General features: G+C 40.6%; 6 protein-coding genes across 14 annotated transcripts; 2 read left to right on the forward strand and 4 right to left on the reverse strand.

Annotated features, from left to right (window-relative positions):
- Positions 1-1,105: 1,105 nt before the first annotated feature.
- Positions 1,106-7,233, reverse strand: tal1 (T-cell acute lymphocytic leukemia 1). Of its 3 annotated transcripts, none has more exons than XM_085439953.1 (4): positions 6,958-7,233; positions 5,058-5,633; positions 4,607-4,725; positions 1,106-3,690 (listed from the first exon to the last, which is right to left on the reverse strand). In XM_085439953.1, exons 2-4 carry the CDS (start codon positions 5,594-5,596, stop codon positions 3,161-3,163), a joined length of 1,188 nt encoding a protein of 395 aa, XP_085296079.1. In that variant the 5' UTR covers positions 5,597-5,633; positions 6,958-7,233; the 3' UTR covers positions 1,106-3,160. The 3 variants fall into 3 exon arrangements, with proteins under 3 accessions (XP_085296079.1, XP_085296078.1, XP_085296080.1); XM_085439952.1 differs by having other exon boundaries at positions 5,058-5,725; XM_085439954.1 differs by having other exon boundaries at positions 4,637-4,725; positions 5,058-5,725; positions 6,958-7,232.
- Positions 7,234-8,545: 1,312 nt separating this feature from the next.
- On the reverse strand, positions 8,546-18,282 carry LOC146687761 (uncharacterized). Of its 3 annotated transcripts, none has more exons than XM_085439945.1 (10): positions 17,811-18,282; positions 16,045-17,291; positions 14,693-14,765; positions 13,562-13,714; positions 11,651-12,825; positions 11,041-11,188; positions 10,438-10,657; positions 9,932-10,044; positions 9,636-9,826; positions 8,546-9,497 (listed from the first exon to the last, which is right to left on the reverse strand). In XM_085439945.1, the coding sequence occupies exons 2-10, from the start codon at positions 17,255-17,257 to the stop codon at positions 9,304-9,306; spliced, it is 3,480 nt and encodes a 1,159-aa protein (XP_085296071.1). In that variant the 5' UTR covers positions 17,258-17,291; positions 17,811-18,282; the 3' UTR covers positions 8,546-9,303. The 3 variants fall into 3 exon arrangements, with proteins under 3 accessions (XP_085296071.1, XP_085296069.1, XP_085296070.1); XM_085439943.1 differs by having other exon boundaries at positions 16,045-17,495; XM_085439944.1 differs by lacking the exon at positions 17,811-18,282 and having other exon boundaries at positions 16,045-17,780.
- A 481-nt stretch (positions 18,283-18,763) lies between these two features.
- rc3h1b (ring finger and CCCH-type domains 1b) lies at positions 18,764-36,721 on the forward strand. Of its 3 annotated transcripts, none has more exons than XM_085439946.1 (20): positions 18,764-18,958; positions 20,212-20,630; positions 22,243-22,363; positions 24,558-24,797; positions 24,932-25,107; positions 25,295-25,495; positions 25,677-25,809; positions 26,951-27,069; positions 27,412-27,524; positions 27,809-28,048; positions 28,225-28,418; positions 28,546-28,955; positions 29,066-29,224; positions 29,400-29,555; positions 29,654-29,876; positions 31,523-31,616; positions 31,774-31,870; positions 32,215-32,424; positions 32,621-32,724; positions 32,835-36,721. In XM_085439946.1, the coding sequence occupies exons 2-20, from the start codon at positions 20,400-20,402 to the stop codon at positions 32,989-32,991; spliced, it is 3,378 nt and encodes a 1,125-aa protein (XP_085296072.1). In that variant the 5' UTR covers positions 18,764-18,958; positions 20,212-20,399; the 3' UTR covers positions 32,992-36,721. The 3 variants fall into 3 exon arrangements, with proteins under 3 accessions (XP_085296072.1, XP_085296075.1, XP_085296074.1); XM_085439949.1 differs by having other exon boundaries at positions 31,526-31,616; XM_085439948.1 differs by lacking the exon at positions 18,764-18,958 and adding an exon at positions 19,128-19,201.
- A 1,190-nt stretch (positions 36,722-37,911) lies between these two features.
- LOC146687763 (putative oxidoreductase ZK1290.5) lies at positions 37,912-44,435 on the reverse strand. Its single transcript, XM_085439957.1, has 9 exons — positions 44,361-44,435; positions 44,119-44,219; positions 43,322-43,570; positions 43,027-43,128; positions 42,656-42,747; positions 42,342-42,524; positions 42,182-42,241; positions 39,472-39,582; positions 37,912-39,204 (listed from the first exon to the last, which is right to left on the reverse strand). Exons 2-8 carry the CDS (start codon positions 44,192-44,194, stop codon positions 39,487-39,489), a joined length of 858 nt encoding a protein of 285 aa, XP_085296083.1. The 5' UTR covers positions 44,195-44,219; positions 44,361-44,435; the 3' UTR covers positions 37,912-39,204; positions 39,472-39,486.
- A 257-nt stretch (positions 44,436-44,692) lies between these two features.
- extl2 (exostosin-like glycosyltransferase 2) lies at positions 44,693-49,535 on the forward strand. Of its 2 annotated transcripts, XR_014916557.1 has the most exons (6): positions 44,693-44,780; positions 45,158-45,603; positions 45,700-45,770; positions 45,854-45,969; positions 48,075-48,532; positions 48,732-49,535. XR_014916557.1 is itself a non-coding variant. In XM_085439956.1 (5 exons), the coding sequence occupies exons 1-5, from the start codon at positions 44,755-44,757 to the stop codon at positions 48,475-48,477; spliced, it is 1,062 nt and encodes a 353-aa protein (XP_085296082.1). In that variant the 5' UTR covers positions 44,693-44,754; the 3' UTR covers positions 48,478-49,535. The 2 variants fall into 2 exon arrangements, 1 of the variants encoding a protein (XP_085296082.1); XM_085439956.1 differs by having other exon boundaries at positions 48,075-49,535.
- parla (presenilin associated, rhomboid-like a) lies at positions 48,769-55,211 on the reverse strand. Of its 2 annotated transcripts, XM_085439955.1 has the most exons (10): positions 55,071-55,211; positions 54,320-54,503; positions 54,107-54,211; positions 53,860-53,992; positions 52,502-52,597; positions 52,267-52,416; positions 51,903-51,973; positions 51,722-51,823; positions 51,021-51,118; positions 48,769-50,563 (listed from the first exon to the last, which is right to left on the reverse strand). In XM_085439955.1, exons 1-10 carry the CDS (start codon positions 55,148-55,150, stop codon positions 50,419-50,421), a joined length of 1,164 nt encoding a protein of 387 aa, XP_085296081.1. In that variant the 5' UTR covers positions 55,151-55,211; the 3' UTR covers positions 48,769-50,418. The 2 variants fall into 2 exon arrangements, 1 of the variants encoding a protein (XP_085296081.1); XR_014916556.1 differs by lacking the exon at positions 48,769-50,563 and having other exon boundaries at positions 51,053-51,118; positions 51,219-51,823.
- Positions 55,212-57,444: the final 2,233 nt, after the last annotated feature.

Genomic DNA, 57,444 nt, shown 5'->3' on the forward strand with positions numbered 1-57,444 from the left:
CTGCTCCCAACAGGCTGGATTCCCACTGTGAGAAAGACAGTATATTGTTCCTGCAGCACTACAGATAACAACTCATTAGCATACTGAATCATTTGGCAGCAAGAGCCACTCTGCCACCCATCTGCACTGAGCTGATAAACACACACACACACACCAGCTCTCTCTCACACACACACACACACACACAGATCCATGCAGTGGGCATACGCATACACACAACGCTGCTCTCACAAACACACACACACCCGCAACAATCTTCCTCTCATTCGCTCTCTTTCAATCCCTGTACACTCCCTGTATCCCTCTCATTTGTGAGTCTGTGTCTTTTTGGAGAGTTAGGAACACTGGAGCAGGTAAATGTTTGGCAGGCACTAACCCAGAGAACCCCTCCGCAGAGTCCCAGCACAGCCAGAGCACAGCACGGGAGAGGTCTCCAAACACCTGGATGTCTCTGATGCTCTCTGGAAGCAATTATAGCTTTCAGAAATGTCTAAGTGCTGATTCTGTTGTAGCAGTGGTGGCACAGTCCTCTGTGAAAACTTATGGGATATAGGGAAGAATCCTTGAAAAAAAAGTGCTTAAGCTACACCTACAAAGCTAATTTTTTTTTATTAATGAACACAGGCTGGGGAGCATAACTTCAATAAGTAAAGAATTTATGGGCGGTGGAGTCTTGATCAGTGTGGCTGTTTCACAGTGTGTACAGACACAGCAGCAGACAAACGAATGCAGTGGAGGTTGTCAAAACCACTTTCACAATGGCAGGATATCCTGAAGGTCACCGAGCCATGTTAACCTCCACAGGAAGTTGTCACTTGGTGGGAGGAAGAGAGGATTCCAGCATTCATTGGAGGAGTTTCTCTGAGGAGGGCTGGCTTTAGCTATAAACCAAGCAGATATGGTGGGAAACAGCTGCGAGGAATGTCATTATAGGAATTAATCACTGAGATTATGCAACTCTTAAATATGGTGTAAAATTTGGAAAATATTTCACATAGTATGAGAAGGGCCACAAGACTACCGTATGAACTCAGCTGACTTGAAATGCACTGCAGTCGACCCACAGCGTGTTTGAGTGAGATCAAATATACAAGACTTTCCCTCTGTTTGTTTTATTCATTTTTTTAATATAAAATTCATCAATTTAACATTGGATATATTTATAGATACAGCTATAATACAACAAATATGTCATTACCAAACGTACAATGTCCCTTTACTGCAATTCATAAAATACCATAGTTACCAAAGGTACCAATATAGGCTACTAGGTCCTGCTGAAAAAGCAACAACAGTGAGCAATACATAAGTGTCTTTGTCAGAAAACTGCTGGTGTTCTTATGATATTAACACTGTGTGGTGATGGTGTGCATGTGTCTGTTTGCACGTGTGTGCGATCCAGATATTAGTCACGTTGCGGGGCCCTAAATCTGTTTATACACTCAGATTATTGGCATTTCCTTTCCTTAAGAGAACAAAAGGCACATCTCCATTAAGTGCATCATTAACTTCTAAAATGAAGACAAGTTTCAAAGGAGAGTCAGGGTTAAGGTTGGAGAAGCTGGAACTGCTGTTAAGGTTAGAATCGGCTTCCCGGATGGCTGTCACGATCTGAGACCGCTTCAGTATACGACTGCTGTGCTTAGAAGAATTTGCAATATCATTAGTTGTGCAAGATGTTTAAATTTGACATGACAATAATAGTAATGTCATATTAATTCATCTTTAATTCTGATTATTGTGTTTTTGTTTCCTTTTTCTTCAATGAATTGCACTCAAAATACTAGCGGAGAGAATCTGAAACCACATCTGTACAAAAGTGTACAAAATAAGAACAATTACATAAAGCAGTATCGTATGCGTATCAACAGTAAGCTATCAGTGGTCAACACCAAGATGTGGTGACACAGCCCGTCTCCGGGAAATCAGTGTAAGTCATTTTCATATACTCTTAAGTCATGGATGTGCAACTTTGTGCGTGTGTGTGTGTGCGCGCGTGTTTTAATGTGTCGTCTGTACATGTAAGTGTAGAATATGGCAATGAAGGGATTTATTTGTGTACCTTACTAAACTACAACTGATTTACAGTTAAAAAAAAAAACCCCAAACAAACAAAACAAAACACTGCAACATTCATATAAAAAAGGACTGCATGAGTCATGTCGTGATTTCATTTGACCCACACTTTGTACACTGCATGTCTTGTACCTCCACAGCAATTTCAAATAGATATATTCATTCCAGGCAGTGTGATTGTTTTCTGCTGTCTGCTGACACATTTGGTGACATTTTCTCATCACCAAAGTGTAACAGAAGTCAATTGTACCACAATTGATGTACTTATACGTTCAGTCGCTTGCTTTACTTCTTTTTTCTTTCCTTTTTTTTTTAGTTCATCTAATTTCTCCTCCTTCTTGTCATCCTGTCTCCTAAAAGACAATTTTGCTAGTAAACCCACTGACAAACACACTATGGTACATCTTAATCCACATGACTTGAATTTGAGTCACTATTATTACATTGTGCAGTGGAAATATATATGCTATTTACAATGCATACGAATCGCATGGGTACAATTAGGGTCCACTCAGTGTTTTTATGGCCTCAGAGTGAGGCAAATTTTCCTTTGTGTCTTTAAATTAAAACACCGAACTTGTCGAGGATAAATCTCCTGGTGTGCTTGTTACTTTCGGCGCCGTGCAAGCAAGGTGGATCAATTCCAGTGGCATCATATTGTAATTAATAGTGTCATCAGTGAAACATTGATCCTCTGAATAAAACGCTTGTCGTTTGAGTGACGATTGCCTGATTATTATTAGTTTTTGTTTCTTTGCTCTTTCTTTCATATATTGGGGTGTTTTCTATTGTGTAAGGATATCCAGTCTTTGGCGCTTTCAAAGCACTGAAATCCGCAGGTCTATCAAAGACATGAGACATGCAGAATTTACAAGTCTTAAATTCATCAAACTGTTCAGCGTGGAGACGAGAACACGCTCGTCGTCCATTTTGGACAGCACTATCTCAATATGCGGAGCTTAATTCTCCTTTCTACACTGATGACTCAAAAATTACAGGGTCTGAGTGTGTCCGCCTCGTTTTTCTTTTTTTAGTTCCTCCATTTCACTCTCAGGTGCTGTGTTGTTGTTTGTTGGCGTCAGCATCATCGGCGACTGGAGTTATCTAACGGGCGTCCATTGCGCCTCAGATCCCTAGTAGCTAGATGAAGTGGGGGTCCGCGAGATGTTGCTAGAGTCCTTGGAGCTGGAGGCGAGTCCTGGTCCTCCATGAAGCTTTCAGGACTGCCTTCAGCATCGCCATCAGGTAGGCTTCCGCAGCTGGAGCCTGGCGACATTGTCTCCAAAAGATCATCCCTGGCTAAGCCCACTACTGTGTCCTGGTGCGGTTCACCCTGAGGGCCCCCCTCGTGGGCGGCAACCCCAACCAACAGCCCTGTGTCCCCATCAGTTGTGCTGCCAACATTCCTCCCACCATCCTGATCCTCGAGGAGGTTGGAGAGGAAACTGATGTACTTCATAGCGAGCCGCAGTATCTCGTTTTTACTCAGCTTCTTGTCGGGAGGGTGGGTGGGAATGAGTTTACGAAGCTCTGCAAATGCCCCATTTACATTCTGCTGCCGCCAACGTTCACGACTGTTTGTGAAGATGCGACGTACAATCTTTGGCTGGCCAGCTAGCAGAATGGAAAGAAGGAGAAAAAGACAAGAAAAGGGGAGAGTAAGGAGACAAGGCACCAACACATTTGCAAAAAAACCAATGAAATGCAGAGCTGAAGCAGAAAATATGGTTTGTAAAACAATAAATCAACAGAAGCGCAAAAGTAAGAGTGGGAGAAGAAGCAGCAGGAGATGCACAACATTTATTTGCGAGAAAGTACAGGATGAAAATAACAAACTTCAACAAATTCTAAAGCAGTAACTTTTAAAATTGTCCTCCGTATATGGCCACAGATTTTTTTTAGCTGATGGATCAGATGTGTGCCATATGTGATACAAGTGAAATGGTTGGTGTGGCATGCCAATCTCCTTAAAGGTTGTCAGGGAGCATGTGTGCTCCCTATTTGACATTCTAAATATTTTTTATTTAGTTAGTCATAGTAAAATGCTTCACTGCAGGTAGTCACATCCTCTCACCCTTCAACAATGGTGTCTTCTAAGCTATTGTTGCCCTTGGAACACACCCAGTCTATCTTAATCCTTCAGCCCACTCTGCAGTAAAACCTTGGCATGGAGGCAGGAGCACCCCCATCCTCCACCCCTGTACATGGCAGTGAGTGGGCAGCAGTGGAAAGGATGTTTCAAATGAAATGAACCCCAAATCCGCCTGAAAAGGGTTTACTTTAATGGCATGCAGGTACATGTATTTGACATTCAGATTAGCATTTATTTAGCCCCGTGAATTATGATGCATTTATTCTTCATGGGTGAAGCCCTTTCTGAATTTTCCTTTGGCAAGGCATCTTCTGCGAGACTCAGATTAGGTACGGTATAGCTCCATGTCAGTGAATGAATGACAATGGTGATGGAGAAGGGACGTTTGGGGGGGGGACTAAACTGGCAGAAGGAGGACACGGCAGAAGTGCATCTTACCATACTTATAAAGATCTAAAATGCGCCTACCCTCGTCGAGTTCAACCTCATAAGGCGCCGGGCGGCGCTTTACCCTGTTGCTGGGGTACATGCTGTACTGCTCCGACTCTCCTCCGAGACTATGTCAACAGAAAGGAGACAAAAGGTGCACAGGTACATTAGGTCACATGAATTCCACTGTACACAGTTTCCTTCATTGCTTCTAAAAGATCTTAATGCTCTCCACTCATTGCAGCAGGACACACACACACACAAACACACACACATCTGTCACATATGCACATGCTCAATAATGTAAACATAACGTAACCTCAGTAATACAAAAAGCATCTTGTCCCCTATCCTTTTACAGAAAGGCATAATTGTGTCTAATAACCATCAAACTTTCTATGTGCATTCATGAAACTGTATGTTTTTTGTTTTGATTCCCCCCCCTTCCTTCAGCCTTTACCTGTTGATGGCGGCGAGAGGCTGTGCCAGGTTGTAGAGCATCGCCCGCGCTGGGACAGGGAACGCGTTTGGGCTCAGTTGGACCATTCGAGCGTCGTCTCGTTGCGGCGGCGGCAGCGGCAGCGGTGGAGGTCTGCGAAGTTCCGTGATCGGCACCAAATGGCTCTCAGTCCTCTGTTGCACCGCTTTTATAGCGTCCCTCCTGGAGAGCTCGATCACCGGCACTTCCCTTTTCAGGTCAAGGGCGTTGTGAGAGGCAGTTTCCTTGGCAACGCCGTTGATGATGATGCTGATGCTGGTCCCGTTGTTCGAGTTCTGCAGAGGAACGTCATCCGTCTCCTCAACCCCCTTGAAGCTCCCTCCCCTCTCCTCCTCCTCATCCTCCTCCTCTTCTTCCTCCTCCCCCTCCTCTCTCCTCGGCTCCCCGTCCTCCTTGCATCCGTTCTGTCTGGAGATGATGGCGGAGTCCTCCTGTTTATTAGGACCGGACCCTGCATCGGGACTTTCGGGACAAAGCTCCTGTTGCCGCTTTTCCATCATTTTTATGCCGTCACCACTCGCTAGAGTCCACTACGTCCTAAATGAGATTTCCCTCGATTAATCCATAGTTCAGTGCATCGTTTGTGGCAAAATGTCAGATATAACCACGCATTTGCTGTCCACGCAAGCCTAAAGAAAATTAACAATAAAACATCATCACCGAGCTATTATCCTGGCTCGTATCCTTATTCAAAGTACTGTTCTTAAACTGTAAATGATATGAATACTGTAAAGCTTAAATTAGCAAATTGAATGAGCAATTAGATGACCCCCCTCAGGTGACACATTTTATTCGACATTTTTCAAACTGAATAAGAAAAGGCCAAAGATTTTCCTGTGATATTGTTCCATGACAAAGAAATAACTCGGCACTCTATGACCATCACATTCAAACATCTCGCAGTTTTCCAGGATCAAACCATTATTTCTCAAACTATCCAAGGTGAGAGTGTTTTCAAGCTAAATAGAAACACGATGAATTCTTTTCAGGGCTCACTGGATTTTATTTTGTTTGAAATTTCCACGGTTGATTATTTTGTCACCATTTAATTTACAGCTGCAGGTGTAACCCGTTATTGTATTTATTTTATTAGGAGTCTTGTCTGCTCCTGTTTGTTTTATTGCTATTATGAAGCTCTTATCAAACGCTTGCATGGCCTTCACTGCTACAGTTAAGGCGTTACGCCTATATCTTACAGGGACGTTAGATGTCCGCGTTAATTATAAGATCGGAAATTAGAAGCATCATTTTCGCTACTGTTAAATGTAAAACTATCGTGGAGGAAAGCTGTGGATGCGAGGACTAAAAGGAAGGTTGATAATGACCACTATTCGTCGAAGTTAAAAAAATAAGAAAAATAAAAATCCACCTTTCTGCTTTTCCTTCCTCCCCTTGCAAATGAAAAATAATAGTCCAAAAAATGCTCGAACGTGATCGTTTTCACGCGCAAAGAATTAATAGCAGGTTGTCTAATTTTTTTTTTTGCTTTATCGAGGGTAAGGCCATATTAGTGCTGGTGTTAACACCGAAAATCAGGAGTTTCCCACAATGACCAGTTTCAGGTGTTTCAGACGTAACTCATTTGATAAATTTCCTGGAAATGTTTTTCCTTTTAAACGAACGGCAGACGGAGAATTAAAAAAGAAAACGCACCATAATTTCTGGGAATTCTCCAGCAGGCCTCGCATCCGTTATTTCATGCCGTAGACTCCAACCATCCGATCGGACAATAGCAGAAAATATAGGCTAAAAATGTCGCTCATTACAGCAATAAAACCAAGACGAACGCGCTCAAATTACCGCGTACAGAGCGAAAAATGCGCTGGTTTAAATGAAGAGATGTGTTTTGGGGGGGACTTACCGTTCCAGCCGTGTTGTTGATGTTACTGTGTAAGTGGAGCCATTTTGTGAGTGGGTCATCCATGTCTGAGGTTTTTCTTTTTTTTTCTCTCTCTACCAGTTGTGGAGTAGTGTGTGTATGTGTGTGCGTGTGCATATGTGTGTATGCGTATGTGTGTAGCTGAGTTATTCCTCGCCGCATCCAGTGCGCTCCCTCAGTATGGGGAGCGGAACACAGGCCGCAATGTGGCCGAGTGAGATAAGCGCACGGCAGCGGCCTCTTCATTCCCGATAAGCCCCTAAACCCATTATTTATGAAATGATTCATTATTATTTGGCTGTCGTGGGCTATATAGTCTTGTGGAGGGCAAAGCATTTAAAAAAAAAAAAGCAAACAGGCACATCGCAACGGCCTGTATCAACGTGAGGTGGTGTAGTGTAGCCTGAGCTACAGTTGAGGTGTTTTAATTTTAATTTTTTTTTTTTTTACGCAATAAACAAAAGCTCAGGTTAAGCTTTTGACCTATTTATATTTTCAACAAAGGTTTTTTTTCCCGCTAAGCTCATTTATCCTGCAATAAGATAACTGATAATAACAGAGGGCCCTCTACCTTTTTTCTTTTTGTATTATTTATATTATTTTATTTTTTTGTTCAGTTTATTCTGCCCATTAATCCATATCCATTTCTGCGCCCCGAGGATGAATGCGCCACTGATACAATGGGCTGGTAAAAATGAGGTGGTCTAATCATTTTGACACTATTAATTGATATTTCTTTATCGATAAACACGTTCATAATAAAATGTGCTTTGTGTGTGTGTGTGTGTGTGTGTGTGTGTGTGTGTGTGTGTGTGTGTGTGTGTGTGCCATTGGAAATGTTGGGGATGGGGCCGGCGGTTCCCCCGGGTCCGTGGGGAGTCGTGGCTCGGGGAGATAAAAGCGGATCGGCTTCTGGTCACATCAGATAAACGAGCAGAGCATCAACGGTGACATGCTATCAGAGTACATTCAGTAGAGCATAAATGGTGGCAGGTACATCCTAATAACGGATTTTTAACACATTTCAAAACACTTTGCGAAAGTAGAAAATAAGCGCATTTAACCAAATGAGCAGGATGATTGAAGCGATAGATAGATAGATAGATAGATAGATAGATAGATAGATAGATAGATAGATAGATAGATAGATAGATAGATAGATAGATAGATAGATAGATAGATAGATAGATAGATAGATAGATAGATAGATAGCGTTTCCATGGTGAATTAATGATTTAAAGATCGAACTCCACACTGAGTCACGACCCTATAGCAGGTCTGTTGAAGCAGAAGTCACGACCGTGATCCTACATCCTGTTCTGTGCCTGAAACAATTCCCTTTCATGTGCTTATTTTCATAATCTTCCGCTGAAACGTCACTCTTCTGCGTAAAAATGCGACAAACAGTCATTAATCGAGAAACTAAATTAATGCACGTGACTGGAAACTTTAAATAAAACATATAATACGCCATAACAGAGTAAGCATTTCTAAGTGTGCGATTTAGTTGTGGAATGAATGTGAATGATTAATTAATTTGTTAAATTAAAGGATAAACATTTCGACAAAATAAATCTCTATATTATTTTATTTAGAAGCAAAACGGCACCCGGTTCATAAAAGAGTACTTGATACAACACAAGCAAAATGAAGAGACCATACAGAGCCCCAGGGAAATATGATGCCCTGAAGAAAAAAACAAACAAACCCAAAATGAGATAATTTTTTTTTCTTTCTTTACACACCAGCTCAAGGGTCTATTGATCAAGCATGTGCCACACCCCTACAGATAATCAATTATTTGACCAATAAATAAATAAATAAATAAATAAGCAACAGTACTTAAAAATATATATCTGTATACAATTTCAAATAAGTGACAAAATACAATTCCAATCACTAACCATTTGAGATCTCGTGCTCTGTGTGACATAAAGAGCAAAATGAATCACAAGAAAAATTCACGACAACTAAAAAAGAAGAAGAAAATAAATCATTTTACAAATTGAAATTGCATTAGGTTTGAATTTTTCTTAACTTTCAAATACATTAAACTTTTCTAACTTGCCTACTCTGTGTACGGTTGGATTTGTATGTAATGTGCTTTAGTTTCTATTGCAATCCTTTGTGATGTCACATAATTAAACGTTGATTTGCACTATGAGAAAAGAAGCCCTCACCCTGTTTTTCCATCTACGCATTTGCAAGTGTGCTGCACTGACTACAGCACGTCTACCATTTGTTGCAGTCAGTCCGCAGTGTTTGTAGCAGTCAGTTACTCTGCGTGTCTCCAGGAGAAGTGGCTGTGTGCCATGCCTGTCCTGTCAATCAGCGCTGATTGCGTCGGGCGGGCATGATTCGAAGGGAAGCAGTGCTTTCCCTGGTCATGAGGCGCGTCACCTGGTCTAAAGTGAGTCCGGCCACTGCTTCTCCATTCACCTGCAGAATTTCGTCACCGATGCCAAGGAGGCCTACGTACGGGCCTTCTCCGCTGCCATCACCCACTTTTTCAACATATACACCTGCACAAAGGAGAAAAAAGAGAAGAGAAGAAAGATGAATAGAAAGAAATGAGTTAGAAGTAAATGTGTCTTTGGGTTCATAGAATTTCTACTCTTTTTATTATTACAAAAAATGAAATTGAAAATGTAAAAACATACCTGTGTCTGGTCGACCTTTGCCCCTTGAAATAACAAAACCATAAGGACCGTTTGGGGGTTTGATGAGCTCCAGGAGGATACTCCCATCAGGGAAAGCCTGAGTGGCCCGGCCCACCGGACGTGCGATTCTAGAGGGAAGTACATCTTCAACGCTCAAGGCCCTGTGAAGCTCAAGCTGAGGGCTGTCAGGGCTGAGGAAGCAGAAATTCATTATTTCAATAAGAGTGTGAGAATTTATATAAGTCATCTTCATCACTCAGTTCTTCTGCTTGGTTTTGTTTGCCACAGTCACCTACCTGAGTGCCAGGCCGTATGGTATTTGCACCTCCCCAAGTATGGTTGAACGCTCTGTTCTTCTCTCTAAACTCTGCACAGAGGAGGCTTTACGCAGCTGGGCCAGTGGCAGCACCTAGTGGCAAATGAATGGCACTGTAATAAACTGATTTTATTTCTTTTCACCAAACCAGCTTCCAGAACCATAATATTTTGCCTTTATTACACCTATAAAAATATGGTCTGCTTGGCAGCACACACACACATACAAAAAAAGGATTAATTCCACTAGTGTATTCCTGAAACTGCAGAGAAGGCAGCAGACCTGTACAAAGTAGAAACTTTGGCTGGTCCACTGTTGAAATGAACTTTGTACAGGTATGTGAGGAAAATGACATTACTTTTTACCTTCTGCCTGTATGAGGTTAAATTTGTATACATTTATTGTGGCCAATCATGATGTTAAAAACATGAGATAAAGGAGCGCAGCAGTCAACAACACAACAAAACATTTAGACCTCTTGCTCACCGTATTCAGCGTCTGCAGGGAGGGTGTCCTCTGTATGCGGATAGTGGGCTGCGGTCTCCGTGTTGGGCTTGGTGATGCTGAGCTCGCCCGGGGGGCAGTGGGTATACTGAGCTGTTCCATACTACTGGAGCGACCTCCTTTCACAAGCCTACCGACACTGTTCAGGCCAATGGAGGAAAAGAAGCGACGTAGGAAGAGCTTTGGACGCCCATCCAGCTTTCTGTAAAAAGAAAATTGTGATTTTTCTTTTAAATTAGACCTTAGCACAGACTTTAAATATATTGATCTAGACACTGTTGCATCACAGTGTGAACTACACACACACTGAGAATTGTTATTATGGACTGAGATTATTTTTAAGAGCTGTGAAAACAATTTTATAAGTGTCTTCCTTCTGTAAAGGATCGTAATGACTACAGCTATATACTGTATTACCAAAAGAGGGCAGGATTGCTCTGGTATTGAAAGAAGCTTTCTAACAACAAGAACAACAGCCTGTCTGCTGAATAGGGTTTTAATCTACTAACTGCTGCACAACAGTGTTGGTGGGGGCAAGGGATTTATTGTCTAAGCTATGGCAAGAACATTGTTATCTTGGCTTACCTAGACCCATCACAGTTTTCCTCCCACAGGGCCTCAGCTTTCAGATGTTCAGCCCTCAATAGCTCTGCTCTGAGGTCCTCAGCCCGAGACATACCCAGGCCACGTATTGCACGGCACTCTGAACCAGAACCAGAATCCCCACTTAAGCCTACAAAAGGAAAAGAGTACATAATTAAATGTCAGTATTATCCTGATCTTTGCTGAAAGTAAACTTCTAACTGCTCTTTTCCACACTACAACATTTATCTATTAGTGCACACAAGTAAAGTTTATAGGTAGCTACAGTTCACTTCAGAAACACAACCAAAAAGGCTTCTTTATACTTCCACTTGTCTGCAGTTCAGACAGACATATTGTACTTTTTCATCAACATTTATTAGGTAGTCAGAGTAACATTTACTTTGTAGCTCATGCCTTTTTCATTTCCTTCTCATTACTTTATTAAGGCTTCATTATAAAGTTAAATATCCCTAAGAATAGAAATTACTCAGAGTTAGTTTCTTGCTTAGTTGCAACATAGGACCATGACTACATTTAAAACATTAATGATAAACGAATAGTATGTGTAATCGTATAATGCTGCTTTATGTACATTACTGTTGCCACTCACCTGCACCATCTGGAGTGGCATCCCAGAGTTCAGAGGCTGGCAGGTCTGTGGCTAGTCTGGCTGGGGAGTACCTCAGAGTAGAGGGTCTGATGCAGGACACTGGGCTGCTACTAGCAGGCACCCCTGGGGTTAAAGATGCTGGAGACTCCCTCCTTGTGTCTGGAGAATCCAGCAGAGATTGAGCTCCACCCTCTCCTCCCTGATTTGAGGTCATCTGGAACTGAACCGTGGACTGACCAGCAGCAGAGCGATTTCTTGAGCTTGACTTGAGAGCTGACTTGATAGGCAATGCAGGGGTTGGTGACTCCCTTAGTCCACCAGATGCTTCAAGCAAAGGTGGCTCCAGAGAAATGGGGCTATCAGGTGCAAATGAAACAGCTCTGCTCAGGTTGACTCTGTTACGTGGATTTGAGTTACGCCGCTGAGCCCACGACGGGCCATAAGGGCCATGACCAGACTCTAACCGACTTTCTCCTTTCCTGCTCCTTCTCCTAAGTTTCCCAAACCCTGATGACTTCCATCCTGTACTAATTTCTCTATTTTCGCCCAAAACATAAGCGCCGGCGAAGGTGACAGTAAGAGGAGCTTTAGGACGAGTGCTTGCCTCCGCTTTGTTTGGTGACACCCAGCGAGGAGCCACTTTTCCTCTTGGGTCCTCAGGGTTACCAGGCTGCTGAGGCTCAGCGTGCTTTGGATCTGGTGGCGATGAAACTGGCTGAGGTTCTCTCACCACAGAACCACATGATTCACATTTCTTCACCAGCACTATTATCTCTTTAACCACTGTTGTAGTTTCACCAACAGCAGGCTCATCCTCTTGCTTCTGTGTAGGAGGCATAGAAACACTTCTGTGGTTTCTGTTCCTCTCTGAACCGCTGCTGCTGGAATCTATATTGCTGTCTTTACTCTTGAACCTGGGTGTCCCGGGCCTGCCACGCTGTCTCACTCTGTCCAAGTAGCGAGACTCTGCTTCTTTTTCTGATTCATCCTCAAAGCGTACACGGGTGGGTGAGCAACCGTACCTTCTGCTTCGACCTACTTGGTCGCTGGGTGAAGTGTCTCTCTGACTGGGGACAAGGAGGGGACCAGATGAGACTTGAGCTGGGAGCTCTTCTTTGGTTTGAACAGCTTTTTGTGCTGTTGTTGGACTGGGAGATTCAACTTGCTGTTTCCTCCTGTAAAAAATGACAGAGGTGTGGGTATTGGAGACAAGTTTAAAGCGCCAGATACTTTGTCGACTTCTCCATTTTTATGTTATTAGTTTATCAAAGTCAAATGTGAAAAATGTAGGAAAGCTGAATCCATCATCTCGGTATCAGATGGTAGCAAACATACGACTCAATAACATGTGCACCACTGGGCACATAATATCAAAATATAAGGTGCTAAAATGACATTTACATAAACTGTAATAAGACATACTGTATGTGTTACAACTTTGTCTGTCTCAGGCACCAATGACCAGGTTAGTGAAGCAGTCACGAATGTAGGGTATATTGCAAATTCTCCTAATCCTAATTTAAGTGAAAACTTCCTGCTGATTTAAAGGGATTTCTGAAACAAAACTACACAAAGTACACACTATTACATAAAAAGAATAAAAGCAAACATTTTCAAAACATTGTCAGCTTTGCTTATGTAATTACAAAGCAAAAGTCAAGTTCTAAAGCTTTAACTTGTTTTCGGTTATGCAACATTAGCTTTGCAGGAAAGGGGCAAGTGCAAAAGAAGGATAGACAAAGCACAGAAGAAGTGTTGGGAGGGAGACGTAAGGATGGGAGCAAAGTGATAAACAAACATAAGAAGTGCATAAACAGGGAAAAAAGAAGAAGCAGACACGCTCAAAGTGGGACTTTCACAGTCTCTAACCTCAATCCTACAAGCTCACACAGGCCTTTTAAGTTAACTTACACGGTGGATCTTTGATCAGAATGGGAGCGTCTGCTGGGGCGATCGGCTTTGATGTGATTGGAGCGAGCCTTGAGTCTTGCTCGCTCCAGAAGAAGCTTGGCCTGCTCGTGTCTTGGGCTTAGAGGTAGTTCATCGCTGATTACAAGAAGTGACCTGAGGAGCAATGGGAAGAGAGACAGAGAGTGGAAATTAGTACCGAACAGCAGGGAAATGGATAGAGTTTAACTCGCTAATGAGACAATCTGCCAGCATCTGTCTGAGAATGCTGGATTTTTGATAAAGTGTTCAAATTTTCAAAGCTTATTCTGTGCTGACACATATCCAGAGACATCATATTTCCCCAAAGATTGACTTAACATGGAGCCCAGCAAGCTGCGTCTTCCTAAGCTGTCTTATGTAATATCAGATAAAAAGACTGGGGCGTGGCTCTAGTGGTCAGCAGCAAAGGGGAATGTCATCCATCCATTTATCCATCCATCCATCCATCTTTATGCCCAGCAGCTAAGCTGCTCTGCATTGTGCTTCATCGTCTGTACTTCTCTTTATCCCCTGGCCCAGTGATAAAGATAGCATGATACACCAGCCACGTGGATTATCTTTGTAATCTTTGTAAGTGTGATTCATTCTCTCCTGTGTGACAAGATGAGAACATATTGTCTTTCACCAGATTACAGTTTGTTGTGTCACCACAGTATTCAAACACCAGAAAAAAGAAATCAACAAAGTTGGATCCTGTCTTTAAATATCATATGCAACTCTTTATTCTACAGTTTATAACCATGTTCAAAATAACAACCTTTACTAAAAGGATGGCTTCCAAAATTGTGCAACTGGTGAAAAAAGATAACAGTGTGCCAGGTCGACAAGTGTTGAGCGAGTATCAAACATTACACATATTTGATACTCGCTCAGTATCGCCAGTGCACTGCTTTTGACAATACTCGACATCATCTCTTCCCTGTGATTAAACCTGATTATCAAAGTGTTTGTTTGGATTGTGCACCACGCATAGTTGCCTCATTGGGTAGATTTTCTCAAGTGCAGCTGTAAAAGTGAAATTTATGAGGAGAGGATATAAATAGTCCAAAGAGATTATCTGTCACTACCCTTGCCAGGAACTACATTGCTCACCTTAAATAGGGTTCAAGTTCCTGGGCCAGAATGGCTGAGTCTGAGGCGTCCAAAACAGGATGGGCACCTGCAACTGGTATAAAAAAGGAAAAAGATATGAGCATATATAAAAGTGCAGTCAAAATTTCTTCCAGATGAAAGAAGGATTTCTTGTCTTTGTCTCTTCCTTCACCCAGACATAATGTGCTACAGCGCATTAAATTATTGTTTAATGTTCCATTTTTTTAGGACTTGCCTTGCGGCAAACACAACTGCAGAGAGAGCAGTCAGCCATGACGTGACCAACAAGAAGGACATTTGGGTATCAAAGAAATTGGGACTTGCTATGATCAAAAGGATTTTCATAAACCTTATAACATTAGGTTCAGATTACACTCAGTGGCAGTCTCGGAGGTCATCCCTAACTCATCTTTAATCTCGGACAAAAAACCCCCCAAAACAAAACAAAACACACACACGCACACATACACACACACACATACACAGATTATGTAACTGCTGAAGGATAAAAGCAGATTTCCCAGAGACAAGAGGGCAAAATCATCTCATCATCACGAACTTGCACCTGCATCTCCCGTACTGGGCATTGAAACTGAGATCTGTGCAATACCACATGATCATTGCATGGGAAAAAATATCATCTGTCATCCTACAGACATACAAAGACATCCATTAGCGCGCCGGCAGAGATAAAAAAGACAGGGACACTTCCCCCACTGCTCTATTAATAGTAACACCCGTATGCACATCTGCACATCTGACATCTGTTCAGCACTGGGAACCAGCCAGGTTACATTCTGCGTTTCAATACAACATTGTAGGTAGGCAGACTACAGCTGAATGGGGCACTTTAAATGGCTGCAACAGATGGAAATCATTCTAAGCAGACAATGTGCATAAATTATTGACAATTTTCCAGCTTTAGAAGGTTGTTAGGGGAAAAAAATCAAATGCAAAATTTAACCTTTTCTGTCCTCATCCAAAATGCTAACACGCCACAGGAGCTGATCCAGCTCATAACATTTGACTACACTTCATGAGGAAGCTAAAGTAATAGAGAAAAAAATATGACTAAGTCACAGCCTTTTATTGAAACTATATCAAGTATTGTTGTCATAAATATAGCAGCATGTGTTTTGTTGTCTTTTTTTAAATAAAGGCACGCTACTAAAAATGCTATTATTGTATAGCATAATAATACTGCAAAAGTAAAGTTATGTATTTCATGCCATGGCCAGGAGTTTCAAAACACTCTACAGCTTATTTATCAGTAAAGCATTACTAAACCCCTTCTCAGATGGCTCCATGCATTACTTTTTCGCTTTCTCTATTATTTTCCTTAATAGACCTACCGTTATAATCCACTCTGTACGTCGTTTCTTCATCATAGCCAGTGATTTCTCCTTCTTGCAGTTCTCTCACTTCCCTGTAGTGTTGTTGTCTTTCCCTTAACTTTGCATAGGCCCTCTCCTTCACCCTCAGTTTATCATCAGCGCAAAGGATTCCACTTTGTGAAGACATGCTCTCCGAGCTGTCTGAACTGCACAGTCCTTTATTGGGATCAGTCACATCTGTCTCCCTCTGCTCATACTTGTCCAGGTACCACTCCACACTACCAGAGTTTTGGATTTCAGAAGACACATCATAGTCATTCTCCAGACCTCCCACATCATTCTTGTTGCCTGCTTCAGCCAGTTTAGGCTTTCTCTGAGGCTCTGCTACTGCCTCTGTCCGAGTGTAGTCCTTTAGTGGTAATGCGGGGGGTGTATTGTGAGGGTCAACCCCATTGAGAAGCAACGTTTCTGGGCGTGCTACTCTCCAGAAGCCCTTTGGAGGGGCCCAGTGTCTTGCTGAAGGAGAAGAAGTGGAGGAAGTAAAGGACGATGCTGTAGAAGCAGAGATGTTGGAGGAGAGCACAGGTGGTGGTGGAAGAGGAGGAGGGGAAGCGGATGGGCCATCCTTGCTAGTGCTTGGGTTGTCAGACGGAAGACTCTCCAGACTGGTGCCCTCTCCAAGCCCACAAGGCTGACCCGTTGGATGACTGACCTGTCCATCATTCTTTTCTGACTGCTCCTCTTCCACTTCCTCCCCCTGCTGTACAATTTGTGCTTCAGCGGGAGGACTGTGGATCTCCAGCCTGACTTGTACCTCTACCTCCTCCTCTTCATCACTGCTGCTTAAGTCCTTTGCACCACCTGATCGCCAGGAGGGAGCAGGCAGAAACAGCTGGCCTTTCACTTTGGGTCTCTGTCTAAGGAGGACTTCAGATGAAATGTGCCCCGCTGGGTTGCTCACCAACACCTCCGTGTCAAATCTTCCTCTGTCTTTCTCCCTGTCTCTTCCCCTTGTTCTTCTCTGCGTGATCGACTTCACCTTGGTCTGCAGGGCGTGGACAGCTGAACTTTGAGCAGGGGGAGGAAGAGAAGCATTCAAAGTGGTGGTGGGTGCTGGGAAAACAGGCTCAGGAACAGGACCTGTAATGAGTCCCCAGTTTATGGGAAGCCCAGTGGGCAAAGGGGAACCGGATTTTGATTGGATATTATCAGCAGCTTTCTCTTCCTCCATTGGCTAGTCATGTACAAGAAATTCCAAAGAGATTCTGAAAATAAAGAACAAGAAAGATAAAAACCTTTCCTATTCAGGGTATTCTACATCTCTGTTACCAGATACTTTTTTCCTGTGTGCCGGGTAAGGAGATATGTAATGTGGACTCTGTCACGTTGCCTTATCCAGTGATTACTTTGCAGGGCACAGGATAATCCTTTGGAATCAGAATAAGCAACTGCTGCCTGCAACTGAGACCCTACAGGGAATAAGCAGTATTATATGTTTATGTTTGGTTGTATATATCAGAAATAATCAACCATGTTTTTCCCTGTTTGCCATTCATTAATAGAAAAACTGGAGGAAAAATCAGCTAAAGTATTTAAAATTCATTATTTACCCATAAGAAATACGCACAACAGCAGTTTTCTACAGGCTACTGTTGGTAATTATGTAAACCGCCTCCATAAAAGCAATTTTAACTCATTATTATCATTAACAAAGTAGCTTCTCATCACATTAAGAGACAGGCTGGTTTCGCTATTAGAAGGCTAACAAACATTTTTTAATGTACCTGCACTTTTGCTGAACACGGCGTACTTTGACATGCAATCCCAGCGTCGATGGTCACGAGAAAGTTGCCATAAATTCTTGGGCAACCGCACAAATTAAAGTTGCCCTCCATAATAAAAAGCTGCGCCAAGCGTGCAGTTATTGCAGCGCGCATCCTCGCTTCACCAACAGGCGAGACGAGCGACGTCCCCGTGGATGAAATAACAATGATAATAACAAGATTTCCAAACGTTTCGCCAGATTTTGAGGTTATGTTTTCACTCTCCCTCTTTCTCTGTCGCTCTACGTAGCTCCGAGCGGTGTCAGGCGCGTCAGCGGTCTCTCAATCGTGCCTGGTCTGATAATCCCCTCAGAAATCAGTGGGATTAAACAAAAATGGAATAAAAAAAATGCCTGCTTTAATTTCGCTCTTGCCTCATGAGTGGAGCTCGAGTAGAGCTCTGTGTTGCGCAAGTGCACACACACCGATTCCCTCCCCGCTGTAAAAAAAAAAAAAAAAAGAAAAAAGAAAAAAGAAAAAAAAGAATAAACCAATGAAAAAGAGAAAACATTTCTAGTAAAATGGCTTGGTGACCTCTCGCCCAAATGAGATATCCCAGACACTTTTCACTCTTTATTTCGGTGGCTCTGGTTGCAAGGAAGTGGGGTAGGCTCTGCTGCGTTTTAGGGAGCACGGGTCTAATTTTGTCTCGAAAAACAAAAGTCAGCTGATTCTTATTTGTCAATACAGCTCCCTCCCTCCATCTTAATCTGTCCGAGCTCCCCCCTTCTCTTCGTTTGTCTAATACAGATACACAAAAATTTTAACATATATGCACCCGTGCAAACTGAACAGTTTAACTGTGAAAATGTTCCCAGATGTGATCTTCTCAGCACCTGCCCAGTTTTGGTATTTTGTGTGTGCGGCTCAATTTCAACAGAGGGCGCCATTTGCCCACAATCCAAACGCGCACACGCAAAAAAGAAAAAAAAACGCGCGTGCACGCACACATCTTTTCCAGCTAGCTGTAACCGGCTAGCCAGTCTGTTGTCGAGTTGACACCCTCTCCCTTACCTTGGCAGCAGTTAAGCTGCACAGTCGACATGGCAAGAAAATATCGCAGCAATTTCCTTAAAAAAGATGAAAAACTTCCAAGTCTTTTGGAATAAGTGAGTAGCATCGACAATAACAATTTATCTGCTCGGTGAAAAACCCAAAGTAGTAGTTGCATGTTTAGTTTTAGGCACATTAGTGACGCATAGAGATTGTTAGCGAGCTAGCTAAGGAGCTAAGCGCTAAGAGAGTGGAGAGAGTAACATTTGTTCATTAGCATGTTAGCCCTCTGTGCTCATTCCGACGACAAGAGCCGTTGAGTTATGTGCCCCTCAAAACAAGAGTAAAGCACAAACCTGGTCAGTTCTTAAGAACTTTATGGTATTGAGTTGTTGTCACTGTGTCTGGTGAATATAAAGACATTTTGGGACAGTTTTGTTGCTTTGAAGTTATGGGCGCTAGCGTTACATAATCTGACTTGTTGTCTCTTAGATCTCGTTTCCTTGAACAGCGCCTCCTCGAAGGATAATTAATATCATTAAAACTGTAACGTATGAACAACTGTGACTATATTCAGAGCAATAACTGTGTGACAGTCGGTTAGCGATAGGTTTCAGGTCGTTAAGTAACTGTTTGCTGATCAAACTACGTTTACCCATAGCTAAGCTAGGAAACTAGCCACCCATAGCTTCCGATGCTAAAACTAAGCTAACGTTACCTAGAGTTAGCTAGCTATAAAAGCGTCTCGTATCACTCGTAAGATTAGTGGGTGCATAACGAAACATCGAGATGGTCACAGCAAGGATAACAAACTGGGCAACAGCGCAATTGTTGGTACAATATTATCGAGCGCTATCCCCAGACTCTAGCTTTATATCAAGTTAGAGGGACTTGTGTGGTTAGCCTATCCTATACCCTTTGTCCATAGTCATAGCGATAACCAGCTCTTTTTTTTTTTTTTTTTTTTTTTTTTTTTTTTTAAACTAGGCCACGCCGCAGTTGTTTTGGTCCATCTCAACCATTTGTTTCATTCGGACTTTACAAATATGTGTTGTGTCACCTCTGATTTGCCGTTACATTGTTTTGTTGGGCTTGAACAACGTAATTGACAGGAAGAGGCATATTTTCAGTGCGGTTAGTTGTTCCACGGGAAACCTGCTTTATAACCACACTGCCTAGAATGCATTTCTCAGCTGCAAATGCACTCATGCACAGTGTAGCCATGTTTTATAGTGTACTTCTACAATGTTTTGATGAAAAACTAATAACATTATGACACGTTTTATAAAAAAAAAAAAAAAAAAAAACAACAACGAGAGTTTATGAATGCGGGAACAACTATAATTCCGTTTCTCTTTCTGCTTTACAGTATTCATCACGAGATGTGATCCACAATCCACAATGTGTGAGGACATTTAAGAACGATTGAGTTCGGAAGAAAAAAAAATTGATTCCAGTGGAATCTTTCATTATATATATATATAAAATTATTATATATTTTCCGCTGTGTTTAAGCTCACATACATTTATACACACCCATCCCATCAACATATAACCATGCCAGTGCAAGCACCACAATGGACAGAGTTCCTGCTGTGCCCGATCTGCACACAGACATTTGAGGAAACTGTTCGCAGGCCCATCAGCTTAGGCTGTGGACATACAGTCTGCAAGATGTGCCTGAACAAGTTGCACCGAAAGGCCTGTCCCTTTGACCAGACAGCCATCAGCACAGACATCGAGCAGTTACCTGTCAACACAGCTTTGTTGCAGCTGGTGGGAGGCCAGGTAAGAAGTTTGTTTTTGCGTGTTTGTCATAAATTGCTAAACAAATATACAGAGATCTGACTTTATACCGTCTGTGCTGAGATTTTGTTGACGCTATCTTGTGGTTAAGAATACTAGCTCATGGGTATGTTTTTGTTTTTTTTGTTTGTTTGTTTTTTCAGTAGTGAAACATTTTTAGACACCAATCCTGGTTTTAAAGGATGACGTTTTCTGTAATTACTTTGGATTGTATTCGTGTCACACATGGGTTACTACATGGTGTACATACTTTTGGGATTTCTTTCTGAGTCACCCTGCAGTCATTGAGCAATGACTTGAATTATGCTGCTTTACTGAGTGCTAGCGCATTCACTAAAGCCGTATTTCTCAGAGGGAGTGTTATACCAACAGGGTGAGGCACAGCTAATGGTGTCTGGCTTTGTTGGCCAGGTTTCTAAGTTAAGACTGCAATAATGGATAACGTCACTGCATCACTTGTAATGCTGAGATGTGTCTTCTCTAGTCATCATGACTGGTATAGCGTGTCCCTTAAACACATCTTGGTTGTATTGCACATTTGTGCCAATAGGTAGGGCTTCCTTAAACGTTCCCTATATATATATATATATATATATATATATATATATTTATATTATGTGTGTGTGTGTGTGTATATGTAATGTAAAATTTGCTTGGTGGAAAAATATAACTAACCCTACCACACGTGGTGTGCCACACACATGTATTTGGGCAGACTGAGTGATAATAATGGTGGCAGACATTATTAAGTAGCACTCAGCTTTGTTATGACCTTTCTCAGAATTGGCCTTAATGTGCTGACGTTAGCCTTTGTGAGCTTTGCTTGTGGAAGATTGCAGCAACAGATTTTGCTAACATTAACGAGAGCATCTCAGCATATTAATATTTCAATACATGCTGTTAGTATATAGTTAAGTGAAACTCTGTGGACAAATGAAAATGCCTGGTCTGGGGGTCTTTGACAATCTTCAGATGATTACTTAAACATTCTAATACCAGTGATTAGTGAGAATCCACATAATTTGAAATTAAATGTAATATATTTTAAGTAGGGATTATTTTAATTGTTGTACAAAATGAGTTGTAACGCGTTAAATTGGCCCTCAGTCCAAATTGTTTCTTACCGTAAGAATAACCATACACAAAAATGTTGCAAAAAATGACTACCGGTACTTAAGCCACCAACATACACATCAATTTTTTTAATTAATTAATTTTTTAAATATGCTTGACAGCTCACTGTCATTTATTTTTCCAAAGTTATGATTTGTTTCAGTAAGTAATGTTTGCTTTTGATACTTATTAGATGTTGGAAATTCAGGCTAGTTTAATGTATTTCATTATGCAACTTCACATTATCAGTAAGAATACATAGTTCACTTTGTCTTCCAATACACATAAAGAGGCATTTACAATTAATTTGTGCATTCAGCTTTGTTGAGCTTTTTAGCTGCTACATTACACAGTGAAATGAAAGTGATGGTGATGGCGGTTCCACTAACTCTGCTACAGCTTTGTTGGGACAAAATTGTACTGAAACCTATTCATCTGTTGCTACTGATTTTCTAAATTCCTCCCTTGCATTCTGCTTCAGGTTCCCAAGGCTCAGCCAGTTGCTTTGATAACAAGTCCAGAGGACTCACAACATTATGAGGAGGCCAGGCAGTGTGTGGAGGAGCTGGCCCTCTACCTTAAACCCCTCAGCAACACCCGAGGTACTGGACCTTGCTGGAACTATTTAGCTCTGTGGTTTGCTCTTTCTTTTGTTTAAGTGAACAGACCTGGGACCTTTCAAATATGGAGGTTGATTTTCGGTATGAAAGACCACTTAACAATTTTCTTGTTCTCAGAGGGTGGATAGATTGGGAGGTAACTGTTAATGGGTGTAGACTTCCCTTTCAAAAAATAGCATAAGAGTGTTTGCTTTCTTTGTGTTAATCTCATGCTGGATACCAAAAACTGTCTGGCAAACAAAAACTATATAGGCACTGACAGTTTGAACAGCACCAGCATATATCATAGCTCATGAAGCTGGAGGTGTCTTTGAGTGAGAATGCTCTTAATAAGACATAACTAGATTGTCGAAGTCACCCTATATATAAAAACAGCTAAATACAGTCCTACTGTGTATCATAACTGATTTAGTGCAAGTGTCATTTGTATACCTCTTGATTTTTCATTCAAAAGTGTAATACATTTTAATATTGTATAGTATTCTGTAGAGGTGGGAATCACCATACATCCCACGATACGATATTATCACAATACTTAACTCACGATACAATATTATTGCAATTTTTTAAAATATTTTGCGATATTCAGATTCTGTACATAAAGGTTAACTTTATCAATATTCATTTTATCTAATATCAAAGTCTCGCACTCAGTCTTTCTCTCATTTCAGTCAGTTTTATTGTTGACAAAGTGAACGGTTTGTATTACAGTCTAGTCCAACTTAACTGAATGCAACCATCTGGTACAATTATAGCTATTCTGAACTATGCAATTTATGAAAACTATGCAGCCCCTTCAGCAACTGAAGAATTTGAAAGTAAATTAAAACAAAATATAATTTTACATTAAATAAAAAAGTTTTAAACTTAATTAAAATAAAACATGTCTTAAATTAAAATAAGTAAACTGACATGTTTATTGCTGCCAAAAAAGGTTAAACACATTTGGACAGTGAAGTAATGTCAGGATTCTTGCTCAGAAAAAGGAGCTGATCAACATGCTCTGAAGTCAGGGCATGTTCCAGTCCACAAAAACATTTTTTGTAACAAAATATCGATTTCTGCTGTCCCTGTATCGATACATTATTAGCAAACAAAATATCACGATACTACACAGTATCGATTTTTCCCCCCACCCCTAGTATTCTGTATTTATATGTAATGCAATACATTGCAATTGTAAAGTCACAATGCCAAGAACGAGCAGACAGTATTACCTCAGGACCAAGATTACCTATACTAATGTTTTGTCCCTACTTTTGAAATGCCTTCAAAACCTTACCTGTCTTTTACGGCAGTAATTCTAGTTCTGTTAACATATTGCATTGAGGTTTGTTAACACTTTGGACAATAAGTGTTATCAAGTTTTATGCTTGATAAACAAAAGCAATAATCAAGCAACATTTCTGTACATGTATTTAGTAATGGTTGTATTACTGTAGTTTCTTGAGTACGATATTACTATACTAGATCACTATTTTTTTTAATATATATGTATATGGAAATATCTGAATTGCATTTAAGGTGCAAGGTTTAAGTAGCAAAACAGATTATAAGCTATTAAGTCTGAAAACAAATTACAGTATTTGCACTGCTTATTGAAATATTCAATATCAATATAATGAGTTGTATCTGCAAGTTGTTTCAGTGCAGAATATTGTGCATGATGCTGCCCTCAAGATTGTTGAGTCATAAATGTATTTAAGGAGCCTCAGTGCAACGGTAACAGATGGGACATCCTGATTTCTTGGGATGGAGCAGAAATGTTCATTTAGCGTCTTGTTTGGATGTACATTGGATCAAAATTCTTGAAAAAAGGAAGAAAAAAATTTCTTCATTCCCACTAACAGTATTTGACTTAAGTTGCATGTAAATGCATCCAGTTTGTCAATGTGTGTCACTCTGATCTTTGCTGCAGAGTGGTGCATGTTTGATGGATGAAACAAGAATGAACTAATTTCTGAGTTTTTAATGTAGTTTTTCTTTATAGTTACATTAATATACTTTGTCCAGACTGTTAGGATAGCCAAACCTTGTTTTCTGGTGACATCAAAGAGCATTGCCTTTTCAACAATGGCTGCTGGCGTCTGATAATTTAAACATTGATACTGGTACTGAACTAAAGTATCTTAGCAGTACATCTTTTATTGCATTCTTTTTTTCCTCTCCTTGCCAGGTGTAGGGCTGAGCAGCACCGCTCAGAGCATGCTGAGTCGACCCATGCAGAGGAAACTGGTTACTCTGGTCCACTGCCAGCTGGTGGAAGAAGAAGGCCGTGTTAGAGCCATGAGAGCGGCTCGCTCTCTGGGCGAGCGAACTGTCACTGAGCTCATCTTGCAGCACCAGAATCCACAGCAGCTCTCGTCCAACTTGTGGGCTGCTGTCCGTGCACGAGGATGCCAGTTTCTCGGCCCAGGTAGATAGTTTTTCTTTACCCACAAAGTGAAATTTCCCTGAAAACAGTCAATTTATTCTCAGTAAAGACTAATTTGGAATGTGATGACTACTGAGTGTTACTCATCGATTCTGTGTTTGTTTTTCCTTTCTCAGCCATGCAGGAAGAAGCCCTAAAGTTGGTCCTCCTTGCTCTTGAGGATGGCTCTGCTTTGTCAAGAAAGGTGCTGGTTCTATTTGTAGTCCAGAGGCTTGAGCCACGGTTCCCTCAGGCTTCCAAAACTAGCATAGGCCACGTTGTGCAGCTTCTCTACAGGGCCTCCTGTTTCAAGGTATTAATCTGGCTGAAAACCAGAAGAAATTTATTTTATTATTTTGATATTTTTTATAAATGTTATTTAATATTTGTTTTGCTAAATATAGGTGCAACCCTTTCTGTGCAGAATTTTCTGTTGTATGTATGTAAGAATTTCTTTCAGAAAATAAAGGTAACTAGCTCATTTTGTGGCTTTCTACTAGGTTACCAAACGTGATGAAGATTCATCCCTAATGCAGCTGAAAGAGGAGTTTCGTACTTACGAGGCTCTGCGACGGGAGCACGACTCTCAAATTGTTCAGATTGCTATGGAGGGTGGATTGCGGATTGCTCCTGACCAGTGGTCTTCTCTTTTGTATGGGGATCAGTCTCACAAGTCACACATGCAGTCTATTATAGATAAGGTGTGTACTGGAAGTAAATCTATTTCAGTTTGTCGTTTTCACATACTGTACACATTTCAAAGAATCATTAAAAAAAAAAAAAGTATTAGCTCTGTTGGTCATAACATGTTCTTACATATGAAAGCTGAAGTACCAAAGCATTAACTATTTATTTTTATTTATTTTTTTGTTATGTGTATAGCTGCAGACCCCAGCATCTTTTGCTCAGAGTGTCCAGGAGCTGACAATTGCGCTGCAAAGGACTGGAGACCCAGCCAACCTCAACAGGCTGCGGCCCCATCTGGAACTTTTGGCCAACATTGATCCCAGTCCTGGTGAGAAACACACCCGCTATTGCGAGGACAAGTTGGTACATGCAGTGTCAGATGCAAATCCAAACTATGGCTCTTGTGTTTTCCCAACCCTCTCTCAGAAATCTTTGTTATTGGCCAAGTTTTGTTTTTTTCAGGAATCAAGTTAAAGTTCGGGTTACTTGAGTGATTTATTTATTTATTTATTTATTTATTTATTACACATAAGTAGCTTAATTCTGGAGTCATAAGTCACCCATCCTCACATGCACACTCTCAACAGACAACAAATAAGCATAGTGCAAAATACTGAAAACATGCCACAGTGTGTCTTGGCTGATATGTTTCTACATGGATCAAAGTTATTTGCCCTTCCCTTTACTTATCCATATTTTTTTCTTCCCATAATTCTAGTAGAATTGATTTCATCATTCATGTCTGGGAATCTTGCCACTGAACTGTTCTGTCATTTCTTGAATGTCATTAATTCTTTGCATATTTAGGTAAAACCTGACAGTAAACTTTGACAGTGATATACCTCCTTTTATATTGAGAATGTGCTTTCTGCACCAAGAAGTCAATTGTATATTTTATTCCTTTTTGAACTACTTGGCTTTTGGTATCGCTGAGGTCACCATGCATTCCTTTTTTTGAAGCAAATAACACAATAGTAAAGTTTGTCACTGGTTATGTCTTTCTCATAGGTCTGTATTATCTATTCGGCCAGAAAGTTGCCTCTTTTTGTATATAATAAGACTTTATTCTATTGTGGAAAGCTCCACTGAACAGTTACCAAATGCATATTCAGCCCTTGGAATCAGCTACTGCAGGCTATCGCAAAGCTTGGTCATAAAGCTGGTTATTAAGCAATTGTCCAGTTACTGTTGAGCCTGTAAAAACGGAGCAACCCTGTTAAAAAAAAAATCAAATGTTGTAATAAATTGTCCTGAATTGACCTTGAATTCAAGCTGAAAGTCTACACCTCAGTAACCAAATTCCTAAAACTATGCTAACGACCAAATACTCCCATCAGTATGTTGGATTTGTCCTGTGTAGTGTGACTTCTACTATGTGGCTCAAAGCACACATCTGTCTCAGCTGATAGAGAACAGCCAATTTAAAATGTATTAATCCTTTTTTCCTGTATTATTTATTGTTTGTCTAGATGCTCCTCCTCCTACATGGGAGCAACTTGAGAAGGGGTTGGTAGCAGTGAAAACAGTGGTACATGGCCTGGTGGACTTTATCCAGAACCACAGCAAGAAAGGAGCCGATCCTCAACAGGTTAGTGTCTCTATTAAACTGCAAATAATGCTTGGAAAAAACAAAGCCAGGCTTTTAAACGGTCTAATAATGTTTCAAAGGCTTGTAGGAGATTTAGTCATGGTGGTCCAAGACATTGTTATGACACTTGATTTTTGAATTTTCCGTAATTTGTAGCAAACCCAAATTTTTCAGGATTGTAAATACAGATTTTTTTAATAAATAACTATATGAATAAATAAAAATGATTTTTGTAACGTTTCATCTTGTTGGATATAACATTTGTTTGCATCTGTTATTCGATGCAATTTTCTTAAATGGAGTTTTTACTTTTTGATCATATGCAAAAAAACTTTTTTTAAGCCTCCTCAGCACAGCAAATACAAGACTTACATGTGCCGTGACATGAAGCAGAAGGGAGGCTGTCCTCGTGGAGCCAGCTGCACCTTTGCACACTCTCAGGAAGAACTAGAGAAGTGAGTCTTAACAACAACTTGTCAACGTTGTGTGTGTGTGTGAGAGAGTGCGAGAGAGAGAGGGTTTTTTTTTTTTTGTGTGTGTGTGTGTGGGGGGGGGGTAAGCTAGTTTCTGTTCCTCAATTCAGTCACTATTACCACAGTGGTTTTTATACACTCTCAATTTTTCAGAAATATATGTGTATGTTGTTGTTTTTTTTAATATCTAAAAAGAATATGATATCATAATTTTTATTATATTTTATAATACCTACCTATTTACTTATTTATTTACCTATTTTAAGGTATCGTAAGATGAACAAGCGTCTGGCAGCTCGCCTCCCTGGCTCAGGAGGACTCTTGTCAGATGATCCTCTCGATGTAGCAGTGACCCGAAAGCCTTCACCCTTGGCCAATGGGACTGGTGGACCCTCTTTGCCCACGCTTATTGCTCGTGGCACCGACCCAGTCTCATATGAACTGCCGCGTAAATCTGTTAAGATGGACGGAGGGAGTCCCAGTGCCCCAGGATCACCTCCTGATGTGTGAGTATAGTATGCAGAAGCCAGAGAGTTAGCATCTTCATCAAAGCCACGGGTTTTCTTATCCCTAGGTCACAGAATGAGGTTATTCAGTGAAATTATTTGCTCTGTTAAACAGAACAACACAAGATACATCAGATGTTGGAAAAATATTTAACAATGTGGGTTTATTCTTGTAGCCTGGACACTGTGCCCAAACATGGCATGACTCTGCCACCTCATGCCCTAGCCCACCCCAGGATTTCAGCAGATAACCTGTCAGTGGTTCCCAGAGGATCACCAGTGTACCCCCAGCAACAGCTCGCTGAGATGTACGGTGACACTCGTCCACCACCTTCTGCCTCTCAGTATGAGCCCCAACCATATTCTGCAGGTAGGCATAATGTATGCGTATGACTGAAATTGTAGCATTATTTTTATTATTATTATTTTAATTTATACTTAGAAGTAAATTGGAAGATTTTTTTTTTTTTTAAATACTGTGACATTTTGTTTTCCAGGTTACCCCTACCAGCAGCCACCACAGTATGTTCCAAGAGATTACATCCGTAACCCTCCTCCGCATAGTGAGTCAGGACCCCCTTACCCGGATCCTTACCCTGGTTATGGCCCTCCAGAACGAACCTACCCGGCCCCTCACTCTGGTCAACAATTCTCCTACCCTCATCCTTCACACTATGACAGAGGTCGCCATATGTCCTACAGTGGTCCGCCACCTCCCCCTCAGCCTTACCCATCTCAAAGGGAAGGCTTGGTCAGAATGAGTCCAGCACCTCTAGATGTGCCCCCACCATCAACAGGGCATTCCAACTCTGTTTACCACCCAGAGCCCAGTAGCCGGGATAGATATGCAGCAGATGGCTACTATCCACCAGGTGCTCAACCTATGAATATGAGGACCTATGTGAGGGTGAGTATGTTTTTAGATATGCTTTGTGCTCATTTCTCTTGGTGTGGATATGGGGGGGAGAGAAAACTGTCAGCAGTTCAGCAGTCATTATTTGTGTGTGCATCTCATAGGGGCCATCATGTGGTGGTCCTCAAGCCAGCCTGGACTATCTGCATCGACGCCGGCAGGAGCTGTTATCCCAGCTGGAGGAAAGGAAGGTCATTTCGCCTCCACCTTTTGCTGCTTCACCCACTCTTACACATCCCTTCCCCAACGACTACCCTCCTGATGTTAGTACCCAGGAGATTTAATATACATCTGCTGTTTATGTCAGCCATTGTAATATTTAGCCTCTTATTTCAGGCTTAAAAGCCTAAAATAATCCTGAATGTAGTTGGTGAAGTAAAGCTTGAGTTAACTGTGAATATGGGTAAGTTTTAATAACTGCATGTGTTGTGTCTGCAGTATGACGAGGATAACTCCAAAGCAATTCCAAAATGCAGACTAGCCAACTATACGGGGCAATACTCTCCCTGGTCTTGTGAAACTATTGGCTCATACATTGGCACAAAAGATCCCAAACCCAAAGATGTTATGGTTCCTCCTCCTGTGGAGATGATGGTAAGCCTCAAGTGACAAACGAACTTTGTGCTGATTTCTTGGGTTTTTCATATAATAATAACCTTTCCTCTCTTTATCCTTTTCTCTCCTTTTATCAGAATGTGGATGCTAAAGGCCTGAGAGAACCGTCGTTGGAGGCCCCTCGGAAGGGCACAGAAGTAAAGGATGATGACCCCATTATTCCATTTGGTACCCTGCCCACTGTGTCGCGCTTTGGGGCCATCTCTCGCACCTCAAAGACAGGCTATCAGACCACTGGACCTGTACAGGCCATGGCCTCCACTCCCCAGAACCCAAATTCTAAACACATGGCCATGCCAGGTAAGAGCCCACATGGACCGCAGTCTTATTGCTTTACTGACACTGGTAATTAAATGCAGCATATTGTTTCTATTGCTTTGTCTAGAGCAATACACACACAAGAAGAAGAAAAAGAACTTAGCTCTTTAATTCAGTGACTCATTGAACCTCCTTGTGCAACAGCTTTTAGCAGCTACAGCATTTCCTGTAGGCCATTCCATAGCGCAAATTATCTTTGTTGAATTACTTGTGTGCTTTTGGTCACCAGGCGCTTAGACAGCAAAGAAACGCCAAACTATCAATACTCCTCCTAGAGCAGGGCGATTTGACTAAAAATATTTATCATGATATACATTTGAAAATTTGCGATAACGATATAACTGACGATATAATTGACACTAGACAAAATACTTTACAACTCTTCAAATTTATTAGTGCATTTCCAGTGGAAATTGGCTGACAAATCCTCAGCATAACCATGTATAATATCCACAAAACTTAAAAAGAGGTTATACACACACAATACCATATTATGTTGAAGCACCGTACATATCACTCGGCGAGGCTCCAGCCTACGGTAGCCGTAATGCTCCGACAATCCATCAAGCGGTGCGGCTTCGTAGCTTAGCAAAGTCGTACTGAAACATTTGACAGATTTTTGAGCGCTGTGTACCACATAAAATCGTTTCGCTGCCATGTCCGTATGTAAACAAAGGCACTGCGCATGCGCGTTTTACCCATATTCTATTGCGATATTTCATTTTCCTATCGTTGCCCAACATTACACCGGTATTACCATGAACGGTATGATATAGCCCAGCCCTACTCCCTCCACCATGCATCATATGGAAATACACTAATTTTCGAGGGTGGTGTAGCTTAGTATCTATTCGTAGAACGTTTTATCAGAAGTGGCACATCCTGTTTTTTGGTTTTTTTGCTTTTTTTAAGGCAGTAGGATCTTTCCATTTCTACATTTAATCACTTTTTTCTTTTCTTTTTTCTTTTTTCTTTTCTTTTTTTAAATCAAGTTCTAGATATTTCTGCAAGTCATTTTGCTGCATTTTGGGTACTTTTTCACTACTTTCAAGATTGCTCATTGTGCTCTTGGTGTGAGGTTTTTTTGTGTGTTTTTTTTGCAGGACACCCACTCATATGAAGAGTAGAAACAGTCCTGAATTCTTCTTCCGTTTGTAGAAAACATGCCTGTTGCAAACTGAACAGCATTTTATTTAGAAACACTTCTGTAGCCCTTCTGTAGTAATTCTTATAAAGTGCTTTGAAAGCTGTCATGCTCACGTCACAATGCACATCAAGCAATTGTTTTTAAGAAGAGCGGCCTTGTCAGATCAGCTCCGGCTATATTTATAGGAAGCATCACCTGTACAAGCATACTTCTAATCTGATTTTGTCAATTGTGATACACAAAGTAGTTTTTGAAGAAGGTTTATTCATTTATTTTTGTCCCCCCACACACAGGATTATAAGATAAGACAACTTTTATTAGTCCCAGAGATGGGAAATTCACATTGTTGGAGCTGCAAACAAGTGTAGTATTCAACACACGGGAATACTCAGAGCATAGTCATTTCACATAATTGTAGTGTTTCATAATTGCAATTGTTAAGAACATAGTTCTGTTATACAATTTACCATTTTCCCTTCAGCAGAATACACATATGGAAGCCATGGAGGATGGGGTGGAACTTCATACCCCACCCACCAGAATGCCTCCTCCTCTCAGGGACATTTTAGTGAGCGGTAAGTCCTATATTTGTTTAATCTGTTTGTTATTCTTGTGGTTGTCTTTTGTTTTTTTATATATAGTCAGTAGATCATCATGTGAATTGTGTATTTGCCAAATATCAGAAATGCCTTTGTTAAAGATTGTGAAGCAGTTATTTTTTTGCTGTTGTAGTCTACCCATGGCAGCCTCAGACAGAGAGCAGTTAAAGATTGAGCTACAGCAGGTGAACCAGCAGATCAGCCAACAGACACAGATGCACAGCATGGAGGTTTGTACAATCTGTTACTAAGGAGTATCTATAAATGTCTAGAAAGACCCATATCGTTTTGATCAATTTTTACACCACAAGAGGTGTGAGGTGCTCAATATTATTGATTTCTTGATTACCTGTTTATGGCTCGACTCTCCTTTTTAGATTAAAAATTGATGTGGCGAGAAATACAAACTGTTTACCTGGTGTCTAGTTACTATCAACATATATTCAACACTGAAATATGTGTAATGAATAAAATGAATGTCCCATTTTAAACCATTGTTTTCCTGACTATTGCTAAAGACTTCCAGATTGCACATTCACCCTCCTACTCCTTACTTCCTGTCTTTCTGCTACAGGCTGCCAGTAATTCTTTACTCCTGCAGAGGGAGGCCAGTGCATTGGCTACTCACCCTGGCCAGGGCCAGGCAGCAGTAGCCTCACAACAGCAACAACCCAAGTGGCCATCAGGGGGAGCAAGTGCAACAGCTGTCTCCAGTGAACAGCTTAGCCTGGAGCTTCACCAGGTTGAGAAAGAGATCGGCAAAAGGACCCGTGAGATGGCTATGGTAGGAGTGGTGGCGAGTTGTTGAACACTAACGAGGGATGTAACAGTTTAACCATGGATTTTGAGAGAATTTGGGATTAGTGTGGATGTGGTTAAAACGTCTTGATGGGTGGGTTTTTGGCAAATTGACATCTAGATCTTTATGAGCTGTGTGTGATGAAATATTTTATTGGGGGTTATATCCATTTCCAAACCAGGAAAACCAGGTGGTCCATGATGTTCAGCAGTACAAGATGAAACCTGCTGAGAATGGACAGCCAGAGCATAAGACTCCACTGGAAGAAATCTCCTTGGCGCTTGCGTGAGTATGAACATGCTTAAATATACTGCGTCCCCCTGAATATGAATATTTTATATTATTTCCATTCATGTCTTGTTCTGCTTTGTCTGTTTTCTCTTTTCTTCATACAGTGAGGTGTCAAATGGCTCCAGCGGTCTGCCGGAAAGTGCAGTGGGCGGGTCCATGCTGTCACTGACGAATAAAGCATCTGCATTGAGCTTATGTTCAGATCCAGGTGTCACTGGTTCAGAGATGCAGAAGAATGGTGTTGTCCATTCCTGCTCTTAGGAAGTACACATTTACACACATTCAAAAGCATGCACAGGCACACATACACCCATTCTATTTAGAAGATGAGCAGTATCTGCCGTGATGAATTTTCTTTCTTTTTGTTCTGTGAATGAGCTTTTTTTTTTTTATGACTTTCCTTGCCTGGAAACCAGGGCATATGATAACATTTCTTGTGTGTGTTGTTTTTTTTTTGTTTGTTTGTTTTTTTGTACTGGGTTTAGATTAACAAGGCTCACAGTAGATTCAGGAAGAGAAAATGGTGGTGACGTTGACAGTGTCATTACAACTTTATTTAAAAAGTATATGCATATTCAACCTCAACGGTAAAATTATAGCAGAGTATTTGATCCTCCTGAAGAAAGAATGTTGGGTTAGTTGAACGGTTAGGTAAATAGGAGCACCTTGTAACATCGCATACACTCTGAATAAATTCTGTACGATCTGGTTTATGATTGACGATGGCAGAAATGTCACTCTTGGTACTCACCCCCCAAAATCGTAAGAAAAAAACAAAAAAAAGAGGTTGCCCAGATCTGGATGTCTGAGAAGGGAAAAGCACTTCAATATTCCACCTGGATTCAGCTAAAATGGGCATGCAGGGTGTTTTTAAAAATGCAGTGTTACACCACATGCACTTCCGCACCTGCCATGAGAAGTATGACTTTTATTTTTGCATTTTATGAACACGTGTCTGTTTCATATTTGAAAGCAGTTTATAATATATTTAATTGGAGCATTCTGTTTTAAAGATTGCATTAAGTCTTTGATAATGAGCTTTCCGTGTTTTCTATAAGGGAACCTACTAAGTGCTTCTCTTGATTAATTTTTATTTTTTGTTTTTTATGTGACCCTGATGTGATTTGGTTGCCTTTCACCAATGCTCCTGACTGTCTGCTGCATTCAGTTCAGTCAAAATTGTTGTGAGCTTGTGCATGCAGGTTACCAGACGGAGATGGTGCACTTTTTTGTATCAGGAGTCACTTGAATGACTGTGAAGTTGACCTTAAAACATCAAGGCAAATAAGGGATTTCCCTCCTCAGAGATTCTCATCTGGCCACACAAAAGGCCTCCCCATTGGGATATCTTGTCATTTGTTCTCCTAACTTCTATGAAGTTGCCTTCCCTTGTGTATGTTTTGTTAAAATTTGTCTTACTTTTTTCTTGCTTTACATTGTTACGATTTTGGGCGATGATGCTTACCCTGTGAAGGTTTTATCCAGCTTAGTTGAAGACACACTCTCCTCTCCGTCATGAAATGGCTATAATTGGCAGTGAGTCCAGAAAGGTTGCTGTTGTAGCGTTCTTGGCTGCATTAGTACATTTGAAATCATGTTTACAGCTGAAGAAAGCAGTGTTATTTACTGAGGAGTGGCTGGAAACCTTCAGGAACAGCTGTGCTTCGATCAGATTAATAAATTCATTCACCTCGCATTGAGTGTATTTGAGTGTCTTTGCTGACTGGTGCAATATACAGCTCACTTCGTCACATTTATTTTTTTTTTGTTCACAACCTGCTGTCATCATCACCATCATTAGAACCATTATTGCTCTTTCTCCATCATATAAATTGTTTACTGCTGATGCTCAATAGAGAGCTCGTTGCCTTTTTGTAAACAGTTAGCATGATTGGCAAAAGTTTTACTGCTCTGCTGACAACGGGTGAGTTCTTGTTCTTGAACGGTTAAAGCATGGAGGAGACTCTGTGGGTCGAGTTGTTTTAGTTTAACATAAAACCTTTTCTTTCACATGAGGAATGCTGAGAAACTGGCACATTGTTGACACCGGATGAGTCAACTATTTTAAGGCACAAATGTTTTTGTGCTGTGCAACATCCTCATCTTGGCTGTTCAATGGGTATCTTTTCCAGTTTGTCAGCACCACGACAGCAAAAGTTGTGGATTTTCTTTCTTCCTTTTTTTTTTTTTTAAAGTTTTCCAACCACACTTAAAGCCTCTGGCTGCTCCTTGCTACATTTATTGTTTAGGTACACAGCTCACTTATACATATGAGTATGTATCCATACATTAATATACTAAAGCACTATTAACGTGCCACCTCTTATCCTACTCGCTCAGCATTTATATTAAATGATCTCTACTTAGAATCAGCAAAATGTTTTTGTTTTTTGTTTTTTTAAAATTTGTTTTCGGTCCACTGGTTGCCAACACAGACTTTATCCTTTCCCAGACGAAGGACTTCTGTGTGAATTGATGTGTGTTCACTTAAATCTTTTGTGTTCAAACAAAGATTAGACTATGCTTCCGAAGAAGACAAAATTCATAACTTTTGGAAAATTTATGGAAATGTTTTGTGTGTGTGCTAGATTGTATTGTAGATGTATCCTGGATAAGTTGTTTATTGTTGTTCTCCCCCTTCATTGTGCTGTACCGAGTGATAGAGTTGAGGTGTTAGGAAAGTTTTGGGGTTTAGCCCACCATTGCCCCCAAGAGAATTAGCAAGAAGTCTTTGATGAAAGGTTAGCCTCAAGTCTTCATCTAGCGCGCTCTTTTTTTCTTTTTCTTTTTTTTAGGAGTTAATTAACACTGAATTGGCATGATGGACTCAGACCTTGGTCCCACCACCCAAAAAATGCAATGATACAATAATCTAAATCTGTCAAGATTTGATTAGCTTTTTTGTTTGTTTGTTTTTAAAGAATGTTGACTTGGCTTTTTGTAGATTTTCTTTTTTTTCTTGGCATTAGTTGAGTGAATTTATTGACATGCAAGTCTTAGTCAACATCTGACCTGATGTGTGCAGCTTTATGAGCACTTGGTGACATTCACATTTTGTTTTTGTGTCTGTCTGTGTGTGTGTGTGTGTGTGTGTGTGTGTGTGTTTTCTAATTTTTATTTGGGGGTTTTTTGGCGGGGGGGGGGAGTTTTTTGTTTTTGTTTGTTTGTTTGTTTTTTACAACTATTCGCAAGAAATAGGGCCATCAGCTTAATTTAAAAAAAAAAACAACAACAGGGAACTGAGTTAATCGGTAATTGGCTAAAGATTTAATGGTGTTAATTCAGTATTTTGTTTCTAACAGAAGTTGATGAAATTTCCCACAGTGCTGATCCTGCCAAACGGGTCACTGCAGGTCTGAATGAGCCGAAATGACTTTAGCTTTGCAAAAACTGGCATACCGTGATATATGGGGTGTTTTATACAGCGAATAGCAAAGACGTTAATTTCAATATTCGGTGTGTTTTTTGTTTCTGAGTGGAACCGCTGCCTATACCCCATATTTGCATAACCAGTTAAACCCCTCCTCTACCACCCTTGACCACTGAACTCTGTTACTGCTGTTTGAGGCTCACATTTTATTCCCGGACTTTCTGGGGAAATTCGCAAATGGCTTTTTTATATAATTACTCCCGTGTAAAATATCTCTTAAATTAAGGTACAGGTTTGATTTCAGCAAGAAAAATTTTTTTTATATGTATATTATACTCCATTAAGGAATGTCTAGAATTATCTTCCTCCAATGTGGATGTAGCCATTATTACGCCATTTTATGACTTTGTAAGAGAATTCACTGTGTGAAAATTGGTTTGCATTTTTGTATAATACAATCTGCTTTTTTTTTTCTTTTCTTTTTTTGATATGAGAGGGAGGTCAAACTGGAAGTTTGAAGAGGAAAACAAGAACCTGTGAAATTGAGAAAACAAAATGTAACTTATGTACAACAGTGATTCTAAGCTGAGGGAGAAAGAATAAATGATATTGCTAACTCAATGATTTTGTCATTGTTTTATTTTGTGAAATGGTTCAGTATTTTTCAAGATGTGAATGCTGGGAGTGGACTCATAGGTGTGGTCTTCAGCACAGATTCCTCGTGGTAGCCATGTCTGTTCAACCTGTATACTGTGGTCTTGAGCAGTGTTTTCTGAAGATCTTTGAGATTTGTTCTTTGGAAGTTGTCTGCTTCTTTTTTCCCCATATCATTTTCAGTCCAGTCCTTGTATGTGATCTTTGTACCTGAAAGGAATTGTTTTGTGTTTGGGGGGGGTTGAGCCACACTGAGGCCACATCATCATTCAAGCATTGAAAACGTGCCTGCTTCAAGAGATGAAACTGTGTTGTGACTACATGTAAGCCAACCTGGCAGAGAACCAATTTTAAACATTTAGGCTCTTTGTTGCCAGCCGCCTGGTAGAAAAACACATTTTGTTTTCTTTCCTTTGGCATTTTTTTGTAGATTAAACTAAAGGTAACAGTATGACAAACATAAAATAGTATTTTTGGATTAGCAACATGACTCCCAAAGAACTGTTAGTTGAAAGCTTGGGTTCTTTTTGCATGGTGTGCAGTGTCCTTAAGAAATTTGAGGATACTGGACATGTGAAGCACAAAAGAAGATCATTAACATCATGTCTTTTAAAAAGACAGACCTGAGAGATATCTGGCCTTAATGTTAATTAAAGCTTCATCAAAAATGGTCTCAGTAGGAAGGGACACGGGGAGAAAAGACTGAGGTATGCCAAATTACACAAGAACTAGACTGAAAATCAGTGGTGACAGGTCTTGAGTCATTAATCCAAATTTGAAATATTTGGTTTAAATACTCATGTACAGATGATGTCAGAAGAGAGGTGCAACACTGTATGTGTATACCCATCTGTAAAACACAGTGGAGGCTCTGTGATGCCTGGGTCTTCATTTCAGCCATGTCAAAATTGATGGAATTATGAGTACAGATAAATGCTGTCAGATTTTGATCCACAGTGCAACACCATTTGGAAAGCATCTGATTGGCAGCAGCTTTGGTTTTTTTTTTTTTTTTTAAATATCACAGTGATACCAAACACACTTATCAATCATGGGTTGGACTGAACTTCAACATTAGTGATGTAGTGTGAGATCACTTTGACAGAAAATGGACAAAAAGTAGCCAACATCCAAAGAAGAGCTTTGAATGTCCTGAATTTAATTTAATTCTGTTCAGTTTATTTATATAGCACCAACAGACTGGGATAGCTCAGTGGGTAGAGTGGTCGGGGGTTCAAATTCACTGAACGACAACCCTGAGGTACCCCTGAGCAAGGTACCGTCCCTATATCCTTCCTGGGCGCTAGATTGGTGGCTGCCCACTGCTTCACTGAGTAAATGGGTTAAATGTAGAGAGGAATTTCCCCACAGAAATCAATAAAGCATACATTATTATTATTATAAACACACAGCAACAGTTGCTTCATTGTGTTTTGTATGGTATATAAGACTACACAGAAAACAGGAGAACAAAAAAAAACAAAAAACAGATGACCTATGAGCAGGGACCTTGGTGACAGTGGGATGGAAAAACTCCATTTTAACAGGAAGAAACCTCTTGCCGAACCAAGCTCAGGGGGAACAGCGACTAGTTTGGGATGAGGTGATGAAGATAGGACAAAAATGCGCTGTGAAAGATCCACAGATTAACAATAATAAAGAGAGTGTTCAGGCTGTGCTGAGGAATAAAGGTGGACATGAGAATCCACCTCATACTAAATTATGTAAAATATCAAAATTGAATTTAACGTGATAACATGATAAGGTTTAGTGAAGTTGAACGTTACCAGAGCCAGTGTAGCCAGCAAATTATTTGCTAAACCCTGATAGCTTGTGTTATATAAAGTTACAGTTACAGCTGACTTTCATGCCTCCCAAACCTGGTTAAGCTTTGGGGCCGTTTTGTTTTTCTTTTGTCTCATGACTTACTTGTAAATGATACATGTTGCTTAAGGTATTTTGATAATCACATACAGATTTTACAGGTGAAGTAAACTAAAGATTTCATTTGCGGAATAAGAGAAGAGGACTAATAAAAGGTCACAGCCTTGAGTTTACATAGTTGTTTTATATACTGCAACCATGGATACGATACCAAGGTCCTCTCGTCTTAGAAACCACTTGATCCCTCCCCTTAATTTGAATGTGAAAAAAAAAAATATAAAACACCCAGCACGCCCCTGCGGGCGGTTTATCCTTCAAGCTCGGGTCCTCTACCAGAGGCCTGGGAGCTTGAGGGTCCTGCGCAGTATCTTAGCTGTTCCCAGGACTGCGCTCTTCTGGACAGAGATCTCCGATGTTATTCCCGGGATCTGCTGGAGCCACTCGCCTAGCTTGGGAGTCACCGCACCTAGTGCTCCGATTACCACGGGGACCACCGTTACCTTCACCCTCCACATCCTCTCGAGCTCTTCTCTGAGTCCTTGGTATTTCTCCAGCTTCTCGTGTTCCTTTATGTGTATATATATATATATATATATATATATATATACATATACCACAAAAAAAAATCAACATTTCTATAAAGTAAGGCACTTGGAATGGTTTTGTCCTTCGTGTGTGTTTGTCTACACATTATCTGAAGATGTAGCTCAATAAACTTTGACATTACAGTCAAGTCTATTTCCAGGAAAACTGCCAGAAAGAAAAATAATTAACCAAGAACATATTCAAATCAATTCCTCACTCAGCCATCACCAGTTCATGGACAAACATACCCTCCATCTTCCCACTTATTCCACATTTGTTGGATCCCAAGTAACATGTCTTCCATCATGCAAGCTTCCTAAAGCAGCCATGTCCTCGTCCTCCAGCTGGAATCCAAACACCTGTTTGTGTGTGTGAGAGAGAGGACGATAAGATACGGTGGCCCCTAGAGACAAAGCATGTACAAACTCCAAAACACGTACAAATTCCAAATAGCACGCACAAACTGCAAAACACGTACAAAATCCAAAACACATGCAAACTCCTAAACACGTACAAACTGCAAAACATGTACAAAATCCAAAACGCGTACAAACTCCAAAACACTTAGGAAACACGTGCAAACTCCAAAACACGTACAAAATCCAAAACACACGCAAACTCCAAAACACAACGGAAGTGCTCCAGGACGCTAGGGGCAGTGTTGAGCTCGATTTGCAAAATAAACGGCAAGTTTGTTGCAAACACATGGGCTGTATGGGACGGTCTAGTCTCGGTCGTGCTTCCCAGGTTGCCTAGCAACCATGATACTAACCGCTGGAAACGTGTCATACAACTTTGTTTGACAGAAATGAGGGAGAACATATTTTGTTCATTTGTTTGTTTGTTTGTTTCTACAAGAGCTTTGTGTGATTTGATAAGTATCTGAGGCTGAGACCACAGGACTGTAAAACATGATTTTTGGGCTTCATTTCTGTACTGAACAGTCATTTAAGATTCGTTAGTAAATAACAATTAGCTAATGTTGTTCATGAGACTAAAGTCATATCACTTTAGTAGTGTAAATATAATATGGCCAATATTATAGTTATTATATTAATCATTATTAGCTATTACAGCAGTGAACACGAACTCTGTGTCAAATACTGAGCTTCAGTACAGTTTCAAGTTGCAGTTATTTATATGTCTTATCACCTTAAATCTTCACTCAAGACAAGTATCTTTGACAGTGCACATATAGGTGTATCATATATAAGAGACAAATGTTGTTCCTTCCCAGTCCCAGTGCACTTGTTAGCATGTTTTTGTTCGTGCAACTGGTCCGTTGGGTTATTGTCTCCCCAGAAACATTTCTGTTGTGTCTTGTGTGCTTTTGCAGCGTTTTTCTTTTTGCAGCGTTTTTCTTTTTGCAGCATTTTTCTTTTTGCAAGTGTTTTTCTTTTTGCAAGTGGTTTTCTTTTTGCAAGTGTTTTTCTTTTTGCAGGTGTTTTTCTTTTTGCAGCATTTTTCTTTTTGCAGCGTTTTTCTTTTTGCAGGTGTTTTTCTTTTTGCAGCATTTTTCTTTTTGCAAGTGTTTTCTGAAGTTGCAGTCCGTTTGGCCTCTCAGGGCCACCGTAATAAGAAGAGGAAAAGGATCATATGAAAAACGAAAATGCCTGTGGCATTAAAAGTGAGATTGGCTTCTCTCAGTTGTGATGATAAACTGCAGAAGTTATCTGTCTTCTGACTGGAAAGATGGACACATTATGCCATTATTTAAACTATTTAACTTGTCAAGATCTCTTTACATTTACTAAACCTCAGTTAAGCCAGATGCATAAGTTTATTATGATGACCTCTAGTGGAAGCTACCAAACAAGGCACATCATTGTGTAGAAGTCTTGAGCCACCTCCTTTTTAAAAAAATCTGTATATTTTCTTAGAAAAATGTTAATAATTCCATACATTTTCAATTTGTAATTCATCACTAAATCCATCAGTTTTAACAAGATGAAGAAGAAGAACACAACTGACTGAAATGCAGGTGCAAACAATGACAGAGCCTCCACCGTGTTTTTAAGATGGCTGTACACAATCAGTGTCATACCTCTCTCCTGACCTTTGCATAAACTGACAATTATTTGAACCAAAACTTTCAGATTTGGATTCATCACTCCATTCATTGCTACTGATTTTAAGTCCAGTTCTTGTGTAATGTGGCATACCACTTGTTTTCCTCCCTTAAGAATGACTTCTTAACAGCCAGCCTTCCACTGAGACCATTTCTGACGAAGCTTTAGTGAACAGTAGATGAACCAGATGCATCTCTCAGGTTCTGTCAGGTCTTTGCTTTTTTCCTGTTTCTTAAGATACTTTTCTTCTGCTGCAGAAGAACTTCTTTTGTCCTCCATTTGTCGTGTTTCCTTAAAATTTTTAGGACACAGTGCGGCAAGTTTTCCACTAATAGCTCTTTCTGAATCACCCTGTTGTAGTACAATTTTTACATCTGTCAACTGTGTTTGGTGTTTTCCATAGATTAGACTAAAGAAATTGGAACAGACAGGCTGCTAGTAACAAAGTGTGTAAAGATATAATTTAAAATTGGTTCTTCACCAAGTTTTCTCTGTATTTCAATGTGTAGAGACAGCACTGATTCACCCCTCGAGTTTGCTGCCTTTTTTGTGCTTGAATGATTTATTCCTCTGAAAATGGTCAGGTACAAGGACTGGACTAAAAATGGGTGTAAAAAGAGCCAGTGCCCAAAAGAAAACTCTGATACCAACTTTAGAAAGCTGGCTCCTTAAAGGCAAAATATAAAGAAATTAAGGGTGGTTCAAGACCTTTGCACGGTGTAACTGGGTTTAGATGAAGACATGATTTTGACTGTCTTGTCAAACTTAGGCTACAGCTAAGCTTTATTTGAAAAAATGTTCGATCACAACATGAACTTTTATTTTGGTTTTTCATTTTGTAGACTTTTTTAAAGGGTTCAAGAAAGTATGGAATGATCTTTAAACTCACTTCACAGTTTTCTTGTATCCTCTTCTTTTTGGTCGATTTTGGTATTGTCACAACTCCGTTCTTAGAAACACAAAATTGAAAATATTCAAGAATATTTAGAATTTCAGTAGACACAATATTTTCACACCAGGGATGGAAATCATGTGATGAGCGTGACAACCTGAATACTCCAGCGGATGCAGATCTGAGCTGGCGTGCGTCTGTGCTTTTCCGCTATCTGGAGAACAGTGGGATTGTTGAAGACTTGACCCTTGGCCAGAGGACTATACCCTTCAAACACAATTCCCTCCTGACGACAGTACTGAATCAGGTGATTTGGCTGCTGGAAAGGATGGTACTCAACCTGATCAGTTAAAACAGCATATAAAACAATAAAGTCAATGAGCTGAAGGAAGTTTTATGGCATAAAGAAAGTCAACCTGAGTATCTTTGCACAGATTCTAGCTTAAATAAATGCTAAATGGATAAAACTACCTGGTTAACATGTGGTATCACAGTACAGTCTTCTTTCAGCTGTTCCAGGTGGTGGACCAGAAAATTGCTGACCCCAATAGCACGGCACACACCTATATTAGCAAACAGAGATATGTATGCTTTGTGAAATAAACTCTTTTACTACTATTAAGTGATATGTATTATCATCACTACTTCAGTGATTATCCAGCTGTAAAACTGAAGCTAGTCTTTTAATTAAATTATGAATATAATTCCCAAGGATAAAATTAATATAGTATAAATAAATAATTGCATTGTATGGTAATTCTGATAATCTCTCTAAGTTAATACCATGCATTTAGCATTTATAAATATAAATATAAATGCAAATATAAATACAGGCCATTTACCTTCCTTATAAAGTTCTTCCAAAGCTCTCCAGGTCTCAGCTCTCATCTCCCTGTTGGAACCACCAGGTGTCTTTGACTCTGGCCAGTGCATCAGGTACAGATCTTTAAAAACAACAGGGGTTAGAGGTCATGATGTAACAAAAGACAGCAAACTGCATTCGGTGTGGTGAACATGGATTAATTCAACTACATCACGAGCCATCACAGGTTTATTCAAGACGTTTGTCCTGCAGTGACATCCCAGAAAACTGTTTAGCTGTTAACTGTTTTTAACTTTATCAATCAGACGGCATACCAAAATACTCGACCCCCATTTCCAAGCAGGAGTCCAGACAGGCCTTTTTTGCAGCTGTATATCCGTAGTCGCCGGGCCACAGTTTATTCGTGAGCCACAGATCACTTCGTGGAAGTCCACTTTCTCTGACAGCTTTGCCCAATTCGGCCTCGCAGCCATAACGCTTTGCTGTGTCAATGTGGCAGATGCCACATTCAGTGAGGGCATACATAACTGCATCGTGGGAGTAACCACCATTATGTGATGTGCCTGGCAAAGAGAAAAACACACAACATTTATACATTAAAAAAAAACCCAATGGTAATTATTATAATATAGACTTTATATTTCCCACAGTGGGGAAATTCACGTGTTACAGCAGCACTAGAAGACATTTTAATGATAGTGTTATGTAGTTTAATTCAAACTTGACGGCGTATTAGCGCTGACATAAATATACAGTGTATTCATAAAAGGTATAAATACATACAAAATATTCACATATCCTGGATTAAAGGATACTGAAAAACCCGTTTGTGTACGCAACTATTTATTAGTAGTATCAACTGTATTGGAGGAATTAGACCAAACGTTTGCCTGTGGATAAACTGACGAACAGTAACACTACATATTTCTTTCTTGAATTAAAACTTGATAGGTGTCAGTTTTACTTGTGGATTTACTTCCCTATTGCATTACTTAAAAGTTTTTAAGCCAACCGATTCAGTTAACAATCACTGTGTCCTAGGATTGCATAATGCTTCATTCAGGTTTGTGCTAGCTGATTTAAAAACAGTGACTGCCAGAGTAAAACACACCCAAACCAAGCACGGGGATCTGCAGACCATTGGAAAGTGGTACTGTAGGACAGTTCAGGACCGACGCCAACGGCATGTTCACTTCACCAGAGCTGAGCAATCTGGAAAAACGTTTTTGTTTTGTTGTTAACTTTTCTTGCTTTAACGAGGAAAGTCATTCCTCGTTAACATATGTTATTCTCCAAAAAAGAATATTATTAATACACTCTTTTTTTCATTAACAGTGCATTAGATTAACTTACCTTTGTTGTAACCACTAGGTAGACTGGTTTTGAAAATTTTTCATTTAGTTGATTCTCCCTTTCTCTCTCGACCAACTATTATTAACATATTTGTAGAGGCGAAGATATGCCCCTGAATTAAAAATCAAGCCGCTGAACAAACATGGCGACAGTTCATTAGAAAGTCGGAATACGCGAGTGAAAATATATTTACGAGGTTGTAACGTAGAAAATGTATTTATAATGAGTAAGAACAAAATATTCATTTAACAAGAAATTTTCTCTATAATAAAATAGCTGCGTGGCTGTTGAGTACCATAAATTACGGCGGGTGTTAAATAGGAACCGCTCTTAACTTGTACACTCTTTGGACAAAGTCAGCCAACATGGCGACCGTTTGAAAGAAAGGGGTTGAATGTTTGTAGTGCCAACAAAAATGAGGTGAGTTCTCCTTTCTAGAAAGAAAAATAGAATATGTTAAAATGTAACAGGCTAGATATGTTACGAGACAGCCGACTAAACCGTTGTGTTCAAAACAAACGCTGGGCTAAAATCACGTTAAAGTTAGCTAAAATCAGTGCAACTACAACTACTTGCACAAGCTAAGTTGTCATTTCGGATACCCAAGATGGCTTAATTGATTTGCATGTTTAGTTATGGATGCCATATAATCCTAACATTTATCACAGGCCATAGATTAACTAATTTCTGCTTAGAATACAACAAATCAGTCATAGAAACTGCATATATTGATTTTTTTCTCTTTTAAACTGGAGCTGAGATGGAAATATTAATAAATACTGCAAATCTGTGTGCAGGCTGCCCCGTTGTTGCTTTGGGCTCCGACGAACCTATTTGTTTTGGGCAATTCTGCTGATCCTCCTGGTTGGTGTAGTCTTGACAGCTCTGCTGCCACCTGCTGAGGACCAAAGAGGTGTTGCTGTCTTGGAGGTGCTACGAAGGGCAACCCCGCAAAAGCAGAATCCCGCACAGGTTCACCACGCTGACAGCTCGGAGGAGAAGAAGTTTACCATCATCATCCAGACTTACAACCGCACAGACGTTTTGCTCAAACTCCTAAACCATTACCAGGGAGTACCTCATCTTCAGAGAATTATCATAGTATGGAACAACATTGGAGAGCAGACACCTGCAAAGCTGTGGAGCTCCTTGGGGCCTCATCCGGTCCAGGTAGTCTTCAAGGAGCAGACCAGCAACCGAATGCGCAACAGGCTACAACCATTCCCTGAAATTGATACTGATGGTCAGTACATCTGTCAGCTTGCACCGTATGTATTATTTGTTATATTTAAATACATTTTAGTCAGTGAACAGTAGTATTTTTGTTCTGCTCCTGTAGCTGTTCTGATGCTGGATGATGACACTCTCATCAGTGTACCTGACATCAGTTTTGCTTTTTCTGTCTGGAAGGTAATGAGTATCATAAACTTGAAAAATTTAACTGCAGATTTTAGCCGGCAAACCCTGAGTTGTTTTACTGTTGGGTTCCACAGCAATTTCCAGACCAGATTGTTGGATTTGTACCGAGGAAACATGTCTCAACGGCAGCAGGAGTGTACAGCTATGGCAGCTTTGAGCTGCAGGATCCAGAAACAGCAGGAGGTGACGTGTAGGTTGTTTGTTTTTGGTTTTTTTGTCCACATACCCTGCATGTTATTTGGGCCTGTACTACGAAGCATGCTCGACATACCCAGAATGTTTGTTGCTTATGTGGCTTCACTTATTTTTACATCAGTGTACATCAGTATACTTCTGTGTTTAATTTTAAACATATCAGTGAGAGAATAACAATCATATCTTAGTATAAAGAATAATGATCATAGCATTTCTATAAGGATTCACAGATGTCAGAAAATTCGTGCAGGGAGATTGCCAAAGCTTTTGGAATGGATGTGAGGTAATGTGCAAAGACGGGACATATGTTTGCCTCTGGAACAAAAACCAGCCACAACAAATAGTGGGGAACCATGTGGGAAAGAAAAGTCCCAGAATTTTATTTGTATTGTTGTTGGCACAGCATATAAAACACTGGGACATGACCACAAGGTAATTAACGAATGATGCGCCAAGGACAAGCATGACTGCTGGCAGTAACGTCAACCACTCATATGGGTTACATCAAAAATCCACAGCAGAAGTCTAAATCAGCGTTAAGCTGTCACAAGAAAGTGGTTATAAACTTAATAGGTCCACTCTAGGTTTACCAGTCTGTCATGTGTTCATGTGAGCATGAACACATGAAAGAGGCAACTTCTGACCAATCACAGACGTGGGCAGATCTAACAGATCTGAGCGGCCTGATTTTAGAAAGGAAGTTAAAACTGTGTCAGACCAGGCAATGTTAAGCTGTGTACAGTACAGGCTCAGAGCAACACGTGTTGCCAAAACAGTAGCGTGAGATTACAAGTGTACGATTTAAATAGGCTTTATGAATGGAAAAGCACTATTATATTTATAAAGCCTAAGCTGAAGCCAGGAGGAAAATCTGGCAAAAATGCCATCTGTGCGAGTTAACAGACTTCTCAGTATCCTTAAGACTCAGGATAATCTGTTATATCAATGTTTAAATGTGCAGAAAACAATTTTAACTTTATCTTTTCAGCTGAAACTGTGCTGTTGGTGTTTAATGGCTTGAGTGCAAGTTAAGAAAATATATACAAATAGAAATTAAAGACAGGCATAGCATGCTTGCAAATTTGATATCCAGTGTATATCCACATTATAAAGGCGTGGAAGACAATACAATCATTTTAGAAATAGAAATAAAGTTGCTCCTTTAGACGCTAGCTGTCCGTGGACATGTCCGACATGTGTTCCAGGAATGGTGGCACCATTTCCCAGAGAAACGATTGGTCAGTAGATGGTGAGTTTGTACTTGTTGACTTTAAATTGAACATGAGAAAATTCAAGGCTTATTCAGGTAACTTTGGCATAAACCCTGGTTTATGAAGAGGGTTCATTTCTTAGGGGGTAGTTTACCTTGAGAATTTGTGCTGCAGACCTAACCAGTTGTGGAACAGGTTATATTTGAGATCAAGAGATAAAACGTCACTTCCTACTGCCCAATTCACTAGCGGGGACTACATTCTCATTTTAGGTTTGACAGCATTCCTAGTAAATAATGGCAGATGGCTTGAGGATGAATTGAGGCTGCAGTTTGGGGAAGGCCTCAGGGGGGATTGGCGATGGCTCCCAGGCTGGGAAGATCCTCATGTACTAATGAGAAGTGAATGAATTGTAAAAAAGGGAAGGGAGGGTGGGGCACAAAGATGAGAATGAACAGCTTGTAGTGCTCGGGAGGGTCATATATTGATGGATTACTGGAAGGGATGTGTATGGAGGTGTGGTACCACTCCTGAAATTTAGATAAATTCTCTCCACTTAGCTTTCTGGAAAATGGTGTTAACATTGCTGTAAAATCCCCCGAGCCACTCTGAGCAGATAGTAAGAGGGTCTAATGTTTTTCATGAGTCTCTAAAGTCTTCTTTCCATGATGAGTAATAAATATAGATTCTTAGACACAACTAAACAGCAGCTGTTTTTCTTTCAACCTGCATTATAAATTTCAACAGCAGCGAATCACCATCGTATTGCTGAAAATGCAGAGTTAACCCTGAATTTGCATTGCTGCGCCACTAATCCTGCTTCATAGTACAGGCCTCTGGCTAGGTGTACTTTGTTTTTTAAGCTTCCATCTCCCTGCATTCCCTGCAGATACTCCATGGTGTTAATTGGTGCTGCCTTCTTCCACCGCCGCTATTTGCAGCTCTTTCAGGACCAGCCTCAAGCAGTGCATGCTTTAGTGGATGAAACGCAGAACTGTGACGATATTGCCATGAACTTTGCCGTAGCTCTGTATTTAAGAAAACAATCAAAGTTGGGTAAAATGAACAGAGCCTCTGGGGTCTTTATCAAACCCGTGGACCTCCGCAACCTAGAAAAGGAGGCCAGCAGTGGATACCAGGGGATGTGGCATCGTCCCGAACACCTTCTCCAGAGGTCCTACTGCCTGAACAGGTTGACACAGATCTATGGCTTTATGCCTCTTTCCTTCTCCAACCTGATGGTCTCCCAGTTTGGCTTCCCCAGTTATGCAAACCACAAAAGCAGGGGCTGAGGAAGTGCTGTATTACTGATTGCTCTGGATAAAAAGTAGACGATATAGTGTTCTGGTAAGTCTGTTTGATTAACATCATGTGACAGGGTGGAGGATAAGTTTGAATTATCAGTGAGTGAGTGAGTGAGTGAGAGAGAGAACGAACGAACTGTGCCTGGAAACTAAAAAATGAAAACTTTAATCTCATTGTACCTCTTTGATTTTTAGCCTACTCTTTTGAGTTTTAGGATTCTGAGCAGTTTTCTCATTCACAGCCCGACAGTGATGGACGCCTGATTTTTGGACAGCGAGGATTGTTAGAAGAATTTGCTGCACATGCCCTTGTCTGATGAGACATCCATATTTGATAAGCTAATCTGTATTGTTTACCAGGAACTGCCTTAAAGTTACCTTGAAGCCAAAAAAGTGTCAGTCTTTGATCTATTTTGACAACTTAACCTGCTTTATTAGTAACAGATTTAGACTGTCTTAAGATGTAGGTATGCTGTAGTTGTATTTAACCAAAAAAACTTTCCACCAACGTATCTGAATAAAAAGGAATTGTGAAAAGCATTTAACAGTGACTCTTTATGTCCAGGACAGGAATGTGATTTGATAAATAAAATGTTTTCTCAGGGCATGAAATCATTATTATAATGGTGAAAATAATTTATTCCCTGTTGAATTTGTAAATTTGCTCACTCACAAAGAAATGAACCGTTTCTAATTTTCTATGGCAGTGGTATTTTAATGGAGAAAGACAGAATATCAACCAGAAAACCAGAAAAAAAACCCCCATCAAATTCAGCAGGGGGTGAAATACTTCCCCCACTGTATGAGTTCAGGTAGTAATCTGGAGATGTCGGCATCTGAAGAATTAACTGAGTGTGTTTTGGCACCATGAGTCGTGGTATCTTTGTTCCAAATTCTCATATGTGCCAACTATAGATTAAACGCTTCCAATAAAACTTATTGTCATGAATAGTTTTGTCACAGCTTTAATTTTAAACATATTGCCCTGCTGTGAGGAAAGTATTTCTAACCAAAATAGTTAAACTGCAGGTTTTTTTTTTTTTTTTTTTAAAAAGTGCCTTGGCCACTTTTTACTGTAATAGAGGGCACTGATAAAGAGATTTGTTACCAAATGAATTATTTACATTAGTAGGTATACGTGGGAGTGCCCATTTATCTAAAATCATTGGATATGCTTATTTGTTCTATTTTTCTCTCAATGTAAAGCTAGTAGTTTGAATGAGTGTTAACAGAGGAAAAGGATCAGACAATAAAATTCTTTGTTTTCTAATGTGGAAATTTTGGTCTGATGGCTAATGCAGTTTTCCAGAACAACATGGACACAAAAACATGGATAAAAAGGTTTTTAGCTTTGGATTACTAACACCTGTTTTCCACCAGTAATGTGCCTAGTCTGGTGCTGGTCGATGGCCATATTTTGGCAAGTGTCAGAACTTAATTTTTGCATACTATATCAGACGTTAGTGTCACACAGGGCCGAATCTGAATGCTACATTTGGAAATTAGTGGTAAATTACTTGCAGTAATATTCCCATTGCTTCTGAAATCACTGAATCCAAGTGTTGGGAGACTCATTTTTGTGGTGCCACCATTCTTTGTTGGTGTAAATGTGTAGAACCAGTTTGAGATTTGGCAAAGCATTGGTGGAAAATGGCTAAATGAGGTAGCAGAGTTACAGATTACCGGTAGCATAACAGGTGCTTAAAGTCTACAAAGTAAACATCTCGACTGCAACGCTAGACATGAAGTTTCACCTGCTTTTAAATTTCAAGTTTGCAAGGCATTAAATCAGCAAATGCTCTTTACTAACTTTGGATGTGAAAACTAGATTTATTTATTAATAACAGTCCACTCCATGTCATTGGATAAAAGTGTCCTTGCATATTCGTTTGGATGGGTTCCAGTTCTTTCACAAAGAATTTCAGGGACTTATGATGTTGGTCCACCACCACCACCCCCGGGTCCACGTCCAGGCCTGGAACCTCGGCTGCCTGGTGAACGAATGTCATGCCACAACTTCACAAGGGGCTCCCTCTTCCTCCAGATGAGTTTATGACCATATGCCACATACCACCTGTATGAAGAGATGCATGGCACGGTAAAATGTGGAGAAAGCAGAACAAGATGCTCCCATTAGGCCACATTAAGACATTAAAGGATTTAGACTGATCAAAGCAGTGCAGAATCATTGGATTCTTTTTTTCATGACTGAGTTCAAAAGCACAAAGCCTTCAAAACAACATTTTAATAATATTAGATATGTTCCACAGGCTTTAAGCTGTATTTGTGACTACACCTGCAACTGTCACATAACCACAATTTTCACACTTGGGCCATGTTATGAGAGCAGGATATTAAAACTGGGAAAAAAATCTGTCTGCTTATGTAAGTCTAAGAAAACAGTTAAACCCTCCAGAAAAAGTAAGTAATCAGATTTGGGATTAAGACAGTTTCATATGCCTTGAAACTGTATTTCATATTGTTAACATGGACAGACTTTGAGGAAAGGGTAAAAATAAGACCTGACTCACACTCCAAAGAGGGCTCCGCCAAGGTGAGCTGCATGGTCAAACAGCCGCCATCCCAACAGAAGTCCTGCTGTGTCAATGGCAACTAGCGCTTTCAGAGCCTAAATATAAACAAAGGCAAAGCTGCATTCAGTGCGCTGGCATGCATACTTCCACAGTCACTCATACATGTACCTTTTTATTTGGTCCATGCACACTCACATCTCTTCCTGCAGCAAAAGCGGGAAGGAAGACAAAAGCAACTCAAGCAACCACTCGTTATATCCGAGGTAGACAGAAGAACATCTCTGAATGCACATGTCCAACCTTAAAGAAGATGGGCCACAGCAACAGAACCCCACAGTGGGTGCCACTCCTGTCAACTAAGAACTGAGGCTACAATTCCCATGGGACAACCAAAGATTGGAAAAACAACATCATTTAGACACAACAGCCTGCCTGTGTATTGCTGCTGATCATGTTCATGACTACAGTGTGCAGGTCTTCTGATGGCTGCTTCCAGCGGGATAACACACCATGTCACAAAGGTCAGATCATCTCGAACTAGTTTCTTGAACATGACAATGAGCTGACTGTAGTCACCGTGTTGAATCAGTGCCATGAAAAACTGGGGCATTTCTGAAGGCAATATGGATTCCAATCGAGCACTTGTAAGGTGTACTTCATAAAGTGTATGTAGGAAATATGAAGTGTGCAGCACTTACTGTTCCTGCTGTGAAAGTGACCATGGGAAGGAAGATTATGCCAAGCTTGGCCTCTGGCATCTTAGAGCAGATAGCAGCGAGCACTGCCATGACGGCGCCGGACTGTAGATCAAAACAGTTACTATCACAGCTGTCCATCATTTGAGTTGAGCTTTAAAATGGATTTTAGCAAATATCTTACCGCCCCTAATGATGGATAGAGACGCCCGGTGGCTGCCTTACATGTGTAACTGACCATAGTGGAAACCACACCTGAAAATCAAACATTTGGTAGCCTTTCTTACTTCCTGTTACCTATATTCTCAATAATCAGCCATGCATAGTACTGAAAGGCCCTAAACGTTTGAGTGTCCCAAAATTAAAATAAGGTTTTTGTGCTGTAGTAAATGATGGATGGAATAACAGCGAGTTTCAGTCAAACATGAAGCAAAGAGATCATTAAACTATCCACCCTGGATTAAACACTAATGTTAAAAATATTCAAGTATTGTGTTTAGATTTAATAAATGTTATCAGACTCCAGTTGTGTGCTTTATTTGACTCACCAGCAGACAGGTAAACTGCAAGAAATTGCTCTTTCCCCAAAAGAGAGACGATCCCTGAGGAGAATATCCATAGGACATACATGTTGGCCACCATGTGGATGATGGAGTAGTGACTGAAGGAGGACAGAGCCATGGGAAGGCAGCGTGTTTCTGGAAGAGGAAGAGGAGAGGGGAAAAAAATGCACACACTGCAAACACAAAAGAGGACATGACCGTGTAGCACAGGTGAACTCACTGGAAGCTGGGTTGGACGTGAAGTACTTAAGCATACTTCTTTGCATTGAAGGGATTCGCCAACAGCAGAGGACGGCGGCATTTAGTGCGATAATACCTAGAAAAAAATTAATAAATAAAGGTGCCAACTATGAAGAAATGCAAAGAGATAAATAAAAAAACAAAAAAAACCCAGACACATAGGGTTGGGTATCGTCACTGATTTCTAGAATCAATTCGATTCCCATTCACAAGCGCAAGGTCCCGAATCGATTCGATCCATGATTCGATTCCATTTGATTCGGGGAAATTTTGCCTCAGACAGTCAGAAATATTATAATTCTGATCACTAATCAGTACATATCCATATTTTATATCTGTAAAAAGAAACCTTACACTTGTGAGACTTTATCAAAGGTGTGAGCATCACAGCAGATGCCTTTGTGTCAAAGTAACAGAGGATAAAACACAGACAAACATGAAGGCGATTTTCCTGGCCTGACTTTTTATAGCAGATAACCTTAAAAATATTCTGCGGTAGAACAAAAACTGAAGAAAACCATGAATCAACATGAACATTACCTGATGCTGCTGAAGTGAAGCAGAGCAAAGTTACAGAGGTTTCTATTAGAGATACAGTTAAGCATTTTGCAATTTTGCATAATTTAAAAAGTTTAAATTTCTTCAGTATTGAACAGCAAAAATGCGGCTTTCTTGTCGGAAGTCATTTAAGTAGAAAAGAAAAAAAACAACACAGCGGCTGACAGCACTGTTTACAATGGTAGACTGGTAGGTGATAAGCAAGTGAATGGGAAACTGTTCTTGAAGTACACGGAGAGAGAGAGCTGTGCAAGTGTGATTTTATTGTGGTGGAGGCAAAACAGCAAGTAAGGGGGACTTCATGATGATGTTTATGTGAAGCGTAGTTTGGATCTTCTTTTCGCGACTGGTTCAATCAACTTTGGTTGGAGAGACACAAAACCTGCAGCTTCAGAATCTAGCGCAATAAAAGATTTAAACACAGAGCGCGGACCAGACACATCAAAATGAGTGAGCTGTCGGCTCTCAGCCCCGACAGCATGTCCGTGTACGTCCCGTTGGGCGAGAAAGCGTCGGGTCCGCGCTCTGTTTACGTCTTTGTGCAGAATCCGTGTGCCTGCTCTCATTTACTGTTTTAGCTGTTTGGTGGTTGTCAAAATTTTGTGAGATTTATCCTGAGATTCTGGCATTTTGGGCAAAATGCATTTATATTTAAAAATCGATTCAGGATTTTAATGAATCGATATCACGCTATTCAAGCTAGAATCGATTTTAAAATCGGAAAATCGATAATCAAAACCGCACACACACTGCAAAGATGTTGACTGTGTAAAATAATACCTGTCACAGTCTTCTGTCCCTCTGTGAGGCTGTTCCAGAAGTCATCCACCATGGACACCAGGAGAATGAGCTGTCGCTGGAAGCTGGACAGCTGGTTCCACCAGTTGTGCCAGTATGCCATGTCCTGGGTGCCCTCGGAACATGTGAAAGGTTCACAGAGTCTCTGTGAGCAGCTTGTAAATCAAACCAGTAATGCGATCTGCAAGCAAAGGAGATGTGCAATAATGTGGATCATCAAAGTGCTCACCTGCATGCCTTTTTCTGAATTCTCTTCATCTTTTGCAGTCTGAAGTCTTGACTTTAGACTCTCATATTGGAGAATGGCCGCCGCACCAAAGGAGCAGCCTGTAAACTGAAATGGAGTCAGAAAACAGCCAGAAGCACTTTACTGTCCACAAACAACAGTGTACCATGCATCCATTTCATCACTACACAGCAGTAGAAAACTGGGGGGACCTACCCCTACTGTGAACATCAGCGGTGTGAAAAGTGTAGGCCTGGGGACTCTAGGAGGAGGCTGGGGCACCGGGGTGCCAGCCTCAGTGGCTGAGGTGTTTGTTTCCTGCGTGGCATTTTTTTTCTTTATGTCTGGCCTTTTGGCCTCCCGACGAAATCCACACCTCTGCTGGTTGTAGGGGTTAAGACTGCCAGGAGAAAGAGGCAGCTTTTAAAGCAGGCAGTTGTTGAAATATACACAAAAAAGTATAAAATCAATGTTCATTTAGGGGAAGAACATAAAAGTCCTGCTTTGAAAACTAATTTTACTTTTGTGTTGTTGTTGTAAAATTACAGCTACTGCTGGTTGTAGAGTTACAAAAAAATGAATGCATCCGTAATAAAAGCTAATAATACTGAGAACAATTCAAGCACCCACAATGTATGAATCTACACGGGTAGCATGCCTCACAGTGGCTCCATAACTACTTATTGTTAGTATCAGTATCAATAATAAAAGCACGACATGCTGTTTAAGGCACTCAATTCATTTACTGAAAAACAGAAAGACTACAGTAACTCGTTTACGCTTCGATATCGCAGGTTACGGATGAAACATGAAGCTGTCTTTAGCTTTGTGGATCTCCCTGCAATGACAGTCGGAACAGTTAGGTAAGCACGGGCTGCGGCTGGTGGAGAAGTAAACACACACATCCTGTCAGTGTTACGCCTGTGCAGACAGACGCTGCGACCACAGCGACCTTGTGTTTGCTCACCTGGAGCTTCGTGGAGTGGTGTTCTGGGATCTCACGAACTCTGTTTTGGCCCATTTTATCGCGTATCCTCTCCACGCCATGATTGTGTTGACCTTCCGCTTCAAGCCCGTCCCACCACCACACTGTAGCTGATGCTGCGTTCACGGACTCATGTAAAAGCCAGCATTTGTAACTTGGTTGTATAATTCTGCATCTACAGGCAGCTCTTGCGCTGTGTCTGACTATATACATTCGGTTCACAGTATCTATTTAACTTAAATTGGTTATCTTATATTTAGTTGTGGCGTTAGTATTGTCAGTTTGATTTTTATTGGGTGGACACAGAGTTGCACAACACCAAAGGGTCAAAATCCTTGCATGCTTATAAATACAATAGAAGGTTATTTTTGCCATAACCGTTCAGCTGTGCAACAGTAAATACTCCACAGGCCTCTGTTAGCGTCTCTTTTGTTTGGTATAATCAGCTCCCTCTAGTGGCGCATTGACGAACAGATTTGTCAGAACAAAAGCGCTTTCAACAGTGGTTAAATTGTTACACGTGTAGCAACTATTCAGTTTTTGTTTGTTTGTTTGTGATGGGATGTGCTACAATATCCGCAAATTTAAAAATTTAACAGTAAAACAGTTTTTTTTACTCCAGTGTGAGTATCTCAGACTTCTGGATGCCTATCCACAGCGCTGATTTTTAACCAGTAAAATATAGTGCTTCATCAAAATATAATTTATAGTTTGTGGTAGTTGTACTTTCCGTCTTTTGTGTTTATTTAACTACATTTCAGGGCAATAATATTCACTGTACTATCTTTACAGCTGACTCCAGTGTCTGACAAATACAGCAAGGATCTGTAGGTGACATGAAAATGTCACGACCTGCGGGGTCGGCAAGGCACTGATCAGCAATCTCTCTCCCCCTCCCCTGTTTTGCCGGGGCGGAACTCATGGCGGGTTCACGCCCTCGGCCCACGCCCTCCCAGATCATGCACACCTGGGCCTCATCAGACCAGCTGGTATATCAGAAGGAGGAGATCAGCTGTTCAACGCTGGATTGTTGTGAAGACTCCTGTCAGTACACGTCGAGCCCTAGTTTCCCCACACTTCCGCCTCAGAAAGTAACATTTGTCTCTCTGTTCTAGATTCCCCGGACTCGTCCCCGTGTTTCCCCGTGTGGAGCGTGTAAGAGGTGGCTGGTCACTAGCGGAGAGAGGTTGGCGTGAGCGTGTGTGTGATCCCCTTGTTTTCCCTGGAGCCCTGGAACCCGTCCTCGCACATCTTGTATATAGCACTGTCCTCGCACTGCCTGTAAATACACTTGGTGAAGATTTTTGTGAATAAACTGTCTCTGTTACAACACACTCCGGAGTTCAGTTATTACCAGCAAAATAGTTGCATGTTTAATCATCTGGGAATTTACCCAGATTTATTTATTTATTTAGACAGAGATCTTGACTCCCTCAATGTTCAGCACAAAGTTACACCGATGTATGCACTCACTCAGCAGTATTCAATTCGATTTTATTTATAAAGTATCAAATCACAACAACCGTTACCTCAAGGCACTTTATATTGTGAGGTAAAAACCCTACAATAATACAGGGAAACACTAACAATCAGACAACGCCCTGTGAGCAAACGCTTTGGCAAAGGTGGGAAGGAAAAACTCTCTTTTAACAGGAAGAAACCTCTGGCAGAACCAGGCTCAGGAAGGGGCAGCCTCGTGATGCAACCGCTTGGGGGTGAAGAGAGGAAGACACGCTGTGGAAGACAGCCAGAGATTAATAATAACTCATAATTAAATGCGGAGAGGTGTATAAACACATGGAGAGTGAAAAGAGTTGAGAGCGAGGGGCCTGGAAGCTGAAGGTTCTGCCTCCCATTCTACTGTTAATACTCTAGGAACCACAAGTAAGCCTGCAGTCTGAGAGCAAAGTGCTCTGCTGTGGTGATACAGCACTATAAGGTCATTAAAATAAGATGGGGCCTGATTATACGAAGCCTTTTATGTGATGGGAAGGGTTTTAATTTAGATTATGGATTTAACAGGGAGCCAATGAAGAGAAGCCGGTATAGGAGAAATATGCTCTCTCTTTCTTCTCCCTGTCAGTACTCTCGTGGCAGCATTTTGGATCAACTAAATGCTTTCAACAGTATTGATGAACAAGATGAAGAGAACTGTATTGGAGCAGTTACTACACATTGACCTCACAACTTTAGGTTGCCACCAATGACATGCTGAAGAGCCATTGTGCATTTCATCTTCCACAAAAGAAGCCAAGATGAAGTTGGATCAGAATTAATGGGAAGAGAAAAGTATAGCGAAGGAGAGAGACATTATTTCTCAAACGCCGTGGAGGCAATGTACGGTAATTGCTGCTGG

This window comes from Copadichromis virginalis, linkage group LG18 (assembly GCF_057382275.1).
Source record: "Copadichromis virginalis isolate Kocher_CV1m ecotype Utaka linkage group LG18, C_Virginalis_male_GT1.1, whole genome shotgun sequence".
NCBI lineage: Eukaryota > Metazoa > Chordata > Actinopteri > Cichliformes > Cichlidae > Copadichromis > Copadichromis virginalis.

What these genes read in the sequence shown, in the direction of transcription:
- LOC146687761 (XM_085439945.1), bottom strand. Translation starts at nt 17,257, where the DNA reads ATGGAGGAAGAGAAAGCTGCTGATAATATCCAATCAAAATCCGGTTCC. An exon ending in GAACTTGAACCCTATTTAAG is followed by an intron (nt 13,715 to 14,692) that starts GTGAGCAATGTA and finishes ATTGCTCCTCAG; the next exon opens with GTCACTTCTTGTAATCAGCG. An exon ending in TCTGATCAAAGATCCACCGT is followed by an intron (nt 12,826 to 13,561) that starts GTAAGTTAACTT and finishes CATTTTTTACAG; the next exon opens with GAGGAAACAGCAAGTTGAAT.
- parla (XM_085439955.1), bottom strand. Translation starts at nt 55,150, where the DNA reads ATGGCGTGGAGAGGATACGCGATAAAATGGGCCAAAACAGAGTTCGTG. An exon ending in ATTCAGAAAAAGGCATGCAG is followed by an intron (nt 53,993 to 54,106) that starts GTGAGCACTTTG and finishes ACATGTTCCGAG; the next exon opens with GGCACCCAGGACATGGCATA. An exon ending in CACGTCCAACCCAGCTTCCA is followed by an intron (nt 52,417 to 52,501) that starts GTGAGTTCACCT and finishes TTCCTCTTCCAG; the next exon opens with AAACACGCTGCCTTCCCATG.
- tal1 (XM_085439953.1), bottom strand. Translation starts at nt 5,596, where the DNA reads ATGATGGAAAAGCGGCAACAGGAGCTTTGTCCCGAAAGTCCCGATGCA. An exon ending in CCTCTCGCCGCCATCAACAG is followed by an intron (nt 4,726 to 5,057) that starts GTAAAGGCTGAA and finishes CTGTTGACATAG; the next exon opens with TCTCGGAGGAGAGTCGGAGC. An exon ending in TTTAGATCTTTATAAGTATG is followed by an intron (nt 3,691 to 4,606) that starts GTAAGATGCACT and finishes CCATTCTGCTAG; the next exon opens with CTGGCCAGCCAAAGATTGTA.
- extl2 (XM_085439956.1), top strand. Translation starts at nt 44,755, where the DNA reads ATGTTTGTAGTGCCAACAAAAATGAG. An exon ending in CCCTGAAATTGATACTGATG is followed by an intron (nt 45,604 to 45,699) that starts GTCAGTACATCT and finishes CTGCTCCTGTAG; the next exon opens with CTGTTCTGATGCTGGATGAT. An exon ending in TTGCTTTTTCTGTCTGGAAG is followed by an intron (nt 45,771 to 45,853) that starts GTAATGAGTATC and finishes TGGGTTCCACAG; the next exon opens with CAATTTCCAGACCAGATTGT.
- LOC146687763 (XM_085439957.1), bottom strand. Translation starts at nt 44,194, where the DNA reads ATGCCGTTGGCGTCGGTCCTGAACTGTCCTACAGTACCACTTTCCAAT. An exon ending in GATCCCCGTGCTTGGTTTGG is followed by an intron (nt 43,571 to 44,118) that starts GTGTGTTTTACT and finishes TCTCTTTGCCAG; the next exon opens with GCACATCACATAATGGTGGT. An exon ending in TGATACCACATGTTAACCAG is followed by an intron (nt 42,525 to 42,655) that starts GTAGTTTTATCC and finishes TTAACTGATCAG; the next exon opens with GTTGAGTACCATCCTTTCCA.
- rc3h1b (XM_085439946.1), top strand. Translation starts at nt 20,400, where the DNA reads ATGCCAGTGCAAGCACCACAATGGACAGAGTTCCTGCTGTGCCCGATC. An exon ending in CACAGATGCACAGCATGGAG is followed by an intron (nt 31,871 to 32,214) that starts GTTTGTACAATC and finishes TTTCTGCTACAG; the next exon opens with GCTGCCAGTAATTCTTTACT. An exon ending in GAAATCTCCTTGGCGCTTGC is followed by an intron (nt 32,725 to 32,834) that starts GTGAGTATGAAC and finishes TTCTTCATACAG; the next exon opens with TGAGGTGTCAAATGGCTCCA.